Source organism: Trachurus trachurus (assembly GCF_905171665.1).
Source record: "Trachurus trachurus genome assembly, chromosome: 1".
In the NCBI taxonomy this organism is placed as follows: domain Eukaryota; kingdom Metazoa; phylum Chordata; class Actinopteri; order Carangiformes; family Carangidae; genus Trachurus; species Trachurus trachurus.
The window spans coordinates 36,929,586-37,001,674 of NC_139891.1; the positions used below are offsets into that span (position 1 = coordinate 36,929,586).

A 72,089-nucleotide genomic window follows, 5' to 3' on the forward strand; every position below is an offset into this window, starting at 1 on the left:
GACACACTCTCACGAGATTTGGCACCGATCTCCTAGGCAACGTCAAACAAACGGCCGCGAACTCCGCAACTTTTTATCTTGCTAAATATTACTGTTAGTAGTGTAAATATTTAATGTTATCATAAGAAAATAAGAAAATATAAATATCTCACTTTCATCTACCTACAAATTGTATAAATCCACACACGCGTTCACAGACGAGGTGGGGTGACGGTTGGCCACGCCCATTTAGAGAGACAGGAAGTGTCACCAGAAGAAGGAAAAAAAAAAGAAAGATTCAGAAAGTTCCCTGTCCCAGTCCCTGATGACTTGCATTGCTTCTGACAGCCAGGAGGGGTGTGATGGTCCAACAAGGTCAGTGAGGTAGGATGGGGCCTGGTTCTGGAGGGCTTTGAAGGTGAGGAGAAGGACTTTGAACTGAATGTGATAAGGAGTTGTGAGCCAATGGAAGTTCTGGAGGTAATATAAATTCCAAATGAATTTATTAATTGTTCAACATTTGTAAAATCCTAGCACCCAGCATGTCTGTGTCTTAGTACTATCCTTTGCACTAGAAAGCAGGCTGTGTTTCGCTGTGAAAGCCATTCTTAGTAGGTACAGTTTGGAACTCAGAAAGCAGACATGTTGAAGCTCCTTCAAAAGCATCTGAGGTGAGTGACACTCCATCCACAGGAGAGCAGGAGTACTGATGGGCAGGCTGGTTGGTGTAGGGGCAGAGGAAAGGAGGCACTGCAGATGGAGCTCTAGAGAAATCTGTGGAAAACACAGAGAGGGTGTAAGACCAAGGCCAAAGTACAACAGATAATGACAACACAAAAAGAGAGGAGAGGAGAGGGCTTTAACGTGATGTGTCCCCCAGCAGGCTAAGCCTATACTGTAGCTGTGTAGCTATAATATGGTTCAGAGCTACCTGAACCAGCTCTAACTACAAGCTCTGTCATAGAGGAGGGTCTTAAGCCTAGACTTAAATTAAGATTAAGATATACTTAATAGTCCTTGACAGGAAACTTGTCTTGGGCACAAGTGCTGACACAGCTGCATCTAAAACCACACATAGCGAGCACATGGTACACATACACCTGCACATTCACATGTACACATAGTGTACGCACACATCCACATACACACAGAAAACATAATTACACATGGTGTACACATATATGTCCATATACACACAGAGCATAATACACAGAATATATTACACATGGTGTACACATACAACTATGCAACAACCACGGAGCCGCAGAAAGTATGGTGCGCGTGGAGCACATAGACAACCACCATTAAATGTAGTTAGTGTCTGCCTCTTTGACCCATGGAGAGAGCTGGTTCCACAGTAAAGGAGCCCGGTAACTGAAGGCTCTTCCTCCCAGTCTGTTTTTAGAGATACTGGGAGTCACTAACAGACCTGCGTTCTGGGAGCAGAGTGCTCTGGTAGGACAGTAAGGAATGATGAGGTCTTTCAGACTGTGTATACACGACTCAAAGTACTGTAGTATTGTGCCAGGCCTGTGTGGAGCTGGCGTGGCGCTATAACGCTGCCACACAAATGCACCACATCAAAGAAGAAGACTAAAAGCTTCCCCACTGAATTCAAGCTTTAAAGGGACAGTATGGGACTTTATTGGCTTTTTACTGACAAAAATCAAATATCGCTTTCATAAATCAATCAATCAATCTTTATTTATAGAGCACCTTTCATACATGGGAATGCAACACAAAGTGCTTTACACACAGAAAAATAGAAACAGAAAAACAAATTACAAGTAAAAACCCCTCCCTCCCACACCCCATACTGCACACACACACACACACACACACACACACACACACACACACACACACACACACATACACACTCTCTCTCACTACTGACACTAGGGAGACATGGCATGACACTGAGGATTGAGGAAGCGCTATCTTTGGGGCCGTCCACACTGGGAGGAGTGGCAGGCCGTGCCACAGGGGGCACCAGCGCCCAGGCCCCCCGACCCCGACAGACCACAGCCAGCGGAGCCGAAGGGACCCAGGGACAGCGCCCCCAGCAGCAGCCCAGACACAGCTCCCAGCATGGAAGACCCCCCTGAGGAAACACTGGAGTTAAAGCTAAAAACTAAAAACATAAGATAGGATAAAAACATTGAAAAAATTAGTTAATAGAATAAACAGTTTAAAAAGATAAAAATATGTAAGATAATAAATAAAATAAGTAAAACAAGTAAAATTATTTAAGGTTAATAACATCTTTAAAAGCAAGATAGAAGCAGAAAAATAAGATAGAACCATAAGAAGAATTTAAGATCTAGTTAAAAGCCTGACTAAAAAGGTGTGTTTTTAACCTTCCCTTAAAAATATCAACAGTCTCTGCGGTCCTGAGGCTCTCCGGCAGGCTGTTCCACAGGTGGGGGCCATAATAGCTAAATGCCGCCTCACCATGGGTTTTGGTTCTGGGTTTTGGAGGACCTCAGGCTCCGCGAGGGTTGATATGGTAAAAGCAGGTCAGATAAATAAGAGGGCGCAAGGCCGTTAAGACATTTAAAAACTATTAAAAGGACCTTAAAATCGATCCTGAAGCGTACGGGGAGCCAATGCAGCGACTCTAAAACTGGCGTAATATGCTCCCGCCCTCTGGTCCTCGTCAGCACTCGTGCGGCTGAGTTCTGTAATAATTGGAGATTAAAAATACTCTTTTTGGGAAGACCAGAGAGCAGGGCATTGCAATAATCTAATCGACAGGTGATAAAAGCATGCATCAGCACCTCCGTACTGGCCTGAGAGAGAAACAGGCGGACTCTGGCTATGTTTTTAAGATGATAAAAACCTATTTTTGTCATATTTTTGATATGTGGAAGAAAATTCAGCTCAGAGTCAAAAATCACGCCCAGATTTTTTACTGACTGTGTTGGTTTAAGATCCTGTAGTTTTGGTAAAAGTTTCTCTCTCTGGCCTTCAGGACCAATGACTAAAACCTCAGTTTTGTCCTGGTTGAGCTGTAGGAAATTCACTGCCATCCATGACCTGATGTCTAAAATGCAGTTAAAAAGGGCATCAATTGGCCCTGTGTCATCAGGAGACACGGCGATGTACAGTTGCGTATCGTCAGCATAACTATGGAAGCTGATGCCGTGCCTCCTGATGACGTCCCCAAGGGGCAGCATGTACAGATTAAAAAGAAGTGGACCTAAAATTGACCCTTGGGGAACCCCACATCCAATTTCATGGATTTCCGAGGAACATGTATCCATACTTACATAAAAGCATCGGTCTGTGAGATAAGAACAAAACCAGCTAAAAACAGTACCAGAGAGACCCACCAGGTGTCTAAGCCTATTTAATAAAATGTGATGGTCTACTGTATCAAAAGCGGCGCTTAGATCCAGTAGAACCAACACTGTGAGCTTTTTCAAATTCCACCTGATGTCGTTTAAAATCTTTAAAAGTGCTGTCTCGGTACTGTGGTATTTCCTAAAACCAGACTGATGCTTTTCTGAAATGTTCTTTCTGTTTAAAAAGTCATTAACTTGGTTAAAAACCAGTTTTTCTAAAACTGTACTTAAAAATGGTAAGTTGGATACAGGTCGGTAGTTATTAAGAACACTTGGATCTAAATTGCTCTTCTTCAGAAGGGGCTTCACCACCGCTGTTTTAAAGGCGGTGGGGAAGACACCCGTCTGAAGAGAGCAATTCATGATGTTTAAAAACTGTTCCTCGAAGAATCCATAAAACGATTTTAAGAGTGATGTGGGAATGGGATCTAAAAGGCAGGTTGTTGGGTTTACTTGGGAGAAAACTCGACCAAGCGTCCTTGCATCAACCAGGGCAAAACTCTCCAGTGTTTCCTCAGGCAAGGACAACAGTTCAGTGTCAACAGATAAAACCTGATGGGATAAAAGGCAGGATCTGATGTCCCTGATTTTGGTTCTGAAGTGGTCTGCAAAGTTCTCACAAAGATCATCTGTTGGTGTCTTAAAAACGTTATTAGAATTAGCACCTGTTAAAACATTAAAAGTGGAGAAGAGGAACCGGGGGTTGTTTTCTGTTTTTCTGTTGTGAGTTGGCTGTGTGACGTGCTGCTTAAAATCAAGACAACTTAAAAGATTTAAAAACTCTCTGGATATTGGATCCGAGGTGTCGTCAACGTGTAAATTAAAATCACCAGTTATTAAAATCCTGCTAAAAGAGGTGTGAATAATAGATAAAAGCTCTGAAAATTCACTGATAAAAGAGCTCGAGTAATGGGGTGGTCTGTATACAGTAACACCAAGAATTGGAGGACTGCTAAAAGTAAAGGCATGGTATTCAAATGATGCATAACTGTTAAAAAACACTCCATTTGAGTTCAGTGAATCCTCTATAATTGATGCTGTACCTCCTCCTCTTCTACCCTCTCTAGTAGAGAATAAAAAATTATAATTTGGTGGGGAAGCCTCAGTGAGAACAGCAGGTGCGTCAGTGCCAAGCCATGTCTCAGTTAAAAGAAGACAGTCTAACTTGTTGTCTAAAATCACATCATTCATTAAAAAGGTTCTGTTTAAAAGAGAGCGAACATTAAAAAGTGCCATGTTGATGGTGACAGGTGGCTTGTTGACGGGAGAGGCGGATTGTTGTGTGAGTGATCTGAGATTGTGAAAGTTCACAGAGTGGGTGTGGTAGTGTCTGATGTGGTGATGGTGTGTAATGATAACGGGAATGGGTGAAGTGTTGATGTGCAGAGGTCCAAGTCCGGTATTGAGTGTATGGTGGAAGGTGGAACTGAGTGCGTAGGAGCATGGACCAGGGGGACATCAATCGGAGGGGGACAGAGCAGCTGGTGCGGGTTTGGGGTGATTGGCATGCTGTGTGCCGTATGCCAGGTTGGCAGCCAGCATGCGGGCACCTGCCCTGTTCAGGTGGAGCCCGTCCGACCCAAAAAGATGTCGCCGCTGCCAGAAAATGTCAAAGTTATTGATGAAGCCTACCTGGTGTGAGCTGCAGACAGAGGAGAGCCAGGTGTTGAGGCTGAGCAGCCTGCTGAAGCTGCCGATCCCTCTGCCGCAGGTGGGGGTGGGGCCGGAGATAAAAACAGTCACCTGGGACTGTGAGACAGAGTTAAAAAGGTGGATAAAATCTTGTTTTAAAAGTTCGGACTGTTGCCTGGCGATGTCGTTTGCCCCTGCGTGGATGATAATCCTTCTTGTCTGCGGATGGGAGCTCAGGATGTCCGGAATTTTCCCGGCTACGTCCGCAACGGTGGCTCCGGGAAACGCCATGGTGAACGCCCCCCTCATGCGGACGTGCCTCACAATCGAGTCCCCGATGACCAGGGTTGTGGGCGCGACCACTCGGTCCTCAGGGGGGCAAGCCAGCTCAGCCACCCCGCCACCCACACCAGGACCCCGGGTGTGATCCCTCGCCTGGTGGGAAGAACGGGAACGGGATGAGTGCCAGCGCACCGCGTCCTCGACGAGCCGCCTGCGCTTGGATGAGGAGCTGGGCGGCGGAGGTGGACAGCCCCGGGTTTGATGCCCACCTGCTGGAGGGCAGCTCGCCGTGAGTGGAGGGAAGGCTGTGGTGTCTGTCAGCGGGGGGACAACACAGGCAGCAGCAGAGCGGCTGTGGGGACCTCCAGAAGACAGCGTGGGGGAGGCTGAACCGACCTGGTGGTGCAGGGTAGCTGCCTTGCTTCCCCCCGATGGCGAGGGACCCGCGGGCCTGGGAGGTGGTGCGCCCCCGGGGAGGGAGGCTGTGGACGCCGCGGCGGTCGGAGGAGCCGAGCCCGGACCCCGACCATCACACGGGGCACCAGCAAGCTGCGACAGAGCCTCATAGTGATTGGAGAGTGGGATTGGAGGCGAGACAGCTCCAGGTGGGGTCCTCTGTCGGCCATGGGTAACCCGAGTCCATGATCGCTGGAGGCGGGGGGTGGAGCAGAAGGACGGCCGCGGGCCGGTGGGATCCCAGGGCACCGTGTCCTGGAGGGCCGCTGACAGCAATGAGATCCGGAGACACTGCTCGTGAGCTACGTCCAGGGACTGCTGGAGCAGGTCCTCTTTCCTTCTCAGCTCCTGGGAAAGTCGGCGAACATCATCTTTCAGGTCAGCAATCTTTTTGTGGGCTTTCCTTAGTTGTTTGTGATCCCCCGGGGACATGGAGGTAGCCATTTAGCTTAGCCTAGCTTAGCCTAGCTTGGCTGTAGCTTGTAGGTCCCCGGCTGTCGGTGTATCCAGTAAAAGCAGATAAAATAGCCACTGATCGTCTTAAAAACACACAGTATGGTAACTGTGAGTATAAAAAGACTGGAAAGATACTGGAAAAAAAAAAAAAAAAGTGGAATCGCGCCCGCATACAAACGAGCGCTTTCTCGTACCTTAGAATGAGATGTTAGAAGTCGTTACAAACATACAGGGGGGGGTTCACCGAACCTTCTCTGCCATGTTGAATCGCCATGTTTTACGTTCAGTGTCACCGTGGCTGTAAGTAACCTCAAACTCGGGCCGCCGGAGCTTCTCGGCTCGGGGAGAAAGTTTTCCAGACAGCGCCTGTTAAAACTGTCACCACCGTGTAGCTAGTGTGAGGAAGGACGGAGGCACTGGTGTTGCCTTCAGGTGCAGTCAGACACCTGAATGACGCCGTGAGCGACGCCGTCGGCAAACCGACTGGATGTTATTTTACTCGACGAGAGAAAGCCGGTAAAACGTGGGTCAGGTAAACAATACGACATCACCATGACAACATATTGTCACGCCTGTATTGTTTTGCCTCGTGCAGCGTGTGTTGTTTTTCTGACTTCTGCCCGAGTTTACGTAAACGCAACAGCAAGAATACGTGCCGACATGCAACCGCACCGCTAGATGGGGGTAAATGTCCCATACTGTCCCTTTAAACATTATAAATTGATGAAATGATGACAGGGAGTCGTGTCCGTGGAAATGTGATGATCAAAATGCCCTAAAATGTGTCTAAATGATGGAGTCTACTCACTGGTTACTCTCAACTTACCAGCTCTGGCTGTTTCAAGCTGATCCTGGTGCTGTCATAGGATGAGTTCATGCATCAGCTCACGGTGGACCCACATCTGCCAAATAGAGACACACATGACATTTTATATTTCATTTAGACTTAGTTTAGACTGCTTTGTAGTCTGTGTGGACAAACATGATGCTGGTAATAAGTTATGTTACACAGTTGTGAACACAACCTCCCAGACAGCAGCAGACACTGCACCGGATCCGGCTACAAGTCGAGAGATCCGCGTAGCAGTCACATCACCAAGCGCCTCTGACCCAGCTTTGCAACGAGTCTGGGTGGAGACTCATGCTGACAGCTGGCTGACAGTCATAAACATTCGTTCGGCTCAAATCCGTTTCGGCACCGCAGCCCAGATGCGCTGAAATTCAAATTTTTAACTGTCCTTTTTTTTTTTTTTTTTTTTAATCACTTCAAATTTTAACTGTCCATTTTTTTAACCACTTCGACGGGAGCGCAGCACAGAGCGGACTGCGGATCGACAGGACACAGGCAGAGCATCTGTCATTGGAGTTCTTGGTAAGTAGGCTACAGTCACTATTAAAATAATGGTAGAAGCGTTGTTGTATATACATTTTTTTTAATCAAGGATAGCTTGTTTTCAGTCACGTGGTTATGATAACGTGAAGGGGGCGGGGCGATGTCAGATGGAGGGCAGGAAGTGGAGAGCGGTGCCTGAAAATAATGGAAAGCGAGTACTCCGAAGCTTTTGGTCGAGCCTGCACGCAGCAGGTATCACCAAAAATTAGAGAAATATATCGGATACGATCCATACAACCTTAAATCGGGAGAAAGGAAGCAGTGAAACACACCGCCTCGACCAGAGCGATTGATATAACAGAGTGGCGACACTCCCATAGGACTCCCATAGAAATACCGAGTAATTTTAAGTCATAAAGTGGTAATAAATTTGCCATATACAGTAACCATGTCGACTTAACAAAATAAAATGTATTAGACTGATCGGTTCATTGTAAAACATTTATTCATTTACGTAAATGTGGTGATTTCAGTCCTTAGCCCAGAAGCAGCCCTGCTCACTTTTCATTCAAACAAACTAATGCCACTGCCACAGTTAAATTTCAGCATTAATCTCGAGAGGGGTCTGTCTGCGGCCTGCAAGAGGGAGGCGTTTCGCGTAGAGGCGTGTCGCGTAGACACGCCCCCTCCACACGGGAAAGTCACGTTGAACCACGCGAGATGTAAAATGAGACCTCCAAAACGGATAACAAAACAGGAAGTAAACCAGTTCCGCCGTAAAACTTGACTAGTCTGAATAGCCGAACATATGCCGACTGTAAGTGTCAGTGTAATTTAATTAATTCATCGATTAATGTATATAATAATTGTGTTTAGCGATGGACTAAGGAAGTAAGGCTGAAAACCTTTATTGTTCTTTTTTGACAGTGAGTTAAATGTGATGGCCGAAGCCCTGGTGGGGCACATGTCCAAGGAGGGAGCAAAGAAGCTCCAAATTTACAAGGAGAAACTGGAAGAAGCCCTCTCCTCTGAGGCATTTCTGAGCAGGCTATAAAAAAAAAAAAAAATGAGCCTTGAAATGTTTTGGTTTGGTTTTTTTTAAATAGATCTCTTCTTCACTACAAATACGTTTGACAGACCAAATATAGTTGAGATGAATTGCTACTTGTCACAAAACGACCATGACAAAGAAAGTTATGGTCTATGATCAGTGCTGTGAGTGCATGAGTACAGTAGTGTGTGTGTGTTGTAGGGTGGAATAAAGGAAATCAGAATACCAAACAAAGCCCAAGAGGTGTTGCAGGTAGGAGAGAGGGTGAGAGGGCCAGCAACTCAAGCTCCAGGAGAATGCTGCTGATGATCCCTGCTGATATCAAGAGAGAAAGCAAGGGAGCAACACTGCTCAGTAACCTACAGAATGGAGAGATTCACAAATGAATTCCCCATTAAGGAATAATAAAAGTTATTGTCATCACATTATTTTAATTTTGTTATGTAGGCCACTACTTTTATATATATATTTATATATATATATATATATATATATATATATATATATATATATATATATATATATATATATATATATATATATATATACACATTACGCTCTTACTCCCACATAAGCACTGACATTATTATTTACTACTTTTATTTATTTATATAAATAAATATAAGCTAGGCCACTAGTTTTATATATATATATATATATATATATAAATATATATATATATATATATATATATATATATATATATATATATATATATATATATATATATATATATACATATATATATCAACACATTACGCTCTTACTCCCACATGCACTGACATTTAGCTCATGAATTCCTGTCTGTTAATTATCTTGTGTTTTCTCTTGTGCAAAGTCAGAAAATTTTACATCTAAATTTTAATATAAATGAAATCCTGCCTTAATTGTTTTTACCCAATTAAAAATGTAATAATAACATTTGTAAGCTTTTGAATACATTCATTATAGGGCAAAGAACACGTAGGCAAAGTCGTTAACTTTTGCATGCAACATGCAACTGTAGTGGGCTCATATCCCTTTAAGAACCGTGTGTAGGGCGTTCCCTGTAGTGGCAGGGGGCGTGTCGCGTAGTGACGTCATTACGCGACACGCCTCCTACAGTGCCTACTACTCGACACGCCTCCCTCTTGCAGGCCGCAGACGGATACACTTGGGCAAAACACTTCCTGCCCTCCATCTGCAGTCGTGACGTTCCACGTGACGTCATCTGAAAACCACCTATTTGTTTGCAGCGTTTTTGTATAATATAGCCTAGCTAGCTACTATAATATTCTTGTCAGACATGTAGCATGGTTAACATGGCTAAGATATGCTAATGTGGCTCCAGGAGCTAAGTTACTAACTTAGTGGTAGTTTCTCCTTTTGTCTCATGTTTTCTCTCGCTCAGTTTGACTGTTGTAGTGGAAACCGGGGATTTTACCACTTTATTTTCACTCCGTAGTAACATTTTAGCAAGCGGCTAACTGGTAACTTAGCGTTAGCCACCGGTGTAGGTACCAAATGTGGGGGCTCCGAGCTGCCAAAACCGTTTTGACTAATCTGATGTTTGTTAAGTCTATAAAAAATTATTGAACAAACATTACTATTTCTGTGTGCACGTTTTTGTAATTACTCATGGTTATCGCAGTTGTTAGCTTTGCTGCTGCTGACAGCTAAGCTAACAGCAGCAGCAAACCAACATCAGGACGTCAGCTGTCAAATCCCTCCCGTTTTGATTATGATACGGCCGATGTCTATCAACAATTAGCCTAGAGTAAAAAACCGAGGCTCTGTTTATGCGTTAATATAATAACTTACATCCATGGTTTATACGTACGCGGTTATTATTTTTTTAAAACTGAGACATTAACCATCGTTTGCACCCTTCGTTTAGATGCAAACGGCCCTGAAAACGATTCTTTCTAAAAACTCCGGCCAGAGTGGAGATTTTGTAAAACTCTGTTTGCATGTTCACTTACTTGTCCATATACTTGGATTTTCATTCTTTGTTTTCACATATTTATTTCCAGAACAGTAAAACATTTTTTTTAGTCCAAATAGTCAAACAGATCCATTTTTTTGTTTTCTTGATCAATATTTCCCCCCTTAATACATGGATTGTAGTGGTTGCCAGTGGTTTCATTTCTTAAAAACCATCACAGAGTTTTTAAAAAGTCCCATTTCATGATTTGCTCTCTTTTCAGTAAGCCTGTGAATATTCTCATTTGTCCAGGACCAGGTCATAGTTATCTCAAGGAAATTTAAGTCAAAAGCAACTGGACTTGGTTATTTGTCTAGGAAGACGTTTCACCTCTCATCCAAGAGGCTTCATCAGTGCATCTGACCAGGCTGGGACTGGTCCGACCAGTAACCAAATAACCAAGTTCGGTAATTGCATTTGATTTAAATTTCCTTGAGATCTCTTTTCAGTGTTTCCTCTCTATTTTTCAGATTCTGTGAAACTGACACAAAATTAGTCAATAAAATAGAAATTATGCACTTCATCATGATTAATATGTTGCATATCGTACAAAACTGATTTCCCACTCTTGTTATGTGAATAGTGGGTTTTTTTTCTGTGTCACTCTGTGACCTAATACTGAAGATATACTTCATATGGGCACCTTCTATGTAGAGACTTGAAACATCATCCAGCTCCAGCAGAAATAATAGAACTCTACCCTTCCCTCCTCTCTTCTCTTCTCTAGTGCAAATCACACTGCTACTTCCTGCTCCACCACTTCTCCTCTGACCACCCAAACTGTCACGTAAGTTAACTGTGGTTTTAATTCTGTTGCACTTTGTTTAACCAAATTCCATAAAGCTTTGTTAAAATATTGTCCTTATTTTCTCTACAATTTAACAGCTTGGCTGGACCACTTGATGAGATGTTGGAAACCGCCTTGGAAGTGTTCATGCCCACTTTAAGAGCTGGCCGGTCTGGGATGGAGCCAATTCCCTGCACACGTAAGTGTTGACTAATCCCTCACCTGATGCAATATTGAACTGATCATTTAAACTCTTACAATTCTGAATCCTATCAACAAAAATGTCACAGATGACCAAAGTCATTTATACAAGTGTAGTTTACTATTTCATACAAAACTGCATTGTAGGATTTAAGTGACAGAAATCAAAATGTTGAGTCGGTGGTTTCTGGACCATAACTTTTTGTGTGCTTTTCTTATTTTAATGTACTGCAGGGGCTGTGCGCGAGAACCATCTGGGGGGAAAGACAACAGACATGGAAATCAACCACCATGCCATCAGGTGGTTTAATTTGGCCTCCAACCGCGCGGTGGCTGTAGACAACAGTCACAACAAACTATATCCTCATTCTGGACTGTTGGACATGCTTGTGACTAAGTGCCGGTCAACTGTTTTCTAGGTAATGTTTGCTCTGTGGTTTGTGCTCAGATCTGCCACAGTGTCTTTTTGCTGTCTGGGTAGCATTTAATAAATCAAAAACGTGTATTTATTCACTTCTACCATAAATGATGACATTTCTCACAGACTTAGAGAAGAAATTATTCAAATAAGGTGGAGTTAAAGACCCACTCCCGTGAAAATCGTGTTTTTTGAGCTTTTCACATGTTCCTGTGGCATTTTTCTGATGTTAGAGGACATAGTAGCAGGGAAAGAAGTGCAAAATTGCATTTCTGAGTTTTTCTGCCTTCAAATTGCTGTGAACCAATGGCAGACGCAAACTGGCAGTTTCAGGGAGACTGGAGCTGACGTGTCACAGCTCCAGGGGAGGGCACTAGTGCTACAAGCCCCCGCCCCGCTCTGCATCTGGCTCAGAGGTGAAAGGCTTCACAGCTCAGTGTAGCTGTCAAGGTATAACAGGTATAGCTCACCTGGTAGAGCAGCTTACACCGTGAGCAAGGACTATGTTCCAGTCTGGGATCAAATCCCAGTGTGGAGTTTTACGCTAAACGCGCTTAATCTGTAATTGTACAATGTCCAGCTGTCAGCGAGCGGGGGGTGGGGTGCGAGGAGGTGGCTGGGCGGGTGCAAAGCAGCGCAGTCTCCGCCCACCCTCCAGAGGTGCATTGCTAATGTGCATGGCTAATGAGCTGGTTTTAACATGACCGAAAAGGGTCGCGGGAGTGGGACTTTAAAAGAGCTGATAATAACAAAAGACGTAACGTTAGCATCCAACAGCTGTTACCCAGATAGCACATGTACGTCTGGCCGACGTCGGCCTGAGGTTGGACGTCGGCCCTATAATTTATAACATCTGTCAAGCATCGGCCCATGGGCGAATATCTTCAAATTTGATACTCATTTGTGCCAGCTCATCAAACGTCTCTGGTGCGTCGGCTTTAAGTCGGCCGCAGACCTGCCCACAGACGGCGGGACCTCCTGTCAGTTTGGTCCAGAGACGTCGACGGAGTGCGTTTCAGGTAAGTTACTTGGGATATATTGCCAAAAAAAAGAAAAGTTAGGCCTATTTCGTTTATTTTGTAAAAGTTAAAGGTTTCCGGTGAGTGGCGAGGTACAACGCGGTCGAAATAATAGGCTACCAGCACAGGTGCCAGCTTATTTATAACTGTATTTGGCGTTAACGTTAGTTAACTAACGTTAGTTATCCTAACATAACGGTTACAGCCGACACCAATAAAATGTTAAGTCCTATTTTTGTCCCTCTATTGGACGTTATCTGGCTGGAAAAAGGTAGAAGTGACGGGACCGGTAAGCCGTTGTCAAAGCAAAAAAAAAAAAAAAAAAAAGCTCCAGAACTAGAGGGGGGCTGGCCGGCCTGCTGCCCGGGCACAAGGCGCTGGTGTGCGGATGAGTGAAGGAGGGAGACTCGGTCTCTGGAGCTCACCATGGTTACATAGATAGCAGACGCTGTAGGCTACATTTTTGTCCTCGCGCTTATGACACGCGCTGTCCCTGCAGATTGGCAGCTGACTTGAGAATGATATTAGGCTACTCTGGTTAACTGTTGAGACAATTGAAATTGGTAAAAACAAATGTGTATCAAAATTACAGAAAGAAGTGGCAGGCAGGGAAGTGAAGTTTTACACGATGGCAGAGGGAAAGGGCTTGAGAGTGTGATTGTTGCTGAGATTTAATCAGGTTGATTTGTCAGTGATTTATGACAAGACCGGACACTGCACAGAGCAGCAACCACGAAGACTTGTCATCTCACTGGTCATTAAATAAGACACATTGTTTACTCCAGCACTCCTTAATTCTTTACCAATTCTCCGCCGGACCGCGGCGTGTTTTTTCCTTTTTATTTTGCAGAGCAGTGAGCCAGTGAGCAAGCGCCTGATAAACAGCGGATGCGCACCAGATGACTGACCGGGGCAAAAACTGAAACGAGAGGCATACAGAGAGGAAAACACAGCATATCGGCTACAATATAAGGTAGGTAGCCTATGTCCAAAAGGCTTTGTCCTGTCGTCACAACGTGAGTGAGGGAGGATGGTGGTTCAAGTTTAGTGATGAGGAAACTGTCACTAGGTGCGTTTCCATTACCCCTTGAAATGCGCAAAACCTAAATATCGAAATTAAAAACTGGTAATGGAAACACCTACATTTCGAAAAAACTCTCAAATATCGCAAAAAAGTTTTTACGCTCTCATGAGGTGGTTTTTGAGACGTATCGATACAAACTTGTAACGCAAAATGTAATGGAAATACTTTTTCTACACATCACCGGCGTCACCGGAGTTGTGTGTGTCCACGCTGTGCTGGTTTATGTAACTTGAGGGGACAAATGAACCACATGTTTATTGTCATGCATTGCTGACCTGGGCATTGTTTCTCATTAAATTAGAAAAACCTTTCCTATCATTCCCCTTTTCCGTGCATGGTTGAAGGAGACTGGCTCGCATCCACACTCCACTCCCTCCTGCGCCGAAATGTCACCTTAAGTCACATAAACCAGTACGGGTGTGTGGACACAACCACCTTGATGTCAGCGCCTCATCACCGCTGGTGTTAAAAGGCTCCGTTCTTTCTGCAGTCAGGTTAAAGCGCACATCCACCGTGTTGGTAAACAAATAATCCCTTTATATATCAACGGAGGTGGTGTGAGTGCGGGCCAGCGGGGGACAGAGGAGGGGGCATTCGGGCTTCAGCACGGAACAACTGGCCCCTGTGAGTGTGTCCTTATTTGTGGCCGCTGCCAGCGCCACACGGGCTTTGCCTTTCAGTAATCAAGCGCTGTTTTTGTCTTTGTTAAAAACAGTAACAGCAACAGCTGTAGGCAGCTGAGATGGCGTAGCCACGAGTGTGCCAGTGCCACCCACAGAGGAAGCTGGCATACCCAAAAATGTGATGCATTTTTTGTTTTTGTTATAGTCTCAAGCTTCTAACATGTTATCGATCAGTCAATACATTTGTAAAAATCGCCGTCAGGTGATGCGTTGCGTCACCTGCACCGGCTCGCGGAGAAACTGGACTAATGGAATAATTAACGAGTTAAAGGCCAAACCACGCCGTCTTGCCCTTTAAATTGAGAGCTGCGCAGTGCGCACAGGTAAACAGCGATATCGTTGTCCTCTGCTGCTTTGCGATATAAAACCATCAGGCCAAGCTGTTACATGTGATGAATGATGAGCCCAGTAGTTGTGTTCAGATGGTTAAATAGCTTTGTTGATCATGCGATTAAAGTAATTTAAGCGCCGTTACGCACGCCGCATCTCTCTCGTCCAGTGCGCTCCTCTCCTCTCCTCTCCTCCCTCTCCAGTACCGGACTGCTCAGCTCTGGGACCGGGGCTGAGAGACGTCACCGCTTTCATTCCGTCTGTGATCCCTTTGGTCAGCGCGTTTAGATCCGAGTGGCCTGAGTGTCCCACCTGAGCTCTGTGCCATAGCGCGCAGCTCCAGCTCAATGAATGACAGCAGGTCTCCCAGTTACCTGCAGCTGCTGCTCAACACTGGCTAACTCAATTTGTGAAGCCACTGTTGAACTGCCACTTGTCAATTAGCTCAGTGCGATAGACAATGGTCTTTGGTTCCCGAGGTTGTGGGTTCAAAAGCAAAGACAGAGCAATAGCTACTGTGTAGCCAGTCAAAATTAGGCATTATAACCATTATTTTTGTTAAAACTTGCAGTAAAGCAAAATCTTTCACCTCATGACATGTTCGCTTCAATAAGTGTTATTCCAAAATGTATTGTTTGTTCAAAAAGGGGCAAAACTGAAATAAAATGTGAACTTAACTGAAGACATGATTCCACTGCTGCTTTGTTGTGATTTTAATTCATCGAGTTTCAATAGATCTGATACAAAGTGAAAGAAAACTAACAGAACAGAGATTTTGTTAAGAGTCTTTGCCGTCAGTCCAGCCTCTGCTACAGCTTCCCTCCCTCCCGAGGCTCCATGTAGCCGTCCGGCGGCAGCAGCGGACTGAAGCGCAGCAGCGGCAGCTCCTTCACCGGGGGCCAGGCCTCTCTGGGGCCCCGGGCCGGGGGGGGTGGGGGCAGGTCGGAGTCATCGGGGCTCAAGTAGCCGTGGTGGTGGTGGTGGTTGTTGTTGTTGTTGGGGTCAGGAGGAGAGACGCTGCTGCTGCTGCTGCTGTGGCACCGGACCAGGAACATCCCGCGCTGGTGGCGGCGGTAGAGCACGCCGGCCGCCGCCAGCAGCAGCAGGAGGAGCGAGCTGAGCAGGAAGAAGAGCACATAGACGCCTTTGGTCTCAGCGGACAGGCCCGAGCTGCAACCTGCAGGCAGACGACACGACAAGATAAGACAAGGTAAGATGAAGTTTGTAATTTGTAGATACATTTGTTAAAGTACATAGGAATTCTTGTGCAGAGGACAAAAAAAAAAGATGTAAACGGTAAAAAGTAGGAAGAAAATAAGAGTAAACAGTAAAGGGTAAAAGACAATACAGTAGGCTAAATAAAACTAAATATCAAAGATACTTTACACTGCACCTAATAAGGATATTGCGCGTTACATTGAAGTCAGCAGCTGGTCTGGGCTGATTCATTTCATTTGGATTGATAAGTGTTGGACAGTTTCTTCAACTTTTTTAACCTGAGCACTTGCTTTACAAAAGGAGTGGGAAGAAGAACAACTACTATTGCCCTGTCCCATTTTAACCACTTGCCACTCTGCACATTGTTGTGTAGGGGTAAGGTGTCCCAGTTCTTTTAAGAGGAAGGGGAAGTGCTTTTCAACCCTTAAAACCACCAGCCCTTAAATCAGAGAAGGACAGGTCCAGACTTCCAATGTAGTGCAAGACGACAAGCGGCGAAGGCGTCTTCTGTTTTCTGCATTTCTTCAGAAAACAGAAAACGCCTTGGTTCATCAAACGAAGAAAGATCATCAAAGCTCAACAGGTAACAACTGCTGGAGCTGGCATTTTCAAACTTGAATGAAAACCCACTACAGGTTGTGGCATCTACGTCATTCCTATGCATGACGTAGGCGAACATGTCGGCTGTGCTAAGTGGTGTCCCATTTCGTAGGGTAAGACTACTACCTCTTCTAACACTTCTCACTCCATCATCAAGGGCTATCTCCCTTTGGAGGCCACTCAAAACCAAGTGCTAGTGTTAAGGGAAGAGAAATGGGACTGGACCTAGGTAAATCTTTACTTAGTCCCACCCCTTGTCCAGAGATCACTGGTTTTTCATAATTTACCTGCTTTTTTGTTGATACTAATAGTGCGTTCAAGGCAGGCTTTTGAACCCGTAAGTCACGACTTCAAGTCACCAGTTTGTAGCGTTCCAGGCAAGTTACGAGTTACAACTGGTAAACTGAGAGTACATCGATCTAGTACGAGTTCACAGGTGGGAAGTTACGAGTTTAACTGACTGACTGAAGTTATGGGTTGCCTGGAACACACCATAACATCCAACTCTTGATACCCAAAGTCAAATGTGTACAACTTTACATTTACAAGACAGAATTAAGTAATCCATTCATCTTCAACCAGACCAGTTGAGCTGTAACTGCATCAGTACCTGCAGCCTTCATGTCCACACAGACGGTTCCTCCCGATCCCAGACGGGACTGGTCCAGGAAGCCCGGCCTGCAGCGGCACGAGTACGAGCCGAACTGGTTCACACAGTCTGCGTTGATGTCACACAGGACCAGCTGGGTCCCACACTCGTTGACATCTGAAACACACAAGCAAGGACTGGATGCACCATCGATGCAATGTGGTACGATGTGGTAACACAATGAGTTTCATCATCTGCTAAATCAACAAAAGTTAAAGGGATAGTTCACCCAAAATTCAAATTTCACTCATTATCATCTACTCACCCTCATGTGATCATGAGTCATCTGATGGACAAGTTGTGACCTGCACATTCACCACGCTATGAGATAACACAACGTTACCACACAGAGTTGTTTTAGAGGGAAATTCATGCAAAACCACTGATGCGTGTTGCCTTCAGGGACAGTTTTTCATCAAGCAGTCTCTGAATTTCCCTCTAAAACAACTCTGTGTGGTAACGTTGTGTTATTATCTCATAGCGTCATCCCCACATCACCCTCATGTGGACTAAGGGCTGTGTCCTCCGTTCCTTCTCTGAGTTACGGGGGGTCTGCACAGCAGTATTTGTCCATATGATGGTTGTGAATGGATACCAACTTTCTTCGTCCAAAAAGACACACCAAAAAACATCCAAATGCCTCCATAGTGCTCGTATGTAATGTCCCTCTTGTATTGAAGCCCCAACATGAGAAATTGTTACGGAAAAAATTAAATAAGTCTATATTTTAAACTTGTTTGTAGCGGAAGCTCCCAGTGTCTCAGTTCACTGCTCTTCCTGTGTCAGTGCAAATCACCGGCGGAACAATTTCTCATGTCGGGGCTTCAATACAAGAGGGACATTACATACGAGCACTATGGAGGTATTTGGATGTTTTTTGGTGTGTCTTTTTGGACCAAGAAAGTTGGTATCCATTGACAACCATTATATGCACTGCTACGCCGAGACCCCCTGTAACTCAGAGAAGCCACGGAGGACTCTGAAAGGGGGGGGGGGGGGGGGGGGGGAGTAGATAATGAGTGAAATTTGAATTTTGTGTGAATTATCCCTTTAAGACCTTTGTTTCTTTTCTGTTTTATACATTTTATAAAAGTCTTCTTTCCATTTCAACTCAACAGTTCACACTTCACACTGGGCAGCTGAGTCCATATGGCATTAGAGGAAGGTGAAGGGATGAACCGGTCCTGCAGCAGCCCACATGTGCTCAGTAAGTCTTCGTACCTGCCGTGGACACGGAGACGATGACGGCCTTCCTGTGGATCCCTCTGAGACCCACAGACGTGGCGATGAGCCCCTGCATGGCGGCGTGGACGGCCCTGTGCACCGGGCGACCCCCAGGGGCCGGTCCGATCTGCAGCCACAGGATGTACAACACTCCTGCATTCAACCTACACACACACACACACACACACACACTTTGATGTTAACAGTGAATCTTGACGACAAGTTAACGCGACGACCATGTGACAGTTAAAATGCCCTGGTAAACACTCCGAACAAGATCTTAAGCGGTTTGGGAGACCTGAGGTGAAAGTGAGAGTTTCATTACTGCACCCTCTGGTGGCTGAAATGAGTACAACATCCACACTTAAAAGAAAAATTAAACAAAACAAGTAAATATTTCCCTTAATTTCAAGGTTGTGAATGGAAGCTGAGAAAGATGAAAGTCACAAATATCGTTTTATCCAAAGCTCTACTGAATATGTAACCTGCAACTGGGATTAAAAGCTTCGATTAAAGATGTTTCTTTTTACTAAATACATTTCTTTACATCGTCGTACTTGCACCTCTCTTCTTGTCGTGTTATGAAGAGGAACTAAGAGGCAAATTGAAAGATCATATGACAATGTAGTTCAGAGGTTTAACGCTCCTTTTGTCTTCAGGTCAAGTTTGATCTGTTTTCACATCATTTTAATACCAGAAATCTGGTTTTGTGTCACGTAACTGTCTGAAAATAACAAGGATGGTTCCTTTAGCAAATATAATATTCATTTTCATTGAATTTTGGGGGTTTTATTCAAATTTGTCTAGATCTCAGCTTCACTCAGGCTCCTCCTCTAACACTGCGTCTTGTATTTCAGCAGCTGTCGACTCACCTCTTTATTCTTTTAGACGACATGGACAGTGGAGTGTGCAGAGCCTCCAGCCTTTCACTGATCTACAACAACAACAACAACAACAGCAGCAGGTGGTTTAGTGGTGAGGCTGTCTCTATAGGTGTCAGTGACGTGTCTCCGTCAACGTACCGAGGCTTTGACCGACAGCAGCAGAGAGCGGGCCAGCTCGTCCCAGTGCTCGTCCACATCCTGACTGAAATTCACCTCGACTGCTGCTTCAAACAGGTGATCTGTAGCAAAGCACCAGCGCTGCACTCATTATCATCAATACTAATAAAAAACAGAATAAATATACATAATAAAAAAAATGCATCTTATCAAAAGGACTGAAGAAGAAGTTGGATTTGATCTCAGATGAAGATGCTCCAGCACAGATTGTGAGAAGTTCAGCGTCAGTCCAACACTCACCTCCAGGAAGGAGTGGGCTTTCAGAGTGATTCCTCCCATTGGCTGCAGGAGATAAACAAACAGACAATTAAAATCAGGTTTCACCAGCTCAAATTTAAGACTTTTTAAGACCATGATGGATTAAATTTAAGACCTATATCATGACAAATAAAAAAACGTACAAAAGATATCCGGAGTTACAATATTAGAAATTGATTGCAATATATAAGTTGCGTGTTAGGCTTGTTTGTAGTTGAAAATACATTCAATAAAGCACAATGAAGTGTTGCAGGAGCATTTTATTGAGCATTTGCGGTAGCGAGGGCTCTACCATAACATTTTTACCAAGCAGCACGCCTAAAGTGAACTATTTGGAGCAGGGGCGGAGTGGGGCACCAAAATCTACCGGGAAAATTCTGACCTCACCGGCCCACCATCGGCCCAACCCCCCCCCCCCCCCCACACACACACCATTTACATATTTCTGTAGGCTACTGCTCACCGCTCAAACAGAGCTATGTGTCCATATGGCAAAATATATGAGTGCCAGAAGCAAAATAAAAAATAAAAAATGTGGGTGACACAACTTAATTGGGGGTCTTCCCCCATAATTTTTTTTATAAAGGCTACACCATTTCCCATATTCTGGTGCATTTTAACATAGTGAAAGAGCTGCAATTAGTGCCTCCCAAGCAGATTTAGCCTACTTAAAGCAGAAGTAAGTGATATATTTGTGTTAATATAAGTCTTAAATAGTTGTATCTTCCGACAGCAATCACTTACATAGAGTGTTTGGTCTGAAACACGGGTCTGTCAGTCCCTCTGCTCTGAGCCGAGGAGAAAACATTTATCGTATCCTACAGTTTTTATCCAATGAGGAGAGAGAACGGCATGCAGGGCTGTGTGTGCAGCCAAGGGACGCCGTGAATGTGGTGACGTAGGGACGAGGACTGTTATGGTGCGTTCAAGGAAACTCGTATTTTTCCGACCGTGAAGTCGTACCAGTTCGATCTGGTACGAGTTCACAGGTCGGAAGTTACGAGTAGGGATGTCCCGATCACATTTTTTTGCCACCGAGTCCGAGTCATTTGATTTTGAGTATCTGCCGATACCGAGTCCCGATCCGATACTTTGGCAATGCAGTAAAGTTTTTAATGTAGATCAACTGTATCATCCCACTATTTTTCTGTTCTTTGTGCTCTACTAGGGATGTAACAATATCACAATCTCACAATAATACGCCCCCCCCTTGCGGCCCGTCTTCGCTTTAGACAGATAGGAAAACCCTGACATGTAGATATGTAATATATCCGATTCCTGATCGGGATGTAACGTCCGATTCCGATCGAGTCTGAAACCACGTGATCGACCCCGATTTCCGATCACGTGATCGGATCGGGACATCCCTAGTTACGAGTGGCCGTTATAGTGACTTTCACCGGTAAAACAGGTCGGAAAAACACGAGTGGGTTGCCTGGAACGCTACAAAGTCGTAAGTTGTGACTTGAAGCTGTAATTTACGATTTCAAAAGCCTACCTGGAACGCAGCATTAGCGAAAACGACCGGACCACTTACTTCTGCTTTAACACTGCTGACCATAACATTACATCCAGTCATGTTTACTCCTTTATTTCCCCCTCTCAACTACTCAACTCTGCAAATGGATTTTACTGACAGCGCGCTGCAAACGCCACGGTTTGGGGTCTTGTCCTACTCACCAACATGCTTCGGTGCCCATGGAGAAGACAGAGTAGTGCTGCTGCTGTGATGTGAGAGGTTCCGGCTCGTAACGGTACCGCGGTCCGCGTACCAACGCGCACTGGCCCACTTACAGTAAAGCACGGACTGTGTTGTCTTGTTAAATTAATATAACTTATAGACACGGGCAGGACTGATCAGGTTTGCTGGGTAGCTTCCGTGAGTCGATCTGTTTTTAGCCGTAGCCGCTAGTTTAATGATAACTTTCACAGTGACAGGCTGACGCATTTCCCATGAGGCTTTGCACCATTCGACATTAGTTTAAGAACAAACAAACAAATTAAATTGCTGGTTATTTTATATTTTGTGGTCATGAAAGTTCTGTAACATTGAACAGAAATAATTAGATAAAGATAGGAGGCTAAACAAAAATCATTTAGTAGGCTGGATTGATGAGAGTCTGATTCACTATCGCAACCATGAGTGAGAGGTAGAGAGACATGAAGGGGTACAAATAATGGATGGACTTGCTAAGTCGGTGTAGAGGTAGAATTTGGAGTTTATTACGGGGGCGTGCAGTAAATGTTACTTTTAACTCGTGAACACCACACGGCCACGCAGGGCAGCTTGCGGGCCGGCTCACTTGAGTTATTGGCCGCCGGCCGACCGGGAAATCTCCCGGTCCTCTCGATGGCCACTCCGCCCCTGATTTGGAGGCACAAAAAGAAATTGGGGAGCGAAATTAAAAATGTTTATGTAACACATTATGTATTTAATTCACTGGCAACCAACAGGCAGATGGTTTTAAGCCTTGAATAATGTTAAGGGTCAAACGTGACCCAGTTTTACACTGGAGAACAGAACAGTAAAAACACCAACACTTCACCTTTGGCCTGAACTTTGATGACTTCTAATGTGACCCAGAATAGACAAACATGGAAATATTTCAGCTTCTCTAAATCAACAGTTTTTGAACGATCGAAGGTTGTGATCTTTACTCAATTATTTTCCCGGTTCACACATGTATTTTTATTAAGGGCAAATGCGAGTGAAATGCTCGCACATGATGGGCATAAGAAAATGTAAGACCTGTCTAAAATGATTTAAGACTTGAACACAATAATTCAATGAATTTAAGACTTTTTAAAAAGGGACGACAAGGAGTTTCTCCAGCCCATTTTCGATAAATATATCATTTTGTCTCTATTGTTATTTTGTTATTATTAGTGGTGGTGGAAACGCTGGGTGAGCCGACCAGCATTTCTTTACTTTTGGTTTCGCAGACGCTGCCCGGTGAGTCATGAGAATAACGCCGCCGAATCACCGTTTATGGTCGGAACTACGATGGTATGTGATCGTCTTCCAACCTCTGACTTTAATTCTTGATGAATGAAAACATTCTTGGCAAGACGTCCATCTTGCGCCAGTAAATGAATTTCACTGTGCGCGCGTAGGCTCATGTTAAATGTAGTAGAAAACACTTTCCAAAACTCCTCGTTGTCCCTTTAAGGCCTAAAATTTTGATTTTCAAATTTTAGACTTTTTAAGACCCGCAGATACCCTGTAAAAACCATATAGATGAGTTAGTAGGATTTGTTTTATCCTTAAATCTGCTCTATTTCTTATTGGACCATGGGTGGACTCACGGTTTCCTCTGTGGTCCGACAGCGGCTCCACCACGTTGGGATGAGGATGAGTCTGTTCGGTCTCCTCTGGTCCTGGTGCTTCAGAGCTGGAGGGCCGTTGGTTCGAGGCCTCGTCCAGCTCCGTCCCGTCCTCGCCGTCTGTGGTTTGTTCTGACTCGGAGTCGGGTTCCACCTCCTTAGACCGGTTCTGTGAGTCTGTCTCTACCTCCACATTTCTTCGCACCTGTGCTGGAGAGCGATCGTCAGGTCTGAGCTGCTGGTTTTGCCGGTGGTGTTGCTGCAGCTGCTGCGGAGGCTCCGGTTGGACTCCTCGTCCACCCCGGGAGGTTCCCGGGGTGGACGTCGGCACCGTGGGAACAGCTGAGAACGGATACATGTGACTGTAGTTCCCAGACACCGGATGGTGATTTTCAAACTGAGAAGAGACAGATAAACATAGGATGTTGTCATTTTGCTGAATAACCACCTGTCTTCTTCACCCAAAATTCAAATTTCACTCATTATCTCCTCCCCCTCATGTCGACTAAGGGCTGAGAGAAGTTTCAGAGTCCTCCGTGGCTTCTCTGAGTTACGGGGGGTCTCGGCGTAGCAGTATTTGTCCATAAAGTGGTTGGGAATGGATTCCACTTTTCTTTGTCCAAAAAGACACACCAAAAAACATCCAAATACCTCCATGCTGCTCGTCTGTAATGTCCCTCTTGTATTGAAGCCCCGACATGAGAAAGTGTTCCGAAAAAAATGAAATAAGTCTATATTTTAAGCTTGTTTGTGACCGACGGAACAATTTCTCATGTCGGGGCTTCAATACAAGAGGGACATTACGGACGAGCAGTGTGGAGGTATTTGGATGTTTTTTGGTGTGTCTTTTTGGATGAAGAAAGTTGGTATCCATTCACAACCGTTATATGGACCAGGGGTGCAGATCCAATGTCAGGATTGGGGGGGACACAAAAGTGATTTTTATTTTTTTTGCTCGTATGCAGCTCATAACACGCCACCATAAATCACAACTTGGTAGAGGCTCGCCATATCATTCAAAAAGTACTGCACAGGGAATCATTTATTGTGCTTACCTTTCTTGTTTACAGTATTTGTCCTAAACAGCCAACAGCACGTATCACTAGTAAATTATAATTTAAAGGGTCTCGGACATATAATATCTACTCTCGTTCTTATCTTTCACCTCCATCCGACCTTCCCAGATCCCCACTTCTTCTCCCCATCTCCCTTTTCTCCCAGTGTATGGGACTACTTTATGCATGATTAACTGATATGGATGAATATCAAAATATGAAGCCCTAAGATTGAGGGAGTCGTTTTTTTAAAGGCCTGCTGATGTCATCAGCGTCTGTGTAAGAAACTACCCATTAATTTGCATTGTAGTGGAGGAGACTGGAGGTGGGATGTGGAGTCAGAAATACATTTGTCAAACTTTATGCTATTTTACACCATTTCAATCATTTCTTTTTAGATGTGAATCTAAAATGTGAAGAATGTGAAGTCTGAAAATAAATTTGTTCAATTTTGAATAATTTGGGGTATTTTTATTGGGGGGGACAATTCATGTTTTTCAGAAATTGGGGGGGACATGTCCCCCCCGTCCCCCCCGGGATCTGCACCCATGATATGGACAAATACTGCTGCGCGGATATGTTGTATATATATTGCATGTTTGTTTTTGTTGCTCTACTCTTTTATCATGCTGCAATTAACGATTATTGTCATTATCGATTAATCTGTTTATTACTTAAACGATTAAACAATTAGTTGTTTGGTCAATAAAATGTTTTTAAAAAATCAGTGTTTCCCAAACCACCAGACGTCGTCCTCAAATGTCTTGTTTTGTCCACAAACCAAAGAGAGACTCAGTTTATTGTTATAAAGGAACAAAGAAACCAGAAATATTCACAGTTAAAGCAGATATCAGTGGAATGTTTTTGTTAATATAAGTCCTAAATAGTCCTATTTTCCATCAGCAATCACTTACATGAAGTATTTCAGCCTAAACACGAGTCTCTCCGTCACTCTGCTCTGCTGTAACCCGAGGAGAAAACATTTCTTCTGGGATACAAGTGTTATCCAATGAGGAGAGAGAACGGCACGAAGGGCTGTGTGTGCAGCCAAGGGATGCGCGTGAATGTGGTGACGTAGCACGAGGACCAATTGATGCCTGACAAGGGCGGGGGCTGCTAACTCATGGTGCGTTCAAAGAAACTCGTACTTTGTGTTTTTCCTTCCTGTGAAGTCATACCAGTTCGATCTGGTACGAGTTCACGGGTCGGAAGTTACGAGTGGCCGTTATAGGGAACTTTCACAGACAACAGGATGGTAAAAACACGAGCTACGGGTTACCTGGAACGCTACCAAGTCGTAGTTGTGACTTGAAGCTGTAACTTACGGTTTCAAAAGCCTGCCTTGAACGCAGCATTAGCCGAAACGGCCGTGAAGCTGATATCTGCTTTAAGAAGCTGGAATCAGAGAATTTAGACTTCTTTCCTTTAAAAAAAACTACTCAAACTGATTGTTGTAGCGCTACTTATTTATTGTTAGTAGTTAGTGCTGTTTAGTTTAGAATTTCGTTTAGTGAGTAGTTAGTTTTGATTATTCTGAATCAATTTATTTGATTTCATTATGATTAGATTTATGTTAGTATTCTAGTTTATTATTTATTTATTTTAGGTGTTTCTTGTTTATTATTTGTGTTTTGTTTCATTTGGGCACGTTAGGGGGGGGGGGGGGGGGGCACCTGAGTTTATGTAGGCTGTCGGTAAGGGACCAGCATGCACCTGGGTGAGCAAATGGTTTTTTTACCGGAGCGGGAGAGCGAGGCACAGGACGTTTGCTCGCTTTTCTGGTGAAATAGACCACTTTTTCCACTTTTTTTTTTTTTTTTTTTTTTAAACTGGACAATTGTTTGGACATTATGTTTTTCCCATCTGAGAACACCACAACCCACGGTGCAACAGTGGCCTTTTGAGTTTGATTTACGGCTACTACACTGATTATTAGATTATCAAAGTAGACGATTAAAGCAGAAGTAAGCGGAATGTTTGTGTTAATATAAGTCTTAAATAGTTGTATCTTCCGACAGCAATCACTTCTATAGAGTGTTTGGTCTGAAACACGGGTCTGTCAGTCACTCTGCTCTGCTCTGAGCCCAGGAGAAAACTTTCCCTGTATCCTACAACCTTTATCCAATGAGGAGAGAGAACGGCATAAAGGGGCAGTCCTCTCTGTGTGTGCAGCCAAGGGATGCGCGTGAATGTGGTGACGTAGGGACGAGGGCGGGGACTGCTAACTCCATCTGCTGACAGGAAGTTAGACAAAACCACCGGATCGCTTACTTCTGATTTAATTTAATAATCAAATATTGTTTTTTCTCTCATGTGCTAATGAATAAATCAAATCAGTTAGAAGAGCAAGGCATCAGGCAGTGCTAGGGTTGAGGGTTTGATTCCCACCTCGGTGTCTGCATCCTCCTCCTCCTCCGGCTCCCAGAGCGGCTCGGCCGTCACAGCTGAACGTGGATCATCATAACCATGAACCATTTCATCAGAATCAGCTGGAGACGGATCCTCCACTGAGTCCGACTCCACCGGTTCTGGTCCGGACTCGAAGCCGTCGTGTGGGTTGTAGATCACCGGGGGTCCGAAGGCTCGGTAGCGGCCGTAGAAGCCCCTGTAGGGCAGCTGGGGCCAGCCGCCGATCAGCAGCACCACCTCCAGAGCGTTGGACGACGACGTGTACTTGGCCTCCTTCCAGCACCTCTGCAGGACCTTGTGACCGCCGGACTGAGCGGCGGGGTCGTCCACGTGGAGCTCGTCCTGTTTGAGGTGGCAGGCGTCGTCGGGGGTCAGGTCCTCCAGGTGCAGCTGGATCCTCTGGCCCGGATCCACCCGGATGGTCCAGTTGCACCACAGAGACGGGTTGGAGCACAGGTAGTCCGGGGAGAAGAACTCGCCGCCGTCGCCGCGCTGCAGCAGCTGGTGGCAGCTCCGCAGGGCGAAGAAGGCGCCGGCGTCGCCCCCGGGTCCGTCTGAGGAGGAAGCACAGTAGGGTCAAGTCTGGAGGACAGGATGATTATAGTTAAAGGGATAGTAGCATTTTTTTAAAAGTGGGGTTGTATGATCTACAAATAGCCCCTAAGTACTTTAATTGCAGTAGAAGACTCTCTGCACTCCTCCCGTTAGCAACGCCAGCCCATAATAGCCCTGCCCAGAGATTTACAACATACAGTGTTGTGAACAGACCCAAAGAAACGGCCTATTTTCACGGCCTAAAAGAGGTTTTACCTGAAAAAAAAATACACAGTTCCATTGTTCGCTATAATATCATTTTTTCCAGCCCTTCAAAGTGCAGGAAAAACACAGTTTTTATTTGGACCTAACCAACTCACGTATCCCTCCGCCCAGGGTTAGCGCCCGCAGATCAGCAGTTGGTTAGGTCCAAATAAAAACTGTGTTTTTCCTGCACTTTGAAGGGCTGGAAAAAATTATATTATAGCGAACAATGGAACTGTGTATTTTTTTTCAGGTAAAACCTCTTTTAGGCCGTGAAAATAGGCCGTTTCTTTGGGTCCATTCACAACACTGTATGAATGAATTTATATTTATTAACGTGTCGTGCACCAATTAAGGCGCCCAGCCTATAAGGGCTTACAAGACACAATATCATCACATCCAGACACCAAACAAAATAATCAGAGCAAAACCAAACAAAAACAAAAACAGAAACCACATGGAATTCACATAAATAATTCACCTCTTCTTTTTGACCAGGCATTTTTCATGAAAGTAGCTATAGTAAAGACTTCTTTTCTGAAGAACCATTCCAACTTTACCTCATCATCAACCCAAAACAACTCAGGTTTCACATTTTGCATTTTCTGAAACAAAAACTGCCTGGCTTCGTCATATAACGGACAATGAAACACAAAATGCAGTTCATCCTCAATTACATTTAAATTACATAATGTGCATAGTCTTTCATCCTCAGGTACTGAGTTAAACCGACCAACTTCTATTGCCAGAGGGAGAATCCCAGCCCTCAACTGGGCACATAGAGATCTCTTGGATCTATCTAATGGCAAAGTCACATAGGGTTCTGAACAATATACATTTTTCAATTGGCAATAGGTTCTGAGCTTTGGTTTAAGCCAGATATCATTAGCCCATTTTTCTTTATACTCAAGAAATAACTTATGTTTCACAAAATTAACATTACAACGCAAACCATTAGTGAAAATATGTTGTTGATCAGCCTCGCTGAAGATAGCTTTCATGTCACGATACCAAGGATAGTTATGTGTTTTATCCCAGTTAAATACTTTTTTGGCTATTCTATCCTCTGGCATAGAAGACAAGCGATTCCAAAGCCTAAGCATTTCCCCTTTCTGTTTAATCAAACAGGGTTCCCAGCCCATGTCACCCTGGAGAGCCAGAGCAGGAGTAAATTTATGCACACCTAGAAAACAACGAATAGCTCGGCTTTGAATAGCATTCACCCTGGATGATTCTTTACTTCCCCATATTCCTGCTGCATATAAAAGAATCGGAGAAACACAGGCATCATAGAGCTTTGAGAAGGTAGCATACCCTAGGTTTTTACACTTCTTCATTTTACTTATAATAGAGCCTAATGCTCTACCTGCTGTATCAGTAAGTGTATTAATACCTTCTTCAAACTTAAAATATTCATCCAGGTTGAAGCCAAGATATCTGTAAACACTGGTATAACATATTTTCTTAACTCCCACATTAAAATTAAAAGAACTTCTGTTTACTCCATGTTTTCTGAAATGTATAACTTGAGTTTTACCTTGATTAACTGACATCCTCCACTTCCAGCACCAATTATTAACAATATCTAACAGGGACTGCAATTCCTCCTCCCTCTCTGCCAGGATAACAATATCATCTGCATACAAAAGTAAATTTAGTTTCATATCCCCAATTTGCACCCCCGTGTCTTCATTCTTAATTTGCTGCTGTATGTTGTAAATCTCTGGGCAGGGCTATTATGGGCTGGCGTTGCTAACGGGAGGAGTGCAGAGAGTCTTCTATTGCAATTAAAAAGTACTTAGGGGCTATTTGTAGATCATACAACCCCACTTTAAAAAAATGCTACTATCCCTTTAAATAAGACCAAGACTAACTAGCAGTAAAAAAGCAATTTCATAAACAAAAAAATCAAAAAACGAGAACTAAATGTGTGATGCATGTGTTTTATACAGCGGTTCTTGGTCTGAATTCCACTCTGACTTTGCTCTATTTTATTTAAGTGTAAAGTGACTCTGTAAAAGCGCTTCCAAATAAAATGTATCATAATTATTTAATAAAAACTACAATGAACAATGCAAAACTAACTTAAACTGGACTGAATTGCAGATAACATCAGCTTAGTTGTAGTTTTCATAGAGATGCTAAAGTTGCAGGAAGAAAATGGACGATGATGAGGTTAATCTCGAGGTCTCACAGAGATAATGTTAATTCTTATAACTAAAAAAACAAGACAAAGACTAAATAAAACTATAGTCAATTCCTCAAAAATAAATAAAACTACTTCATCATTTGTTGAACTAACTACACTAAACTGAAAAACTAAACAAAAATAAAAACAAATGAAAAATGTAAAACTATAATAACCTTGGAGGGAAGAAGAACAAATCTGACAACTCCAATGTTCAACATCCCTCATCTGCTGCTATTTGTTATGTGCAATTATACACATGTATTTTACTGTCCACAAGGCTTCTACCTGAAACATAGACTCACTTATTATGTTAAAAACATGAGACGTTTGTAAATGCAATTAGAAAAGAAGAGGCGAGTGTGATTGCAAATCAATTAAAATAAGCTCTAGAAAAATTTGAATTTGATTTGTATTTGCTAATCATATTAAACTAGGAGGGATGTCTGAGATGGAAATGACCAAATAATAAACTGAGATTTAGAAGTAAATTTAAAACTGAGAGTCTGAGCCGATTTAAATATTTAAAAAAAACTAATGAAAAGTCTCACCTGGAGGCTCGTTGGCTTCTTCTCTGTTCACCTGCAGACACAAGGAGGAAACACAGAGAGTGAGGTCAGGCTCAGTTTTAGGCTTTTACCACTGGAGAAGTTGATTCCACAGAGATCTCACCTGAGCAGCACAAGGTCTCCAAGCTGCACCAAACATCAGCAGAAACAATGGAAGCACTCGTTTAAAGTTAAAGCTGCGTTTACGCTGCATCTTACGACTCAGATAACTCAGATGTGTGGAAGAGGTGAAATCCAGCTCTCCACTGTTTTTCTCTTTCTCTCCGAGCAGCTGAACCTCATCAGTTTGCTGATTGAGCCTCTTCCTGTGCTGCAGCTTCAGTACCGCATGTGTCCAGCAGGAGGAACTGTTGAGGTCAATGCTGCCTGATTCATAATACATTTATTTAAAGCAGTGAAAATGCACATTTTACTCACAAACTCATTTAGTTTTTCACCTGTTCCACTACATGATGTCAGTTTTTACATATAACACCACAAATAAAGTCATAAATATCATATAAATATGACACATTACATTACAAATGAGTGTAAGACACCTCCAAACTCGTAATTAATAATAATTTGCAACTACAACTGAGAGATTTCAAAATTGCAACTGAAATTCATGCAGATTGAGAATAAGATTATGTAAAATGTTTCATTATTTTATCATTTGGTAACACAATAATAACAAAAAATAAAAAATATATATCAATGTTAATGTGAACTACTGGCTGTTTTCAGTACAGATTGAGTCCTAATGTTACAAGCTCAACTCTATGTATTTTATTGATATAATATAAATCAACATAACTCGAGGCTTCGTACAAGACACAAAAACAAGATTTTTATTTTTACCCCGAGGGAGAAAAAAACAATATAAACTTTAACCAAACGACAGAAAAGAGAAACTGACCCACTCATGAGTTGACTCACCTTACTACTTCCCATTACAAACACAAACACACAGGTTAAATGCCCAGTAACAGCAGCATCTCTACAGCTGGGATGTTAAAAACAGTGAGTGTAGGTTGTACAAACTGTGATATTAGAAATCGACTCCATTCATGATACACGTATTAAAAGAAACAACTGTAAACATTAAAATATTCACTGGGTGGCTCCAAACTTTCACCCGGTGCCACCTCAGCTCGTGATGGGACACCTCCACAACCTGAGGAACGGGTTTACACTTCTTCAGATCTGTTCGAAAACAATAATCAGGTGCTCTTAATCGTCCCTACTGTCCTCACTAGCCATTTTGGAAAAGCCCCCCTTGGTCCCTTTGTGTTTCACTGGGAACAATGCAGCTGAAGCATCATGGGACCTTTAGATAGCTAAAACTTTGTGGACTGTGGATTTCGTCCTTCATCACTTCCTCAGGTAGCTACTTGTCTTTGTGACGTCCTGTAATATGAACAGTGAAGATGATCACATCACAACTGTGTCGGTCTGAGAACATGAAAAACACTGTTGTAGGTTTTCCATTAATTAGTGCAACTCCTAAACATGAGAAACCTTCATAACGCAACATACCACAACAAAACGTTTACCTGCAACAAGCCCAGAGGACTCAATGCACTGTGACTTAAGAAAACACATAGTTCAGAAACAACTTCATCACATTTTGTGTCCCCAGAAACACTAATGTTGTGCTGTGAGTCTTTACAGCTCATGTGTTCTCAAACTTATGAAGTTTTTTTTCTGAATTTGTGCAATCATCCACTTCATAACACCTTGATCGACCAAAAAAACGGCAGTGGTGTACAGCTCCTTTCTCTTCGATGCAGGGTGGAGCGATCTTTAGTTACAATGCATTGAGCCCCCAGGGCCACCATATTGCCCTTAAGTTTGTGCGCATTAATCATTAATATGCATGGACAGATCTTGGAATTTCTTTTATGAGGTATATCAACAATTTTTGGAACAGAAAATAATAAACAAATAAAATCAACAGGAAAATACAGTTGATTTATTATTAAAATTCCTTTAAAGGTGTTCAGAAATGGCCGTTTGTCCTGTTTGTCGCGCCTCCTTCCACGAGTTGCCGCACGAGTCTACTCGAGTAAGGAAAACAAATTTGATTGGTCGTTATCGAGCAGGCGAGATATTCAATGTTTGGGGCGGGACTGAGCTCGGTGTGTGTATGTGTGCGAGTGTGTTTAGCTAATGTAGCTAACTGTTAGCTAGTAGGCTGGCTACGTTATAGCTTGCTAACTTAGCTAGCGAGGCTAAGTGATGGACCGCAGGGATCTAGAGGAGAGTTTGTCTCGGTGGTGGTGGACGAGTCTCCTCGTTTCTCTCAGATGTTTGATTGATGAATCGTGAGCAACGTGATGCATAATTTGTGCGCCTGCATTATCCAATGCGAAAAAAAACTACCCCACTTTCATCCCGGATTTACTCGAAAATAGAATTTTGCACAAAGTTTGGACTACATCGTCTGATAGATGAGTTATTACACTAATATTAAAGCAGAAGTAAGTGGAATGTTTGTGTTAATATAAGTCTTAAATAGTTATATCTTCCGACAGCAATCACTTCTATAGAGTGTTTGGTCTGAAACACGGGTCTGTCAGTCACTCTGCTCTGCTCTGAGCCGAGGAGAAAACTTTCCTTGTATCCTACAACCTTTATCCAATGAGGAGAGAGAACGGCATAAAGGGGCGGTCCTCTCTGTGTGTGCAGCCAAGGGATGCGCATGAATGTGGTGACGTAGGGACGAGGGCGGGGACTGCTAACTCCATCGGCTGACAGGAAGTTAGCCAAAACCACCGGATCGCTTACTGCTGCTTCAAGACCCACAGTGGGCTCAAATTCAATTTTCTTTTCTGAATACCTTAAAATACTAAGACAGGGTTTTCTTTGATGTTATTTAAAAGGTTGAAGGTGAACAGCGGTTCACTGGCAGTCCAGCTGCGGACTGACGATCCACGGCCAGATCTTCAACATCTCCTGTGGCGCCCGCCGGTGAACCAGCATCAGGCTCCTGTAGGCGCAGCCGTTGTCTCTGAACTTCGCCTCAATGTCAAACGTCCTAAACCCGCCGTGCTTCTCAGGCGCCAGGCCCAGCTTCCTCAGACACATCCCCGTGTAGACGTCGTCAATGGGATACAAGGCGACCCGTTGAGAGACATTGCGAAGGCTAAGCGCCACTGCCCCGGAGTACAGGTATCCTCCTCCACCGGCGTAGGGCGGGTACAAGCCCGTGAACACACTCTTGGGGATGAAGTACTTCAGTTTTTTCTCCCGGTGTGGTTCTGCATTACTGATGACGTCGCCTATGAACAAATCCTTGGCCTGGGTCTCCGACAGGCCTTCGAGAAAGTCGATAATCCGGAAGGTGTTGACAAAGACATCATCGTCGCCCTTGAGGACATACCGGGCGTCGGGACAGTTTTGGCTGAACCACTGCAGGAAGAGGACGTCCTTCAGGGTCAGGTTGTAGAAGGTGTCTCTGAAGTCCCACTGGAGGACGTCTCGGTGAAGCTCGGCCTCGTGCACCAGCATGCCCAGCAGATCCGGGAAGTGGTCTTCTGACATGGTGTTGCCGAGCAAGAACACAGTCGCCACTGTCCGATTGGCTACGACGCCCGCCCGTCCCCAAGTTTCACGGATAGCCTGTCGCTGCTCAAAATGAGGGATCAAGGACTTGACCACCAACAGCAGGAAGGGCGTTTCCTTGCAGATGTCTGGCTGGTTTAACAGCATGGGGTACGACCTGCAACGCATGTGCAAAAGAAAATCCTGAAACTGCTTCGGCAGCGTGTTGTAGTCCACGATTTGCGTGAGGACTCTAGCGTCGGGCTCACAGGGGTCGAGGGGCCCGGTGTCGTTGAGCCAACCCGGCGGCGACGGCTCAACGTCCAACTTGCTGTAGAGCGGCGAGTTGATGATGGGGTTGTGGATGAAGTCCAAATGCTGCTGCTCCTTGTTCCAGAACGACGCGCTCCTCGTGTTTTGGCGCCAAAACCTCTTGGACGGGATTCGAATCACTTTGCCGCTGCTGTCGTCGTCCCCGTGGTTCCGCAACAGGCAGATCAGGACGTAGAGGAAGAGGTTGAGCAGCATCACGTAACACACCCTCCCTCTCCGGCAGGTCACATGCATGTTGACCCCCCTCTGCACCTGGACGAGACACAGGACAAGAGTTATTTAGGGCGCGTTTACACCTGGTTCGTTCGGAGCAGTTGTTCCGAAACAGGGAGCGTTTCACGTCAGAGATCGGTTCGTTTGATCATCTGTGAACACAGCAATCGCGCTCGGATGCGGAACAAAACAAGCGGGTTGAGATCACTTGAAGGGATAGTTCAAAAAAATTTGCCCATTGCCATAATCCCTGTAGTCACAGCAGTTGATGCAAGCTATTTTTAGATCGGCGGAGCAGAGCCGTGAGCTGCACATTCACCACGCTATGAGATAATAACACAACGTTACCAGACAAGACAGAGTTGTTTTAGAGGTAAATACAGAGAATGCTTGATGAAAAACTGTCCCTGAAGGCAACGCGTATCAGCGGTTTTGCATGAATTTCCCTCTAAAACAACTCTGTGTGGTAACGTTGTGTTATTATCTCATAGCGTGGTGAATGTGCAGCTCACAACTTGTCCACCAGAGCGTTGTGGAGTTTTTGGATTGTGTATTTGATGAGTTTGATGAGGGAAACCAAGAGATCCCAAGAAATCCCATGAGCCTCCGTAGCGTAGCTCTGAGCAGCTCACGGCTCTGCTCCGCCGTTCTAAAAATAGCTTGCACCGACAATTAAAGGTAGCGAACCTACTGCTATGACTATAGGGATTATGGCAATGGGCCAATTTGCCAAAATGTTGAACTATCCCTTTAAAAGAGGTGGTCTCGGCTCATTTCCATTCGTGCCCTGGAGCGGTTCGTTTGCAGTGAGAACATAATCGACACAGCAACCGACACAACACGCTGCTGATCTTCAGTTCCTCTAAAATGACGAGGTGTGCTGGTTTGTAGTGGCCGAGTTCAGGTCGAGGATCACTCCGGTTGACTGCTTCTTGTTTGTTTTTGTTTTTTTGCCGCGTTCGGGTCGGATTTTGCCTGAAAATTGACAACAAAACACCCGGATTGGGTCGGGTCTGAGCTTCAAACGCGGTTCGGACCGGGTTCAGATTTAATTTTCTGGGCCGTTGAGACCTCTCTTCCATGGTTTTTATTTTTCCCCGGGTAACTTCCTCCTCCTTCCAGGTAAGATTTCTGACAAATAAGAGACCAGCTGGTTAGTGCATGCCGCATGAACCGCTTGGAACTGAAAAGAATGAAAGAACAGTTGTATCGGTTCAGTCGCTAAATCGGAACAAATCAAACGAACCAAAAGTGTGAATCTGCCCTAAAACAAGGATTGTGAACGGATCGGCTAAAACCTGAGCAACTTACAACAAACCCAAGAGGGGCGTTAGGAAACATCTTGCAGCTAGTCTCATCAGTCTTCATCAGGACGAAGAATCTGTTTCAGCAGCGGCGGAACAGGAAGTTTCATCCCCTCAACACAACTATTAGTCTCAGAGCTCAGGCTGAAGTCAACAACATAATGCTGCAGCAACCGGCCGGTGAACGTCTCCTCCTCCTCCTCCTCCTCCTCCTCCTCCTCCTCCTGCTCCGTCAGCAGCGACAGGCAGGAGTCACACGTTTCCAATTGAGCCGCTGGTGCACATGACGCCAGTTTACTGGCAGCAGCCTGTCATTGTGTTACCAACTACACACACACACACACACACACACACACACTAATAACCCTGAGAACTACCCTGTGTGAGGCTTGGGACACTGGCAGCATCCTGGCCCTCTCGCTTCGCAGCAGGAACTAGATGCTTTTCATTTGGATAAAATCTCAACACGACGTCCGTTTGTTTTGACAGGATGATTTTTTTTTATTGAGGAGTTTGACACTAACTGGGTTTCCATCCAAATATATCGAATTTAAGAGCGGATTTTGTGAAAATGTGCAAAAAGCAAATGCGAATTTATGCCCGTTTCCATTCGTTATTGTTTTGCGATTATTGGGAGAGGAGGAGTGCGCCGTGAGATTACGTCATAAGAGAGCGTGAATGAATCCAACAGTTGACACTCAGCTGACACTCAACATCATGGACAATTTACTCACTTTCTGGACTAGACGCACCTGTATAAGCCGCACCAGCTACATTTAAAAGAAAATACATAGTATATAGGCCGCACTTGATGAACATGAGATATTTACACGGAAAGACAGTCGGGAACTGTTTTGGTTACGCTGCTCTCAGCCATGTGCATCTGTTGACAACAAAGCCGGCGAAAAATCAATAAATGGAGCGGTCGATAACGTTACATAACATATACGATGTTACGACGTGTGTGATTGTGTCGTCTTAACCGTCATAAACAAAAGATTACGAGTTACGGAGCGTGTTTGTGTGTTGCGGTGCAGCAGAGACGAGAGCTGGGAGACCGGGGCGTCGTTCTCCATTATTTGTTTGGGAACGTCGCTGGGTGAAGTCCAGCAGCTTCACCCACAAACTCTGCCTCAGTTCGCAAAAACTGTTTCCATAACAAAGAGTCGCATTTTCCTTTAATCGATACGCTGACAAATCCCCCCCCCCCCCCCCCAAAGTGTAAAAGCCTTTATGCGCATTTACTGCCTTTTTTCGAATTTCCGGCGTTTCCATCCAAGTATTTATTCGCAATTTTTTGAAAATGCGAATAAAAAAAGGTGGATGGAAACGCAACTACAGACTCAAACAAACACCAGAGTGAAACATTCATTCATTCATTCATTCATTCATTTTCTATACCGCTTATCCTGCACTAGGGTCACGGGTGAGCTGGAGCCTATCTCAGCTGACTTTGGGCGAGAGGCGGGGTCCAGGGTGAAACAGATTTTATAAAACTGGCAGGAATAACAGAGGGTGTTGTTTTAGAGACGTGCTTCTACCAGACTAATAAATCCTCTGATCAGAAGTTCCTCCTGCTGCAACGATGGATGGACTGTGTAAACTGATAACCTTTGGGCTGATGCAGCAATAAAACGATCCTATCAAACAGCCTGGCAATAAACCAAGCAATCATGAACAGTGTAATTAATGTTTGTGGCTTTGGAGTGACCAGTGATGTTTAAATTGACTTACTTCCTTTTTAAATCAGCAGCAGCAGCAGCACATTTGGACGAGGACACGGCGTCACGTCCAGGACATCAGAGACATGTTACACCTGGAAGGAACAGATCAACATTTTGTACGTTAAAATTAAGGATTCAAGGATTTTATTGTCGAATATGATCTTTTTTCTTTCTTTTAAAGGGATAGTTCAACATTTTGGCAGATTGGCCCATTTCCATAATCCCTATACAGTAGTCATAGCAGTAGGTTCGTTACCTTTAATTGTCGGTGCAAGTTATTTTTAGAACGGCGGAGCAGAGCCGTGAGCTGCTCAGAGCTACGCTACAGAGGAGGCTCATGGGATTTCTTGGTTTCCCTCATCAAACTCATCAAATACACAATCCAACAACTCCAAAACGCTCTGGTGGACAAGTTGTGAGCTGCACATTCACCACGCTATGAGATAATAACAGAACGTTACCACACAGAGTTGTTTTAGAGGTAAATGCAGAGACTGCTTGATGAAAAACTGTCCCTGAAGGCAACACGCATCAGCGGTTTCCCTCTAAAACAACTCTGTGTGGTAACGTTGTGTGAAATCCCATAATGAGCCTCCGTAGCGTAGCTCTGAGCAGCTCACGGCTCTGCTCCGCCGTTCTAAAAACAGCTTGCACCGACAATTAAAGGTAGCCTAACTGTAACTGTAGACAGCAATCAAGTCCCTCCTTAACTTCCTGCCTTTACGATTACTACGTACCTGAGATCATTGGAGCGATGTGGAGCAGGATCTCCAGGGTTCAGGTGGACGAGCTCCGGGACGGAGGAGGTTCTGCTGTCGTTTCTGGAGCCATCTGCACTTTGACCAAATAATGACACAAGAGTCTGAACAAAGAGAGGAAGAAAAGGAATAAGCTCTACAACATCAGTTATCCAGGTTCCTGCACCAGCCCATTATTAGTCCGTTTTCACTCGAGTCAGTTTGTTTACATTAGATCAGCCTCCTGTGCTAACAGACACACATATAACAAACTGCTCCAACCAATGGGAAACATGTTCCCATGGATACACTAAGTCAACTTCTTCCTTCCATGTTTGTTTATTTATATATTTACATTCTGAGAAAGTAACAGAAACACACACACACCTTCAGCCTGATGCAATAATGTGAACTCAACACACACACACACACACACACACACACACACACACACACACACACACACACACACACACACACACACACACACACACAATATAATTATGAAAAGGGACGGTGAAAGTTCAGATCTAATTCACTGCCCTTTGTGATAAGCGATGATAAGCGATACACTGAGATGCAAAGTCCTAACATACTAACATAGGTGTGTGTGTGTGTGTGTGTGTGTGTGTGTGTGTGTGTGTGTGTGTGTGTGTGTGTGTGTGTGTGTGTTCCAGCAGCTAAAGCCCCGCCCCCCTTTTCTACCCTCAGTAGATCCAAGCTCCAGCTATTTGCATGTTTTATTCAGCATTTTTTATCTAAAGATGAACAAAGATCAACCATAAAACTGGACCAATGAGAGTCTCTGTCGCTCATCGGTCATCGAGGTCGAGGAGAAGCTCCGCCCCTTTCCTGATCCACCGCTACTCAGTTCACCTGCATCAGCCTGGCTGGGTTAGAAAAGAGTGACACGTAGTTGGCTCTCTTGGTTTTTGTGTTTGTTTCGTTTTGAGTGTCATTTTGTTTGTGACTTTAAAGGGATAGTTCACCCAAAATTGAAATTTCACTCATTATCTCCTCCCCCTCATGTGGACTAAGGGCTGGGAGAAGTTTCAGAGTCCTCCGTGGCTTCTCTGAGTTACAGGGGGTCTCGGCGTAGCAGTGCATGTCCATATGACGGTTGCAAATGGATACCAACTGTCTTCGTAACAAAAAGACACACCAAAAAACATCCAGATACCTCCATGCTGCTCGTATGTAATGTCCCTCTTGTATTGAAGCCCCAACATGAGAAATTGTCCCGAAAAAAAAAAAAAAAGTCTATTTTTCAAGCTTGTTTGTAGCGGAAGCTTGAGATATAGACTTATTTAATTTTTTTTGGGACAATTTCGCATTTCGGGGCTTCAATACAAGACGGACATTACATATGAGCAGCATGGAGGTATTTGGATGATATTGTACAGGCAGCGGCGTGTATTATATATAGGTCTTAAAACGTAAATTCTTTTGGTGTTCAGATGATGTTAAAACCAACCTCTTCAGAGCTTACTGTACCCCTCTATACACTGTACCCCTCTATACACTGCCCCCCTGTGGGTTCAGTTTAAAAAGGCAGGTATTTACAAACTTCAGGTTGCCTACAATGACTGCCTACGTATTTTGATGGGGAAACCTAGGTGGAGCAGTGCAAGTGAGTTATTTTGTCAACTGCAAGTGAATTCATTTCATGCTCCGTTGCGGAAATTGATGTATAAATTCATCTGTCGACTGAATGGTACAAATAATTCTGTTTTAATGTTGTTGTCCAATCCTGGTGTCAGTGCAGTGAGATACCAGTCAGCCCTGTGGAAACACTGCTATGACTGTCTCTTTTATATGTTTGTGTGTTTGTTTTTATGGACCTGTGGAGTTTATAATCGATTATAATCGTGACATCCCTCCTTTCTTTTGTTTGTTGTTGTCATTTTGATAGATTTGATAGACTCAGTGGGTGTTTGTCCCCATCGCCTTTTAGACCCCAATGGACCCAGTTCAGTTAGTATTTTTTCACACTTAGCGACAGTTGAGTTTTTTGGGGGCGGGAGAAACGTAACGCACAAAACTACACACCCCTGAGGACACACAAACTGGTTTAACCAGAACTAATGTAACCAACATCATCTAACCACACACCTGACATGTCAAAGTGAAGTGGGGTTTGGACACAGACGGTGGTGCCCTGGACAGTCCTTTAATTTATCTCTCATCATCATCATCATCACCACTTCTCATCCTTTAAATCTGACTTTAGACTTATTGATTGATTGATCATATTTATTTCAAACCAAAAAACAGACACTAACAACAACTAACACTGTTTGAAATGGGGATGGAAGAAGCAGAGCTTATCAGTTTCCAACCCCAGACAACACACATACAACACAACCAAAACACAAGGTCACTCTCCAAAACCCCTCCTCTCCTCCCCACAGTCATCTCATCAGTTTACATCATTTATCTCTCCTCCTCTCTGCTATACATTTCAAACACTCCTTTTCTAAACTTACTTTTAAATTGATTAACACTTTTGCTGAGTTTAATCTCCACCTCTAAGCTATTCCATAGAATAACCCCTCCGACAGAAATACACATACTTTTAAGAGTCGATCTTACACTTTGTTGTTGCAATTTGAGTTTTCCTCCTAAGTCATATCTTTTACAACCTTCCCTCTCATGAAATAATTTTTCAATTATACCTGGAAGAAGATTAGTTTTTGCTTTATAAATGATTAATGCAGTTTTAAATTTTACCAAGTCAAAACATTTTAATGCAGATGCCTTCAAAAAAAAGTGGCTTAGTGTGATCATTTAATACATTAAATTGATTTAATGTGTTTTATTTCCTTCAGTTGATCCCATAACACCAGCCCAAAGCGCTCCAACACAACACATGAGCTAGAGACGCAACGAGAGACCAAGTCAACCTGAGACAGACCTGAAGATCATCAACTGTCCCGGTCTGACGCGACTCTCCAACCACTTCGGTGCTAATCGTTTTTGTTTTTGCGCAATCCTGCTCACAAATAAATAAACAAATGAGACCTACTTGTTGTGTGGAGCTGGTCTCAGGTGTCTCTGCTGCACCTGTCGCCACTGACTGTGTCTCTGTCCTGTCAGATGACGTCAGGCGGACAGGATCGAGTCGTGACTGCACCGGCAGGTAGAAACCGCACATGTACAGACCTGCTGCTGCTGCTGCTGCACACACCTTCTGTCCTCCTCCTCGTGCAGCAGCGACAGGTGAGTCCGGACCGGCTCGTGGCCTCAGTGTGCACGCGGACAGGTGATTGGACTGGAGGTGAAGCACAGACTCCTCCTCCTCCTCCCGCTACCAGGGTGAATCGACCGGTCCACGGGCGGGAAGAGCGACTTCAGGGCCCGGGGCCTCACAGCCTGAGAGCCCCCCCCCCTCCCTTTTTACTGCTCTTGTTGTGTTTTTTTTCAGGCAGCATAGACGTTTTCTTAAAAAAAAAAAAAAAATTGATCACACTTCCCCCCCCCCCCCCCTTTTTTTTTACTAGGCCTACTGCTACTCTTGTCTTTTACTGACTTACTCTTTCTTTTTTTTTGGTTTATATTTGTATGGGTTCCACTTATTACATATTACGTCTATTGATTGATAGATAGGTGTAGTTCACGGTGGTTGCAAAGAGTGTGGACAAAGGGAGTAGAGCTCTGATATTTTTTTGTTGACCGCCGTCGTTATCTTTGTCTTTCTTTACCGCTATTATTTAATCACACTACATATTTTATTTGATATTCTTTTCTTTTTATAATAATAGCTGCTTGCTGTTTTTTTGTGTGTGTCAATAAACGCCCTTAAAGTAAATATGTAACAATCGCATGGATTTGTGTAGACTGCAGCTGATTTTCTCTCATAATAAACACACTGAGAAAGAAAAATGTTCAAGTAACGTATTAAACCATGAATTTTATTTTGAAAAACAAATGGCTAACTGACCTCAACACTTCATTTACAGAACACACACACACTCTCACACACACATAATCACACGTTATTTGTACTAATTACATGTACATATATAATTCTGGACGACCTTGCAGACTCCATCCACACGCGGTCCGGCACTTTGAATCAAGTTTAAGGGGTTTAAGAAGATAAAGAAATAAAAAAGAAAACATTTGGTCCATCAACACGTCAGAGTCACATGAACTGAAGTGCTGCGTGTCCGTTAAGGGCCGGTTCTGGTTCTGGTTCTAGTTCTGGTTCTGGTTCTAGCTCTGGTTCTGGTTCTGGTTCTGTTCTCCTTCAGGTGCGGTGAACGATCCTGTCGATGCTCTGCTGGACGTCGGCCATCTTCCTCAGCATCTCGTTCACTCGGGCTTCGTCAAACTCCAGACACACAAACTCTGAGTCCTGAGAGGAGGAGGAGGAGGAGGAGGAGGAGGAGGAGGAGGAGGAGGAGGAGGAGGAGGAGGAAGAGGAAGAGGAGGAGGAAGAGGAGGAGGAAGAGGAGGAGGAGGAGGAGGAGGAGGAAGAGGAAGATGATGATGTACATAATTAGCTCATCGTTTGCCTGAAACCTGCTCTACTCTTATTGGATCACTCGGAAAACAATCAGCCAATCAAAGGAGAGATTCAGAGCCTCCTCTCTTCTGATTGGCTGACTGGGAGAAGCTGGTTTAGGAGATGTAAAACCACATGGAGACATTGTTTTTTTTTTACCTTATCTCTTGGATCGAGCTTTCAAAATAAGACGCATAAGAAAAAGAAAAAGAAAAAAGAAAAGAAGCTCTAAAACATCTGCAGCTCAGTTATTGACATTTACACATCTCTATCCATTATACATCGATTTTATTAAAGTTATTTAAGAGGAGAGAAGGAGTTAATGTCGTCACACAACCATCAGAGCGTCTCTGTGTGAAGGGAAATGATGGAACAAACTTAAGGTGGATCTAAACATGATTATACTACAGTTAGTTCCGACCGGTCCCAACCGAGCAATTTGATTGGACAACGAGACATTCCATAGTGCTGATATACAGTATAACAGCACTGGGACTTTTCACAGACATAATCACTCCGCTGTTCAGCTGGACAGGAGCTAAGTCAGAGCTACGCTCCCCATACAGGAGCTGCCCCATCTCTCTGCTGCTGCTGCTGCTGCTGCTGCTGCTGCTGCAGTTATAAACGGACCTGAACATTAAAACCTGGACCTGACCTGGTCCGTCTAATTGGAGATAAATCTCTACTAAACCCGGCTGGGGGAAAAATTGTGTGATTATCTGCGGCACTTGGCCTGCGGCCTCGTGCCTACGACCGAATCACAGCCGTGCTGATATACAGTACAACAGCACTCCCTCTCGTGTGATATTGCTTAAATGAGTTTTAAAGGCGGTATGAGGTGACCGTGACCAGGTGTATTCTGAGATTATTGTTTTTTTTTTTATTTCTCATTTATTCAAAATACGTTTTTTAAGCTCATCTTCCTCGTCTCTGTCTAAATACATGTTTATATCGTTGTTAAGGGCCATCATTTCTTGTCTGTTTTTCAATACAACAGGTCTCTGTACTACAGTATCTCCTGTTACAGATGAGTGAGTTCTTCCTGCTGACTCAGTGTATGTGTAGTTAGTATGTGGACAAACAGGCCCGGCCTCTTCTCCCGCGTCGGTTAATACAACACTCAAACACGTTAGACATTAAACATTACAGTTCACTTCAGCTCCTGCACCTGTGTGTGTGTCTGTGTGTGTGTGTGTGTGTGTGTGTGTGTGTGTGTGTGTGTGGTGCTGGATTAGACCTCCTGAAGCTGATGTTGAGAATATTAAGAAATATTTCTCATTATATAGGACAGTTGTTTCTCAACCATCAAGTATTGGTTGATCTTTACAGACATTTATCATTCTAACCTGTATATGGACGATCTGTCACTGCAGCTCCCAGCCTGTAGGACTGGTTGTATGATGGTGAGTGACAGAAAGTTAAACCATCTGATGTCTGCGGATGCTGGTCTCCAACAGCTGCTCTGTATATGCTGCTGAACACCACATAAAGTATAAAGCCAGCAAGAGTCATGTTCTGATCTGCCGCACTAGAGAGGTTTTTAAACTGTCAAATAATAGCATTGCACCCTGTAAAAAGGTCGAATACCTCGGCCGTTTCCTTACCGAGGACATGACAGATGATGATGATATTAGAAGGCCGTGCTGCAAAATGTATGCGCAGGCGAATACTCTTGCTCGCAGGTTTCATTCGTGTACAGATGACGTTAAAATATCTCTGTTCAAAGCTCTGTACTATACACCTCTGTACGCCGCATACCTGTGGGTTAACTACAAGAAAGCAAGCATGAAAAAACTACAGGTTGCGTATAACGATGCATTAAGAATCTTACTTGAAAGACCTCAATGGCTGAGTGTGAGTGAAATGTTTGTAAATGCACGTGTCAGCACCTTTAACACTGTACTCAGAAACCTGATAGATTCATGTGTCGGCTTGATGCCTCAGAAAATAGTATAATCAATAGTCTGACCAACATCAACAGTAGCTCCAACAGGTACTAACTCTATTATATATTTTTTTATATATTTTTTCCACAGACAGCGTCAGGTGGCTCCTCAAACATGCACCGAGAAGTTTATTTACTTCAAGCCAGTCAAGAGTTGATATTCCTGTGTTTATGACACAAACGGGAGCTTCCCACTGCACCTGAACACACCGAGCGTCAACTTGGGTTTGAATTAGATCTAGTTTTACCAACATGTCGTCTTGCTTGAAGTAAATAAACTTCTGGGTGCATGTTTGAGTCTCCATCTGACGCTGTCTGTGGCTTTGAGGGATGGAAACAGCCTAAACAGCAGAACTTCAATCTGCTCCCATTCATCGCTGCCGTGGCGATGCGGGGACAGACACAACTACCGCAAAATATGTAATGTCCATCTTATATTGAAGCCCCGAAATGCGAAATTGTTCCGGAAAAAATTAAATACGTCTATATTTCAAGCTTGTGTTCCCGGTTCGTCAAATTTGGACGAACCAGGGTCTGTCCTCTTCCCAGTTCGTCCAAAACGGGAAGAGAAATATAGACTTATTTAATTTTTTTCTGAACAATTTTGCATTTCGGGGCTTCAATACAAGACGGACATTACATAGGAGCAGCATGGAGGTATTTGGATGTTTTTTGGTGTGTCTTTTTGTTACGAAGACAGTTGGTATCCATTTGCAACTGTCATATTTAGGGCTGACCCGATTATCATATTTTGATAATCGAAGCTTCGGGCCAAGGATGCCAAGTCGCCTACTCATTTTAATGTAACAATTGCCGATGAGAACCGGTGTCAAAAAGGGAAAAAGGAGGAAAAAAATGTATCGATCACGGACTTTCATGATCGATTACCATGGCAACGAACGAAGCTTCGAAGCTTCAAATTTTTTGGGTCAGCCCTAGTTATATGGACATGCACTGCTACGCCGAGACCCCCTGTAACTCAGAGAAGCCACGGAGGACTCTGAAACTTCTCCCAGCCCTTAGTCCACATGAGGGGGAGGAGATAATGATAATGAAATTTAAATTTTGGGTGAACTATCCCTTTAAAATAAATTCCTCTGAGCCTCACCTGTCCGGTTCGGCCCAGCTCCAGCTCCATCAGGGCGACCGGGCCGCTGTGCGCGGCGCCGCCCCGGCCGGCCGCCGTCTGCAGGTCGACCCTCCAGGAGAGGCCGCGCAGCGCCGGCTCCCAGCGGCTCCTCGCCGACAGACTCTCCCTCACACGGACTCGCTGACTCCTCCAGAACCGGGACAGAGCGGCCGCCTGCTCCGAGCTCACACCCCCGCTGCCCTGCTTCCTGCTCTGGGCCGTCAGGAAGGCCTCCAGCTGGGCCCAGTCCATGTCCGCCGTGGCTATGGACTGACCGGGGGGGGGGGAAGAATTAGAATTACATACATAGTACAATAAATAAGACAAGGAGGAGGGAGAGGAGAAAGAGGAGGAGGAAGTGGAAGAGTGGAAGAGGGGAAGGAGGAGGAAGGGAGAGAGGAGGAAAAGGAGAGGAGGGAGGAGGGGGAGAGGAAGAGGAAGGGGGAAGGAGGAGGAGGGGGGGATGGAGAATATTAGGAGGAGGAGAGAGGAGGAAAAGGAGGGAGGAGGAGGGGGGAGAGGAGGAGGGAGAGGAAGAGGAGCAAGAGGGAGAGAAGGAGGAAGAGGAAGGAGGAGGAGGAGGAGGAAGGAGAGAGGAGGAGGAGCAAGAGGGAGAGGAGGAGGAGGAAAGAGGAAGAGGAGGAAAAGGAGAGAGGTGGAGGAGGGGGAGAGGGAGAGGAGGAGGAAGAGGAGAAAGGAGAGGAGGAGGAGGAGGAGGAGGAACGAGGAGGGGGGAGAGGAGGAGCAAGAGGGAGAGGAGGAAAATGAGAGGAGGAGGAGAGAGGAGGATTAGAATTAGATTAGAAAGACTTTGCTGTCATTATACATCAGTACAACGAAATGATGCTGCTACTCTACTGAGTAGCCTACTCAATATACAATACATAGTAAAATAAATAAAACAAGGAGGAGGGAGAGGAGGAGGAAGAGGAGGAGGAGGAAGAGGGAGAGGAGGAAGAGGGGGGAGAGGAAGAATAGGAGGAGGACGGAGAGGAAGAGGAGGATTGTTTTTAAAAACAAACCACTTGAACCAAGTTCCTCAGAGACATAAGAATAAAACATTAGTAGCGACATCTTCATCTCTCCGTGCTGGTGCTGCCCCCTGCTGGTGACGGGCCACACAAGCTGCAACATCAAACAGCTAAATGTTGGATCTGATGGATCATGGACATGAGAAGTAGGGGTGGTGAAAAAAATTGATAATCGATTAATCGCGATTATTAAATGACTGATTATGAATCGATTATTAATTTTCCAAAAATCGATTATTTATATTTTTCAAATTGTAATACAAAGGCGAGTCCTCCTGTTACTGGATGTCATACAGGATTTAACCACAAGGTGGAGCGGTCTGTCTGTCATAACAAGAGGCTGTGTAACTGAGCCAGTGAGCAAGTGTGTCTGCACTAACAAGGTGCTAACGGTGCCGGAGCGAGACAAAGATTGATAAAATTGATTGGCGACCGCTTTTGATGTCGCCGCCAGCGCGGTCACGTGGTTCATGTTCCAAACTAGTCTGCCGCTGTCATGTTTTTCTATGGGACAGACAGTGAGCTTGCTTTTGAAGCATAAAGTCCGCTAGCTTAATGCTAACGTCGTATAATGTAAAACACCATAGACGGGCAACAGAAATTAGCATCGCTACAACCATAGCAGTAAAGTTGCTAAAAGCTGTTTTAATTCTGGCTTTAGCGCTGTTAACACGTCACAACATGAGGACCAGCTGGTCTTCCTCCATAAGAATCTGGTTGCTCCAATGATTTGATCACTGAAGTTGAAGTTACACAGCGTGCTCTGTTTTTATAGGTAGCCTAACTGTGGACAGTAGGCTAAAGTAAAATGTGTGCAAGCTGGTTGTTCCAGAGCAATATTATTTGATCATTAGCCTACGTGTGTTGTGTTGTGTTTTTATAACTGTGTACATTATCTAAAGGCTACAGTAAAATATGTGTTGCATCTGTCTTTCAAAAAAAATAGACTTACTAATTTAAATCTCATTTGTGACACGTCCAAAAATACAAAGGGTCCATGATCAGTTAAAGTAACTTATTGTAACAAAAAATCCAAGAATCAAAAAATGAGCCAACAAGCAATCAACGCACAAAGAGAAAATTAATCTGTGGTTTTCAATAAATAATTATAGGCTAATAATTCAGCAACTGACTGATAATAATCATAACAATAATCGAAAATCGAATCGATAATCGTTAATAATCGAAAATCGGTCCGTAATCGAATCGAGACTTCAATAATTGTAATCGAATCGAATCGGGAAACTGGGCCAATTAACCACCCCTAATGAGAAGTAGCCTAGTCTAAATAGTAAATGACCCGTTACGCGATTATAGGAATGTTTTACTCTCCAATATTGGCACCGGCCCCAAATATCCCATATCGGTCTGTCCCTACTTAGTTTGAAGCCATGCATCTTATAACCTGAGGTCCTAAATAATAACAGTGAGATATCAATAATATTAACTTCTTTTTTGTTTAGTGTAAAAGCTGCAACTTGTTTTATTTTTAAAATACAAAGAGTCCTAATATACATCGTCTAGACTCTAGGCTATAGTTACTGTTGCTGCAGGAATATAGGGTTCAATGATCATCACAGTTTCATCTGATCTGTTTTATCTTACATACACAGCTACGGTGGCCCTGAGGGGTCAACTCAGTGCAGATGAGGAAAGCAAACATGCTATAATAAAACACAACAGGAAGTGTTTCTGGGAACACAATAAAGTGATGGACCAGTTCAAAGCTATACTATACTATGTATATTGGATATCTTTGTTTATAAGTTGTGACAGCTACATGTTAGTGGGGTTTGGCAATGAGCGGAGTTTGTTTGGTTTATTAGCCTATAAACATCAATATCACATGATTCACATGTCATTGGTCATATGGACTGTTAGCTTAGCATTAGCCTGGTCCCTCACTTTATTGTGTCCTCCAGAAACACGTCTGTAGTGTTCTGAGTCTCGGTTTTTGAATGAATGAAGGACTTTTTCGTGTCTTTTTCCGGGTTTTTTCTACGCGCGGTTTGAGTTGAGCCCTCGGGGCCACCGTAGCCTACCGTATGAAGCAGCTGTAGGTTATTTTGTTGTTCGCCCACCTTGACGAGGCCTCTCATCTTGTCGTGCAGCGCCGTGAACTCGTCCTGCGGCAGCTCGGGGAACAGCTGGCTCCGCAGCAGCTCCTCCGTCACCTCTCCGTTGTCGTAGTAAACTCTCTGGGCGATGCCGTTCAGCAGCCCGCTCAGGGACTTCGCTGGCGCTGCCTCCACGTCCGCCATGTTGGCCCGTCGCCGCGCGGTCACATGACACGACGAGGCGGAACTGGAGCGGTGTCACCATGGATCATGGATGTATTATATTAGGGTGTCACGTGCAGGCGGCGGCGCAACACGGCATTGTGGGAACTGTAGTATAAAAAAACTGAATTTTTGGTAAATAATTTATTTATAGCATCAAAATACTACATACATAAATGTCGGTTTGCTAAGTCCTCCCCCTCGTGGTCGGCTCTTAAAAATGAGCTCTCTCTGTTTCAAAGATGTCTGAAAAAAATAGATAATGCCCAAGCTAAGAAACTGTAGGCCCTATACACCTACTGTATACACTTATGGAAATGCTCCAATTGTAATGAACCCCTTGTACTTTTTATTTGTATTTTTTTAATTTATTTTTTCTTTTATTTATTTAATGTATTCATTTTTATACTCTCTATAGGCTCTGGTACTCAGCCTTTATAAAAAATATTTTGATTTCCTATGTAATGTAGGAGGTGTGATTTTTCTTTCACTGTGATTTCATTTATACATATGGACAGAAATGAGTATGTCATTGTAGCTATTCGTTCTTCATGTTTACATGTTTAATAAAGAAAGTTAAAAAACAATTGTGGGAACTGTAGTTTTACCAAAGATATTCAGGTTTTTATACTCAGGTTTATAAACCGTCTTTGGTTTTACCTATGAGTTTTACTAGAGATGGATGGATGGATGGATGGATGGATGGATGGATGGATGGATGGATGGATGGATGGATGGATGGATGGATAGATAGATAGATAGATAGATAGATAGATAGATAGATAGATAGATAGATAGATAGATAGACAGATAGATAGATAGATAGATAGATAGATAGATAGATAGATAGATAGATAGATAGATAGACGTAAATGTACTTTATTTATACAGCCCTTTAAAACAAACCTTTCGGTGTACCAAAAGTGCTTTACAGTGGGTCATAAAAGAGAAGAACAAAATAAAAAAAATTAAAAACAGTGAAGGCAATAAAATGCAGCAAAATCAAATAAGATAGATAGATAGATAGATAGATAGATAGATAGATAGATAGATAGATAGATAGATAGATAGATAGATAGATAGATAAATGTAAATGCACTTTATGTATACAGCCCTTTAAAACAAACCTTTCAGTGTACCAAAGTGCTTACATTATTGGACAAACTGATTAATCCAGGTGTGTCTGACCATTGTGACGACTCAGACACACCTGGATTTATCAGTGTGTCCAATAATGTAAGAAAGGAAAAAAAAGGAGCAGCATTAATTTCAGGAAGTAGAGGAGCTGTGCATAGAGTCCATTACTTGTTGTTACTAGAGAGAGAAACCTGAGAGAGTAGAAAAAAAAAACCCTCTCATATCGTCTTATGGATCAACAGTAGTTAAAGGTGTAAAGCAGCGATCTTTGGACCAGACTTGCACATCTAATATGAAAATTCATGACTAAAATGACAATAATAAACACACACAGAGGCAGGAGTGGATGCTGAGCCAAGCTTTAATGAGAAAGAAGAAATCATCACATGATGCATTTTCAATCGAAAGGACAGTGCAAAATATAAAATGGTAATAATACTGAGCACAGTTAAAATGACCCGCTCATAGCTGAGGATTGAACATTTTCTACAATAAATTGCATAGTAAACAAACTCATTGCCATCACATTGCATAATTATTTTACTTTTCAGACAGTGATATAAAAAAATGTTTTTATTTTATGTGCTTATTTTGTTTCAATACCTAATATTTATATAGGCTATAATATAATATATAATATTTATATAGGCTACTACCTAATATTTTTTCGTGAATTTTGCAGCACATGTTGTTTTCTGTTTTTGTTGCTGTTGTTTTTAATTTGTTGCGTTTTTGTGTCTTTGTTTTCTCAACATAGGGTGAGTTGCGCTCTCAGGGTCACCGTAACCTAAAAAGAATCAGATCAATGAATTCACAGGCTCCTGTGAATGTTCAAAGCTAGAAAAAAAAAGTAAACGTTTTTCATTCATTAAAGGTTGAGTCTGGAGTTTTGTGCCCAAAAATAAACATTAGACAAATGAAATCCGTCTTAATCATCACCTATGGGCTTCTAGTCCCCCCGCCTGTATTTTGGTCTTTTGCTTTGTTCAGGTTTTGTTATGCACGTGGACGTTTCTGGGTGGAGCTAGAGAGTCGCGAGAGAGCATAGATATCTATGGCGAGAGAGTCTGTGTTTTCTCTCCAGCCAATGACGGAGCTCAGGTGAAGCTACGTGCGGTAGAGTAGGAGGCTCAGGGCTGCTAGCTGCACTAGCTGTCTCTGATGCTAACGAATCTCTCTCAGCAGCAGCAGTCAGGACAACAAAGAAAAATAAATAGGCTACAGTCTGAGTGAAGCGCTGGAGCCACGGACCGATTCCCGACCGTCACCGACACTGGTAACAAGTATTAGGGCCGTTGTAGTGAGCTAGCTCGATGCTAACTTCGGCTAGCGCTAGCGGTTAGCATCCGCGGATAACACCCGCTTCTTAGTTCACCACAACGGCATAAAAACATAACACGGAGGCTCCCGGTGTTGGCGAAAGGTCGGCTAATCGGCCCACGGCTCCAGCGCTTCTTTCAGACTGTATATTTCCTTTCCTTTGTTGTCATGACAACGGCTGCTGTCTGGGGCAGGAGGCTACACAGCTTAGCCCGAGAGGAGGAGGGGCTGAGTTTCAATGTTTTGTTTACAAACTGCAAGGAACAAAACTCCAGACGCTATACCTTTAAATTCTTAGGAAAGGAGAATAAGCATGTCTTCCCCTCTTCTCTTACCCTTCCTCCCTCCTTTTCTACCTCTGCCTCTTCTTTTACCCCCTCCTTTACCCTTCCTCCCTCCTTTTCTACCTCTGCCTCTTCCCTTACCCCCTCCTTTACCCTTCCTCCCTCTTCTACCTCTGCCTCTTCTTTTACCCCCTCCTTTACCCTTCCTCCCTCCTCTCTTCTTGCCTCCTGTTCTCACCTTGCCACCTTTCCTTCTCCTGCCGCCGCCCCTTCTACCCCCGCAGCCTCCTCTACGCCGACATTTTCTACCAATGGGCGGCGGCAAGATCGGCTGCACTGCGGCCACCACCTGGCTGCCTCGGTCGACCTGACCCTGTGAAACGTCTTGCTTCACTTGGTCGGCGTCGTCGCCCTGAAGCACCTGCGGGAGCTCGGTCGGGTCTTGGTTCTCTGGGACGCTCACGAAGGCGTCACGGAGCGGATATCTGCCAACAACAACAACAACAAAAACACTCAGGAGGACATTAGCATCGATAGAGGTTCATGTGATATGGTCGAAAATAAATCGTTGTCCTGATGGTCACCCAGTGTTGGCGGGAGCAAAAAACGCAACTAAAATTGACCAGAGTTACACCATGGCTACCCGGCGCTAGGGATAGCCACAACGCTAAACTATAGGGGCAATTCTTTCAACCACAACAAACACTCAAAAATAATCAGATATCTATGGAAATACCCCCACTTCGAAACACAGCTGTTCCGACACCCCCCCCCCCCACAGCTGTCCAATCAGAGCGATAGATATAGAGAGCCTAAGCGGAAGCAGGAAGTAACGGCGCCATGGGACCTCAACTCGGAAAAACTCGCCATTCAAATGAATGAGACTGAAAATTTTATTTCGTGATCCGTTTGAATTGCGCCATGAGAAAAAAATATGTCCTCTACCTGTTTAAAACATCACGTTTCATCCCGAGAAATCAGCCGTTTATCGTAAAACGGCAACAGAAGAATGTATTTTGTGTAAAGACCGCTCTACGGACTACAGATCTGTGTCCCACAGAAAATACGTCACCAACTGACACGGGAAAGGGCGGCAGTTGGTGTGTGACGTCACCTACGCGACTTGTAGTCTTTCTGCTTACAGATTCTTCTGAATTTTATTCTACAATAGCTTTACAACAAACTGCTGATTTCTCGGGATGAAACGTGATGTTTTAAACAGGTAGAGGACATATTTTTTTCTCATGGCACAATTCAAACGGATCACGAAATAAAATTTTCAGTCCCGTTCATTTGAATGGCGAGTTTTTCCGAGTTGAGGTCCCATGGTGACCGTTACTTCCTGCTTCCGCTTAGGCTCTCTATAACAGAGTGGCGACAACCTTTGATGTCGCCGCCAGCGCGGTCACGTGGTTCATGTAGCTCCCAATAGTTCCAAACGAGGCTGCCGCTGTCATGTTCTGCTATGGGACAGACAGCACTGAGCTTGCTTTTGGACGGTAAATATTAAAAAATAAACCCTACAAAGGTATATTTACAACTGATACTGAATTACTGTATGTACATCAATGTCAGTTTTCAAACAAAAGGCAAAATCTTCTTGCTTCAAGGATTTATTTGTCACTCTAAAGTGAAGATTAGCCTGCCCTACAGTAAAAATGGCATAAGAAGAGGAGTAAAGCAATATATTAAGTGGGAATATATACATTTAAGCATCAAAGATGTTCAATCAAACCCACACAGTTTGAAACAACGTTCAAAACACACACAGCCAGTATCACAACTAAACATAAAGCCCGTTAGCTTAATGCTAACGTATAATGCAAAACCTCATAGACGGGCTAACAGAAATTAGCATCGATATCGCCATTTCGCGGCAACCAAGCCATAGCAGTAAAGCTGCCAAAACCTGGCTTTAGCGCTGTCAACAAGTCACAGTTTTAATATTTTTTTCATGCAAGAAAGTCACCGTTTAATCCAGAGTCTGTGGTCAGTTCATAACGTTTGTTAGGGACTTGCACCGATGTTTGTTCTGGGAGAAGTGCAGAGTCTGTGTGAGCCCCGACCGGGAACCAGGGGCAGCGGCTGTCCGCAGCAGCAGCAGCCGCTCTACTGAGCTGATCTGCCGGCGGGCCGACCGTCCTCCTCCCGGAGGAGGAAACGAGCCAAGTAACGTATCCGCATGCTTTTAGAGGTTTACTGCTGGCTGGTTAAATTATTTTAAAGAGATTAATGTTGGTCCTATTGATGAAAATTAACAACTGTGGCTGTGGTATTAGTTTGTTTGAATGAAAAGTGAGCAGGGCTGCTTCTGGGCTACGGACTGAAATCACCACAGTTACGTAAATAAATAAATGTTTTTCAATGAACCGATCAGTCTAATAATTTTTATTTTGTTAAGTCAACATGGTTACTGTACTTGGGAACGATTATTACCACTTTATAACTTAAAATTGGTCGGTATTTCATCAACGTAGCTCAGTAGTTTCTTGCTGTGCAGCCATAGAAACAGACGTGGTCCAGCGCCGCGGGAGGAATGTTTGGAACTATTGAGGGCTCCATGACCCGGAAGTCGGCCCGCCATTTTTTACAACGGAGTCCTATGGGAGTGTCGCCACTCTGTTATATCTATCGCTCTGTGTCCAATGTCCAAGGTGCTGAACCGCGTGACGTTGTTTACATTCTGCTTTGTGGCTTGTCTGTAAAACGTGCCCAATAGCCTTTTCGGAATAGTGGGGTTTTTAGAAAAAATAGAAAACCCCGCTATTACGATGAATGGAAGTCTATTGTTGTTTGCTCCCCCCAACACTGGGTGACCATCAGGAAAGCAATTTAGGGGTCAAAAATGGCAAGTAATGGCTTTAATTTCAAAGCCATTACTTTCATTGGGTTGGGATAGACCATGTAGGTTTGTCATTGATCTGTAACTTTGATCTTTGACCACCAGAGTCTTATCAGTCCGTCCTTAAAGCCCCTGTACAGACTTTTCATTTCGTGTTGATTTTGGCGGCCACTGTGGACGAAAGCGGTGAATGAAGAACTGCATTTCCCACTGTCATGAAGACGTTTGTCTGGCCGGCGCGTGTAGATTTGTTTTGGAAACGTCGGAAAAAAGACGGGACTTGCTTTTTTTTTTTTTTGCAGCGTCATGTAACTATTCGTATGGTTTCGTCAATGCCTTCCAGAGGTATAGAATTAGACTACTTAGAAATAGCGTATCTTCACACTGATGGGCTCATTTGCTGTTGTAGGTAACAGAGACACATCAGCAGAAACCAGAAACTTTTGCGTATCCAGTTAAAAGCTCCATACTGGGGCTTTAAGTGGACATTTGTGCCAAAATTGAAGAAAATCCCTCAAGGCATCATTGAGGTATAGTATAGCACGTTCCCATAAACTGTGACCTTTGACGATAAACTCAAATCAGTTAATCATTCAGTCCAAGTCAAGCTTTATGGCGAATCTAACTTGGTTTCATCCAGGTGTTTTTTTGAGATGCAGGTTCTAGAGGCTGAAATCATGTGTTGTTATAGGTCACTGCTAACTTGACCTTTGGCCACACTGATTGGTTCATTGGTTCATCCCTGAGTCAACGTGAACAGTTTGAGGAAGTTTTGTCGGCATGAAATACTTCAAGTTTGACCACACCCACACACACACACACGAAAACACACACATACACACTCACTGATTCTTGATGCCGTCTACGATGCTCGTGAGCCAGTTCTGGTCCACGGCGGTGACGGCGTCTCCAGCAGACAGGACGAAGGTCAGCACCACAGACAGCCAGCACAGACCGGCCATCTGCACTCACACAGGCGTGAAAACAGAGCAACAGAGTGGTTTTAACACACACAGCGTAGCGACAATGACAGCAGGCAGCGATCAAGTACATGACCATATGGGAAATTTTATTCATATATAATAATAACAACACATAACACAAACATACGGCAAAGAACAAAAGACAAGGGGCAACAACAAAGAGGAAACATTTGTATTTTTAGTTTAAACTCGTATAGAGACAGCTAATGAGCTGATCTCTGAATGTGTCTGTGTACGTGTGGGCATGTGTGCGTACGTATGTGTAGGTGCTTGTACTATGTATGTATATACTTGTACTGTGTATGCATGGTGCATGTGAATGTATATTCTGTATGCATACGATATGACCCTTTAGGAATTTGATGTGTGTGAGTGGGTGTGTGTATGCACACGTTATGATGTATACTCATATCTATTTTTATTTTATGATTCAAGTTTTTTTTAAATAATAATAATAATTTAATTGCTTGTTTCATATTTTATTTCATATTTTGTATTTTTTGTGATTTTTATTTTGGGAACACTGTATAGGAACTGTCTTCCCTTTTTGGGACCCCAAGAAGAATAGTCGTCACCATGGTGACAACTAATGGGGATCCAATAAAGTTTAAACAGTAAACAATATGTACTATTAGAAGAATTACCGTCCGAAGCCCGTTTAACACAGTTTAAGACAATTAATGTTTCCATGTATAACTCACCTTCATGGCTGCTGTGAAGTGCTGGGTCTAACAACCTGCCGAAAATACACATTTACGTTAAAATTTGTATATCTAGAAAAGTTTGGACAGTGTGTTCAATGATTGACACGTAGAGCTGAAAACAATCAGATGATTTTCTTTAAATTACCATTCATGTTTTTTAATCTATTTTCATTGAAGTTTTTGAAAGAATTTAAAGGTGTGAACTTGGACTTTTGCATCATATTCTCATAGTTCATAGATCGAAGACCCCAGAAGATTAATTATTTTTCCTTAAGGGAAATAGTCACCAGTAAAAAATATGTTCACAACAACCATTCATGATTTTTAGTCTGTTTTCATTGAACTTTTTGATCATTTATCATAAAACAATGTGGTGTAAACTTAGATCAAAGTCCCCGGATGGGGATCTGTTTTCACTGATGTTTTTGAAAGAATTTAAAGCAGAAGTAAGTGATATATTTGTGTTAATATAAGTCTTAAATAGTTATATCTTCCGACAGCAATCACTTACATAGAGTGTTTGGTCTGAAACACGGGTCTGTCAGTCACTCTGCTCTGCTCTGAGCCCAGGAGAAAACTTTTCTCGTATCCTACAAGTTTTATCCAATGAGGAGAGAGAACGGCATGCAGGGCTGTGTGTGCAGCCAAGGGATGCGCCTGAATGTGGTGACGTAGGGACGAGGACGGGGGCTGCTAACTCCGTCGGCTGACAAGACGTTATGGTGCGTTCAGGGCAGCCCGTAACTCGTGTTTTTCCGACCTGTGAAGTGGTACCAGTTCGATCTGGTGCGAGTTCACAGGTCAGAAGTTACGAGTGGCTGTTATAGTGACTTTCACAGACAACAGGTCGGAGAAACGCGAGTTGCGGGTTGCCTGGAACGCTACAAAGTCGTAAGTTGTGACTTGAAGCTGTAACTCACGGTTTCAAAAGCCTGCCTGGAACGCAGCATTAGCGAAAACGACCGGATCGCTTACTTCTGCTTTAATTAAAGGTGTGAACTTTGATTTTTGCATTATATTCTCATAGTTCATAGATTGAAGACCCCAGAAGATTAATTATTTATTTTTAATGAAATAGTAAATATTATGTTCACAACAACCATTCATGATTTTTTGTCTGTTTTCATTGAACTTTAAAAAAAAAACTTAGATCAAAGTCCCCGGATGAATTAATTTTCCTTATGGGAAAGAGTCATGAGTAAAACTTTGCAGCGTTATTTCATGTACCTCTTCTGGTAGAAGACGATGTCTGATGTCCGTTGAGTCCTCGGGGTCTTTTTTCCTGAGTGTTTGGTGAAGGAGCTGCTGCAGTGAACTGTGTCAGGAGGAAGTGATTGTCTTTAATCTTATAGACGACAGTAAGACACAATGGACAAACCTCCCACAGTCGTCTCATAACCTTATTTGAACATATGACTCGAAAAGGAGGAAGAGGAACAGACGAAAAAAGAGTAAAGTCACTTTAAGTTAAAAAGAAGAATCATTCAATAGTCATGATAGTCATCAGCAATATAATTTATCCGCTTTTTTTGGTCAATTTATGTTCATATTGTAAACAGTGGGACCAAAAGTCTGAGTTTCAAGTCAGTTTCCCAGAATGTAAATATACATCAACATTAATGTGGGAAAAACTAGAAAAAGTTATAGGCCTAACTGAGAAGAAGTGATAGCTAGAAACATGAAATAGGCTACATTAGGCTACAATACTACAATACAAAGTACTTTATTAATATCCAACGGTAAATTTAACTGATATAGACTATATGGTTACAACATTGTTAGATGCTAGATATGAATCCCTTTTTTCCCCCTTATTTTAATTTTATTATTTTATTTATTAATTATCGGACTGCTGTCGGCTACTTATTTTCCTTTAAAAGCAATAAAAAAGTTGTTCACAAAAAAAGATGCTAGATATGAATAAAATAAAGATATTTTCACTACATAAACACATTAGTTTAATTTATTTTAAATGTATATCTTCATAAACCAAAGATTTATAAAATAGGTGACATCGCCTATCATTGTTGATGCGCATGCGCACCCGTGGAACTTGCACATGCGCAGAGGAGCGTTACCACGGGAACCGTAACCATCAAAGTTCTCCGCTCGTACGTCACAACAGTGTTGCCATACCAACTTCTGGTGCTGCCGTGAGCCCCGCCCCCGTCCCAAAGCACCCACCGGCGGCCGCTCAGCCTCACCAGAGAATTTCTAATATTGAGGAGAAGTGCCACTCTCGTCCTACTTCCGGGTTTTCGGTACACGTCTCTGTCCATGTGGGGGCGCTCGCAGGCGAGTGCAGAATGAATGGGAGTCAATGGGGATACACCCCTAAAAATCCACTTTTCTCTGGAAATAATTTTTTGTCAAGTAATTTGAATATTATTATCAAAAGGGGGAAGCAATAAAATGCACTTGGCTGAATATTGGATTTTTTAAGTTCACTTTTCTGTTCTAAAAAGCTGTTCAAAAAACATGATGACGTCACAGACAAGAGGTGCTGCTTTACGGTAATTTCTGAGTCACCTCAGAGCACGATGACAGCCCGTCCACAGAACCGCGGACCGTAACCATGTTATAACCCAGTGTCTGAGAAAGGCTGTTATAACCTATAACATAACATAATAATACTTTCTTTTTAAAAAAAAACATTTAATGCAGGCGATCGGTTCATTGTAAAACATTTATTTATTTATGTAAATGTGGTGAACGTAGGAGGCTACAGAGCCCCCAGGCAGCACTGCTTTCTGTCCAATACACAAATGAAGCTTCACTTTTCATTCAAACAATAAACTAATGCTACTGCTACAATTGTTAGATTTCATCAACCAGCCGGTGGTAAACCTCTAAAAACCTACGGGTAAGTTAATTAACGACCGTTTTCTCCGCCGGGATCGACGACAGAGGTACGCCGACCGAGCACGTCAGCAGACCGGCTGCTGCCGCTGTGATGTCCCGGTCATTGCTCCACAGGTGCAGCTTCACTTCTCCGAAAACATCGGAGCAGACTTCTAAACAGCCGTCATTTGGATAAACTGACCGCATATTGGGAGACTAAACAGTTACTTTCTCGCTTGAAAAAATATTAAAAGTTAACAAAAGTGCATAATAACAGCGGTACAGAAAGAAATAAAACAGCTTTTCGCCCGTTTTACAGCTACTGTGTCATCAGGTGGGATCTCTGGTCGTAAATAGTCGCAAGTCCGTCACTGACCAATCAGCATGCATTAGCAGAATGCTAGCGTTTTATGGGCAACAACAGCCTAACCTGAAGGAAATCGAAAGGACAAAACTTCTCAACAATTTCACTTTTAACCTATAATCCATATTGATCTTGCAGAAACAACAACAATATTTGCGATTTTTTGACTATTACCAGGTGAAAGGGACAAATTTAGCCTTCTAGCTCCATAGGGCCCCATTCATTCTGCACTCGCCCGCGAGCACTCCTAGTGGAATTCTGGCGGAACTGCAACCAAGTTCGATACAACGGGGCTTATGGAGAGTGGCAAGGCTCGTCAATAGACTGGCTCTGGCCTCACTGACACACGGTGCTGTCACGGGAGGAGCAACGTCGGATTTGCACGTAACGACAGTGAGAGAGACGGAGGGTTAGCGGTTAGCGGTTAGCAGTTAGCGGTTAGCAGTTAGCAGTTAGCAGCTCCCGCTCAACCACCACTTCAACTTCCGTCCAGACTGGGAGCCAGGAAGAGTGACAACACTGAGACAGGTAAACTCAGGCTTCTGCATGAGGAGTTTGATGACCATATCAGCGTTTATTTATTTATTTTAGTAGGATGTGGTGTGTTTACTGTCTGTTCAGAAAAGTAGCTAATCCTAAAACTTGTAGCCTACAGAAGGAGAAAAATGTCCCGGCAGAAAGCAACAACATGGAGGACAGAGACTTTCAGCCCAGCGCCAGGAAACACACGGAGCACCAACATGAAGAGGTCTAGACAAGTTTAACTGAATGGTGAGTTCCAGTTAAATTTTATTTCTCTGGTAATTGTTTCACATTTAAATCAGCCATGTTGGATATTTTCCTACACTGTTTTATCTTATAGAGTGGGTGTTAGAGAGTGTTGTTATCAAAATGCTAACAATGGCTACCGGTGGCTAACTGAAGGGTCAAACTGAGTGAACTGAGGTGAAGTAGCCTACCTGAGCATGATGAAACTATCTCTCTGTCTTAACACGCTGGACAAGCTGCGTTGGTGATACACACACTTCCTGTCTCCTAAGTGGGCGCCCATACCATGGATCTATTATAAGATAATATAATACATCCATGGCCCATACGCACCCATTTCATGTGTTTTTAAACCGCCTTCGAGTGGGCGGAGCCAGATAGATGTAGAGGCAGCAGAGCTACTGTCAAATTATAATCATTATTTCTATTCAATTATCACTTTAATGACCCGACTTCCCCTCCTGTTCCTTAAGTGTCTCTGGTTTGAGAATTGATGAGACATGAACGATGTATAGAACAGAACCAGTTAGTCAGGAACCTCCTTCCTGCTTCATCACTTTGGGGATTTGCTGTATCTTTGTTGCACACGGTCTGATATTTTGACTGGACAAGACAAACACACGTCACACTGAAACAGCTCAATCTTTTTCACCATTCTGTTCATTTTAAAGACCAAATACTGAAGCGATTGAGAGTTTGAAGCAAATCTTGTGTCAATGCTTAGCAGCACACATGATGTCGACATGCTGGTTGGTCGGTCTTGTCTTGTCTTGTCTTGTATAAACCTGCAGCTTTCTCAGCCTTTAGTCTGACAGATGAAGATAAGATGAAGACTTCTGCTTTGCTGAATGACTGGTGGATCCACCCACCACACACTCACAGTCTTCCTGTTTTTATCTCACCTCGTTGTTTTAATGATAGGAACTATAAACAGTGTGAACGACTGAGGTCTGTGCAGCTGATGGCAGCAAACTGTCCTGTTACAGAGGAGAGGTTTTTATTAAAGGGGACCTATTATGCTTTTCCAGCTTTTCTGACTTTTATATGTTTAAGATGTTGGATAATGGTTCTAGAGGCCGTGGAAGTGCCATATCATGAGGTTAATGCATTTGGAGGTAAACCCTGCTAGATGATTGGGATTTCTCTGCACACCGTGTTACACTCGGTTGCACTGACTTTTCTTTGACATGAGGTCGCGTTGACGTCATGGCGTGCCGGACTCCTCTACCTGTAGCGTCACTTTACTAAGTTTTAATATATATATAGAAGTTTACGCCAACGTTTCATATAAGTGAAGCTGTACCTGTGGGAGCAGAAACGCCGGACTTAACACCGGATCGACGTAACGCTGTAGCGCCGGAGCTCCGGAGCTGCAGCGGCTCCTCACACAGGCAGCTGCCCGTCTGCAGGCCTCCTTGGCCGGGCAGACGTCCGTGCTCATCGCGGTGGAGAAAACGATCGCTAATAAACAAACCCGCAGGTTTTTTTAGAGGTTTACCGCCGTGTGATTATTCTTTTTAGGAGATAAATGTAGGTCTCATTGATGAAATCTTACAATTGTGGCAGTTGGATTAGTTTGAATGAAAAGTGAAGCTGTGAGAAGGAGGAGGAGGAGGAGAGGAGAGGAGCAGTGCTGCGGAGCTCTGTAGTCTATATCACCACATTTACATCAATAAATAACTGTTTTACAATGAACCGACCAGTCTGCATTCATTTTTCATATATTTTATTAAGTTATATTACATGTTACATGGTTACAGTAGCCTACATGGCAAAGACTACTCTATACCATCTTTGGTTATGGTGAGACTAGGTCATGGGCACATTTCATTACACAATGTAGACTGGTCAGATGCAGACTGGAGATCTGGCAATTTGCCTACTGCAGATTTAGCTTTTGTTTGCATACTACATTTTGGCCAAATCAGTATAGGTACTAGTAGTAGACATCGTCATGGTAACGCAATGCTGAGGGGGTGGCTCATTTGCATTTAAAGGGAGGGGCCACTGAAACAGACCGTTTTGCACAGCCCTGTTTTTGAGAGTGCTGTGATGTTTGATCTTTGGGGTATTTTGACCGAAGCACGTCACAGACATGTCTTTAAGACACCCAGGAACTATTTTAGTTGGTGCAAAAAGGAGCATAATAGGTCACCTTTAAACTTGAACACTGAGAGATCTCCACCAGAGTTTTGATGCTGGGAATCTAAATGAAATGTGTGTGCTTGTTAGGTGTTTGTTATATGTGTGTGTGTGTGTGTATGTGTGTGTGTGGTCAGTGCACAGTGTTGCCCACAGTTTGTCCAGTCATGCTGACTAAGCAGTTCTGCAGCAGCTTCACACTTGTTGGTGTTAAGGGCGTTACTGTGACACCCTCAGTTTCTCAGAAATACATTTGAAATGGCATAAAAACCACGATGGGCCTCCGTGACGTCACTACAGGTTTCTGCAGACCGCTTTAATGAAACCAAAGATGCTCTAGATGACCCATGAGAAGCTGCTCCAATGATATGAAATGGTGGGTGGGTGTGGTCACTGTCCCTCCACCTCGTGTTGGGAACTTGTGTGGATTTATAAAAGTTGTTGGTAGACGAAAGTGAGACTCGGCCGGGCCCCCTGATCTTAATCTAATCCAAAAATGGGCAAAGACTCAGGTCGTCTGTAGAGATAAAACTCTGGTGGTCATTAGAGGAAGTGCAGGTTTTGTCAGCTTGATACTTGGTACAAACCCCATGAGGTCAAACTAACCAGTTTCCCTTTCTGTTAACTGGTGTTTATGAGACTCAACAGAGAAAGACTAATATAACGTTGCCTGACAAGTTGGTAGTTTAGACTGTTGTGTGTGTGATCTGTTTGTCCCTTTACCTCATGGGATTTTATTTTACACACTGTTGCAGTCAGACAACTTTCTCCTCACTGTATTGTTTGTTTAGCAATTTAGTAATATAGGCTACATAGTACAGTAAAATATGGGACTATAAAATAGGTTGAATAATAGTAACACACAAAAAATGATCAGAATTGATGCCAAGCTGAGTTTTAATAGAGGAAAAGAAAACCAAACATCAAGATCACCAAGTTGTATTGTGGTTGTACCGGTCTGTGGCCAGCAGGGGGCACAATCATACAAGTGCAAATATACAAACATGAACTTACAGAAGCTCCAGCATTCAGGTAAAAAGCCAAACGACCAATGACAATTCTTATTTTCAAAAATAAGGAAAAAAGAGAAAGAACAATGGAAAGCATACATTGTTTCTTTTGAGCATAAATGAACAGACAATCTTGGGTCAGTTTTTAACACACTGTTCTACAGGTTCTGTGTCAGTGAAGCAGTTGATGCATTTAAAAGCTTCATTCTCTGGTTTATAACAACGGAAAACATTGTTGCGACCAACTTTAGACTTCCCCAGCTGTTTGAGGGCCTTAATTGTTTTATCTCTGGGAATGGGATCACCTTTACTGGTTTGGTCAAACACTTTGGAAAACACAAAAGCAAACTGGGTCCAGTTGGGGAAGACCTCATTTATCTTTGGTATGATAGAGAACTTACTGCCCTCATTCATACAGTGTCTGCCACATGGGGAATAGAAAGAGTAGAAGACTAGAAAGTGATCATTGGTATCATTAACTAAGGTGTCCATGTTATTCAGAACGCGTACCTCTGCGTGAACATTTCTGAACGGTTTTGCTACGACCACCGTGCAGTCTGTATACAGTAAATTACAGTCAAGTTCGACTTCTGGAAACACATCCTTAAGTGTATTCAAGTCCTGGTTGTTTGGGATGTTGACAGCCACGCCGACCTGGGTGTTAATGTCATACCTGGCAATGGAAACAGGTAAACTGATTACTACAGGATTAGACAGACATACAACATGCATGACACAGCAGTGGATTGGAAAGCTTAATCAGAAGAGGTACGAAACCAGTGTTACCAAAGGTTACCTCACTCTACCAACCAGTTATCAATGGTAACAGACTTACGTACCACTGTTCAGCTTCAACCAATTACCTCAAAACATTTCAATAAAATAATCCACAACCAATAAGTTAAACATTAAAGGGATAGTAGCATTTTTTTTAAAGTGGGGTTGTATGATGTACAAATAGCCCCTAAGTACTTTAATTGCAGTAGAAGACTCTCTGCACTCCTCCCGTTAGCAACGCCAGCCCATAATAGCCCTGCCCAGAGATTTACAACATAACCTAACCAACTGCTGATCGGCGGGCGCTAACCCTGGGCGGAGGGATACGCGAGTTGGTTAGGTCCAAATAAAAACTGTGTTTTTCCTGCACTTTGAGGGGCTGGAAAAAATTATATTATAGCGAACAATGGAACTGTGTATTTTTTTTCAGGTAAAACCTCTTTTAGGCCGTGAAAATAGGCCGTTTCTTTGGGTCTGTTCACAACAATGTATGTTGTAAATCTCTGGGCAGGGCTATTATGGGCTGGCGTTGCTAACGGGAGGAGTGCAGAGAGTCTTCTACTGCAATTAACGTACTTAGGGGCTATTTGTAGATCATACAACCCCACTTTAAAAAAAATGCTACTATCCCTTTAATCTGTGCACATTTTAGCAACAGTCACTCACCTGTTCATCATGAATTTCACTATTTTTGCGAGGTCATCTTTGTCTACGGCAGCAACACTGACTCCAGGAGACAGGAGGGACGTCAGCACCACAGCCACTAAGAGCAGGGCAGCCATCTGCACACAGTGGGTTGAACACACAACATTACAATACAATACAAACTTAAATCTACATACAGTATAAAGGTAGATGTTAATATTAATCCACTATGGATTTTTAGTGGAATCTGTATCTAACTATGAACATAATAAGATATAAATCCCAAAGACACAGCTGCAGGTGTTGACCCTCCCCAGCCCATTTAACACAGTAAGATAAGCACTGCAAGATAAATATTTCTTTGAATAAATAACTCACCTTCAATATTTGTATTTCTAGAAAAGTTTGGACAATGACACAAAGGACATGATTTTTAATCTGTTTTCATTTAAGTTTTTGATCATTCATCATAAAAAAAATGAGGTGTGAACTTAGATCGTAGATGAATTATATAAATAGTCGTCAGTAAAACTTTTCAGTATTATTTCATGTACCTGCTCTTGTAGAAGACGATGTCTGATAGTTGCTCTGGAGCCGTTCAGTCCTCAGGGTCTTTTTTTTCTCAATGTTTGGTGGAAGGAGGAAATGATTGTCTTTCTTATAGACGACAGTAAGACACAATGAACAAACCTCCCACAGTCGTCTCATAACCTTATTTGAACAAGTCATCGTCTCGAAACAAGTCTCGAAAAGGAGGAAGAGGAACAGACAAAATGGCATGAAGTCTTTATTTGAGAAATTAAAAGAGAAATAATTTATGATCATTATAATTTATCGGCTTTCTTTTTTTTTTTTTACAAACAGTGGGATAAAAAGCCAGTTGAATGTAAACATACATCAAGATTATTGTGGGAAAAAGCAGAAGAAAAGTGATAAACTAGAAACATGATTTACATTCGAATATGAATACAAAGTTCTTTATTAAAGCAGATATCAGTGGAATGTTTTTGTTAATATAAGTCCTAAATAGTCCTATTTTCCGTCAGCAATCACTTACATGAAGTATTTCAGCCTAAACACGAGTCTCTCCGTCACTCTGCTCTGCTGTAACCCGAGGAGAAAATTTTCCTTGTGGGATACAAGTGTTATCCAATGAGGAGAGAGAACGGCATGAAGGGCTGTGTGTGCAGCCAAGGGATGCGCGTGAATGTGGTGACGTAGCACGAGGACCAATTGATGCCTGACAAGGGCGGGGGCTGCTAACTCAAGGTGCGTTCAAAGAAACTCGTACTTTGTGTTTTTCCTTCCTGTGAAGTCATACCAGTTCGATCTGGTACGAGTTCACGGGTCGGAAGTTACGAGTGGCCGTTATAGGGAACTTTCACAGACAACAGGATGGTAAAAACACGAGCTACGGGTTACCTGGAACGCTACCAAGTCGTAGTTGTGACTTGAAGCTGTAACTTACGGTTTCAAAAGCCTGCCTTGAACGCAGCATTAGCCGAAACGGCCGTGAAGCTGATATCTGCTTTAATATAATATCGAAAGGTAAATTCATTTCATATCAGGGATGTATTACAGTGGGTACTAGTTTCATTTGGACGTTTCCCTCACGGAAAGCGTGATTCACGCGTTGCGTGAAATTGTAGGTCACATTGTAGCCACTAGGTGGAAGCATCGTACTGAGATGCAGCTCAAAAGATTTTGGGGTAATTCCACGTTTGACCACAACGTAGCTGCAATGGAGAGTGGCGCTGTTCATAGGCCATAGGTACTTAATTTGCAGCTGTGGTCGAGAGAGCTAGAGAGTGGATGGAGAGAGGGACCGCTACGCCGGTCAATCAGATCAATGTTGTTGTTTTATTGTTTCACAGTGGTTACGTTCAACAGGATCAGTGGTTCTCAGCCTTTTGGGGGTCCCCTGCATATTTCTGATCTCTCCTGTAGCCTGGCTGGGTGGCTCCAAGTTTGAGTAGTTTGAGTTCTGCAAGTTCTGGTGAATGTAACAATCCACTCATAGCCCACGACCGCTACGTCTGTGCCAGCAGCCTGGACCCGATGCTGCTGGACTCACGAGCGGAGCAATAATGCACATCTGTCAGCAGCTGCTCTTGAAGGGACAGATTAGATGCTGATTTTGTTAACAGTGACTTTGTTGCATCCAAACATTTAGCATATCTGTCGGATGCTGTCTCTTATCCGGTACAAAGTGGGAGATGACAGAACTACTTTAATCGAGGGAAAGCTACATTGTTGCGAGTCGATCTCCGGCCGGCGTGTGCACATGCACTAAGCCTGGGAATATTCTCGTTTGTCCCGGACTCCCGGTCATAGTTATCTCAAGGAAATTTAAATCGAATGCAACTGGACTTGGTTATTTGTCTAGGAAGACGTTTCACCTCTTACAAGTTACAGTTGCATTCGATTTAAATTTCCTTGAGATAAGTGCACACTGTTTCTGCTGTCAATTCGGTCATAGTTCATTTGTAACGTGTTTTCTTCATTCTTCATTAGGCTAATGTTAACACTAGAACCACCCAGATGGTCTCACACAGGCGTTTGTGTTTTTCTTACGTAAATGACTTTGTTTACATTAAAGGATCATAGGGCAGGATTTGAGAGAAAATACCGGAAAATACCCATGCGTTTTACGTTTTTTAAATAATAATGGGTGAGGAAGCGTTCAAAACCAAAAAGAACGAGCCCATCCGCGTATCTCTCGATTGCCCTGAACGGGGTCTGTGCTGCAAAATGTGCTGCAATTCAGGGGGTGAATTTCGCGCGCTGGCCGGCGGACCTGACGTCAGCGCGTCCACGACTGCCTTCGAATGGATCAATGGAATGGAGACATGATGAGGGCAACCGCGGCAGAGCCATTGATATAGTAACAGAGTGGTGACACTCCCTGTTATATCAATCGCTCTGAACCACGGTGGATCCAAATTACTGTTACTGCCAGCAAACGACCCAGCACAACTGAAAGCCCTGTTAAACCCCCCCCGCCGCCACTCTCTCTCCCCCTCCCTTCACACACGCACACAGCAGCAGGCAGGTCACTAACTTACACACCCTCTCCCTCATCACTAAGTTAGCTGTCTTATTATTAGCCGTTAGCCGCAGCTAGCGGCTAAAAGCCGACGTTATAACTTTAACAACGTTATCAGGCAGGTGGACAAACGTCCTCTTTTGCCCGAACACGTCCACTTTTCACGTCCTGGCCGGCGTGTCCGCGACGCGTCCGTTTTTTTTTTTTTTTTAATGAAATCATATGTCCGGTGTTGATTTGGTTTGCATGGGATCGCGGACTCTGACGATGCGCTCCGACACCCGGAACCGGCGCGTTAATTCTCGGTACCGGCCTGTAGGAGCCCATACGGATCCATGCAGAGGAGCTCAGAGGAGCAGACAAGCAGCCCCCTGCTGCAGCACAGTGAAGAGGCAGGTGTGTGTGTGTGTGTGTGTGTGTGTGTGTGTGTGTGTGTGTGTGTGTGTGTGTGTGTGTGTGTGAGAGAGAGAGAGAGAGAGAGAGAGAGAGATAACCTACAGTAAAATACCCCCCCCCCCTCCCCAGATAGGAAAGACTGCAAAGAGTAAAGTAAACAGTGAAGAGTCTGTGCGCGCTCCCGTGCCGGTGGCTTCGCTGGTTGCTGTAGTTACGCGCAGCGGCCGTCGCGTCACTGGCCGTTCTCATTAATCCTGCCCTATGATCCTTTAAAACTAGGCTACAGGTCTCTCAGTCCGTGACTTTTCCATGTGTGATGGTTTCTGAAGCTTACAACTTACACAAATGAAACATTCGATTTCTGGGCATTTATACCTCGGGCCGACAATAGCTTATTTTTTTCTTCAATTATTGTTTTTATCTACAGTATATTTATCATAATATGCCCAATTCGGGAGGGAGAGAGGGGGGAGAGAGTGCCGCGTTCAAGTTACATAATGTAACAGTTTCCAGAGAAATACAAAACAGGATATTATTCATGTTACCCTCTGTTTAGGTAGATAAAGGTCTCAGTCACATTTGAATAAAAATAATGCAATTAGGCTAAATATCATAGGATCTTTTTTTTTAAAGATAGGCCTATTTTATTTTTAGTTCCATAATTCAGAGATGATTTTCATTTAACGAAATGAAACGAAACAATGAAGCGAAGCCTACAGTTTTGTCCCCCGGCTTATGAAAAGTGTGAGGGTAGCTATCTGTAAGAACCGGTTTTTCTAAGCTGACTGAACAGCTGTGTGAAGTTCTGTGGGGGGCAGGGCTGTAGCCTACTGAGTGAAGTATCCACAAGCACACCTATAAATGAAGGTGCTAATGTGTCGCTGATGTGTCTATGGTCCTATAGACCGCTGCATATAAACCACACTAGCGATATTCACCCAGCCTCGCTTTCAATAAAACACACACTAGCATTCTATAGCCTAATTGCAATCAGTGAAATATATGAAATCAATATAAAACACAATTTAAATATGAGAGTTGCTGTTGCTCTAGTTTAATAGCGCTGCAGCTGCATTTACCGTGCGCCCCTGTCTGTATGTGAACCTGTGTCTGTCTATGTGCAGGCAGATTCCGGGAGATGGTGTTTTTTTAATAATCATGTTAGCGTTTCACCAGCTCTCATCTCCGCCAGTCAGCCTCTCAACCTGCCGCCTCTCTCGCGTGCGGGCGCACCGCACGTAAACACACGTGAGACGTGGACACATTTATTTATTTATTTTTTATTTTTTTCTGTGGGAAACACTGATCAAGCTGTGCGTACGCACAACTCTCCGCAATATTCCATTGATAAATCACACCGGACCCAAGAATGGTGCGGACATGAACACACCTCATATTCCACCCCCAGAATGCCTCAGCAGCACAACCATATATGGTCAGCACGTGCATAATTAAGTAGCCATGTGCGCTCTGTGGAGCCGCAACAAAGACAACACCCGGAATGATGCTTCGGCGGACCTGACCTGCCCTCGCTTTTGAGGTCGGTTGTGAGAAAAATGCCAACTGTGCAGACAACTGTGTTTTTTTTAAAGCACCCCTGCATTACACAAACACACACATACGGTATATATAGCCGCACATATAGGCTATATCAGTGATCATAATAATGATGATAAGAGAAAATGCATTGTTCACTAAAACTGCACGTTGGCATCCCAGACTGAAATAAAATATTTGCTTACAGTGAGAGCTGCTCTACTAAGTGAACTACACCTTTCTTGCGTTACTAATGTTATTGTGTCTCGAGTGTTTCAGAGTCGGCCGGCTGTAAACCAGCTGACCCCGACTGACTTTTGTTTTTTTGCGGTCACATCAGCACGGCTGCATCTTCGGTCGCGGCTGCTGTGGCCACTCATCCAAAACATGGATGAATGAAACCTATATCCACACATCTTGTAGCCTATTTCTATCGAGGGAAAGTTATTTCAGGATATCCTGTTTTATCGCTCAGCCCGAAAGTGACATAGGCTATTGCCCGTTAACTAGTTTGTTCGTTAACAGTTAGCAATTAGCAGCTCATCAAAACCCAGTTCCAGCATCAACCACCACTTCAACATCCGTCCAGACTGGAAACAAGGAAGAGTGACAACACTGAGACAGGTAAACACTGGCTTCTGCATGAGGAGTTTGATGACCATAGTAGGGTTTTTTTTTTTTATTGTAAAATACTGTCTGTAGCGACTTCAGCCAAAAGAGCCGCTGAGAGACTAAGCATGGGCCGGTTGTCAGACGCGCTATCAAAAAGAAACTCACTGAGATTCAGAACTAAAGATCAAAGTGTTTATTAACCAAACAAAATAGGTTAACTCATAATAAAGTGTACAAACTAAAGCAAAGTAATCCAGAAAATAGCGTAACTATAGCGGTCAACAAAAAGTAAGGCAACCCACGCTCACCCCCTCTCTCTCTCTCTGAAACAAAGGAAAAGCAACAGGTGAACATAAGTGCTAAACCCCGCCCATAATGACGTGACCCGCTACTGAAATAATAACATAAACTAAATCATATTCAAAATAAACAACACCAAAACAAACACTAACAGAAAACCCAATTCATGGCTCCTACATACCAGCCCCTAATTATTAAGTTATCACACATAATAATTACCCATATTCATATTAATAGGAGACACGAACCAATATGCTATACATTCAAAATTCATAACGCATATTTTTGTCTTCTTTCTTCCTTCTTCCTGTTCTTCTTGTGTCACAAGTCAGTAAAGTCAAATGTCTCTTGACTGTCAGAGTCCATCAAAACCACAATTCTGTGGAAAGTCTGTGAGTCAAAAGTTCAAGTCAAACGAGTCAAAGTGTCACTGTGCAGCATCCGCTCCTCATCCAGCTTCAGCTCCCTGTGGTAGGCAGATCCTTGTTATTGGTCGGTTGAGGCAGATGCTCCCCAGACGAGTCCAAGATGAGAAACGTTTCATCACGTGTGTCGCAGCATCAACCTCCTCCGCAGCCTGCAGAGCACTCACCGCTGCCGCCCTCTTGACCTCTGCTGAACTGAGCACAGTGTCTGCATGGGATGCTGAGTCCTTATGAAGCCTCCTCTTCAGGTATGAAGCACACTGATCAACAATTTTCACATGATTTGGCACACTGAGTTCCTGGTTCCTTGACGGTAAAGTAATCTTGTAATCACCATTCACTTTCTTTGACGAGTGTGTGACCAACTCCACATACTTCTCTTCTCTTGATTGCTCAGCCATGTTGCGTTCAGGAAGATCCATCTTGAACTGTTGCCGAATTTCCTCCAGATTCACAACTGAGACTCCATTTACTGATAATTCTTGTTTTTCACAATCTCCTTTTACAGGTCCATTCACAGTCCAGCCCAGCCTTGTCCTGATTGCATAAGGTCCACCATTTACACTGTGAATGACTTCCTGTGGTTCCAAAGCTTTAGGAACATTAGCTCCAATCAGCAGTTCCACATCTGCATCTATCTCAGGCAGATACACAGATCTCAAATGAGACAATCCATGGAGATCCCTCTCCGTGGGAATGTTCCCCCTGTGGACGGGCATACGCTCCTGTGTGTAAGTCTTTGGCAGTTCACAAAAGTTGTCACTTCCTAAACCAGCAACCTCCAGTCCTGAGACAACATGGCTACTCACAATCTTCTCTTGGCCCATGGTTCTCAAGAGGATGTGTGACCTCTTTC

At 43.6% G+C, this 72,089-nt stretch overlaps 4 protein-coding genes across 4 annotated transcripts; all 4 read right to left on the reverse strand.

Annotated features, from left to right (window-relative positions):
• Positions 1-15,738: 15,738 nt before the first annotated feature.
• On the reverse strand, positions 15,739-21,285 carry LOC310990575 (uncharacterized protein; the record flags this gene model as incomplete). Its single annotated transcript, XM_083978008.1, has 7 exons — positions 15,739-16,198; positions 17,450-17,605; positions 18,710-18,876; positions 19,585-19,646; positions 19,735-19,835; positions 20,014-20,055; positions 21,225-21,285. 7 exons carry the CDS (start codon positions 21,283-21,285, stop codon positions 15,831-15,833), a joined length of 957 nt encoding a protein of 318 aa, XP_083834134.1. The 3' UTR covers positions 15,739-15,830.
• Positions 21,286-33,257: 11,972 nt separating this feature from the next.
• b3gnt2a (UDP-GlcNAc:betaGal beta-1,3-N-acetylglucosaminyltransferase 2a) lies at positions 33,258-34,466 on the reverse strand (the record flags this gene model as incomplete). The annotated part of the gene is made up of 1 exon (XM_083980286.1): positions 33,258-34,466. The coding sequence occupies one exon, from the start codon at positions 34,464-34,466 to the stop codon at positions 33,258-33,260; it is 1,209 nt and encodes a 402-aa protein (XP_083836412.1).
• Positions 34,467-42,094: 7,628 nt separating this feature from the next.
• On the reverse strand, positions 42,095-49,096 carry commd1 (copper metabolism (Murr1) domain containing 1). The gene is made up of 3 exons (XM_083974553.1): positions 48,904-49,096; positions 45,771-46,061; positions 42,095-42,567 (listed from the first exon to the last, which is right to left on the reverse strand). Exons 1-3 carry the CDS (start codon positions 49,081-49,083, stop codon positions 42,460-42,462), a joined length of 579 nt encoding a protein of 192 aa, XP_083830679.1. The 5' UTR covers positions 49,084-49,096; the 3' UTR covers positions 42,095-42,459.
• A 1,953-nt stretch (positions 49,097-51,049) lies between these two features.
• LOC310992367 (uncharacterized protein) lies at positions 51,050-57,685 on the reverse strand (the record flags this gene model as incomplete). The annotated part of the gene is made up of 5 exons (XM_083980393.1): positions 57,599-57,685; positions 56,369-56,403; positions 55,531-55,646; positions 52,044-52,327; positions 51,050-51,075 (listed from the first exon to the last, which is right to left on the reverse strand). The coding sequence occupies exons 2-5, from the start codon at positions 56,372-56,374 to the stop codon at positions 51,050-51,052; spliced, it is 432 nt and encodes a 143-aa protein (XP_083836519.1). The 5' UTR covers positions 56,375-56,403; positions 57,599-57,685.
• Between the last annotated feature and the right edge of the window lie 14,404 nt (positions 57,686-72,089).

Bases quoted from the DNA above. Each gene is read 5' to 3' on its own strand.
- commd1 (XM_083974553.1), bottom strand. From the start codon at position 49,083: ATGGCGGACGTGGAGGCAGCGCCAGCGAAGTCCCTGAGCGGGCTGCTG. The intron at 46,062-48,903 runs GTGGGCGAACAA...CCCCCCGGTCAG, and splicing joins AGATGAGAGGCCTCGTCAAG to TCCATAGCCACGGCGGACAT. The intron at 42,568-45,770 runs GTGAGGCTCAGA...TCCTCCTCTCAG, and splicing joins AGCTGGGCCGAACCGGACAG to GACTCAGAGTTTGTGTGTCT.